Raw genomic sequence first — 72,089 nt, forward strand, 5'->3', positions numbered from 1 at the left:
CTCTACAATCCGAAATTTGATCCAAAATCATCCCTTTCAAGCTCCAATTTGGTAAGTGATCTATCCTAGCTTATAGTTTAGCATGTTTAGCTTTCAAATTCGTGATTAAATCATCCAATAGTGTCAAAAACTTGTTTTTATGGCCCAAGAACAAGCCCCAGACCGTAAACACCCTTAAATGGGGTTTTGGAGTCCCAAAACCCTTCCAAACCACTTCTAGAGCTTAGATATGACTTAGGGCTTACATGAATGGACTTAGAACACCAAAAACTTAACATATAGGGAGTAAACAGAATTTTACGGCCCAAGAGCATGCTTGGAATGTAAACACCCCTTCAAGGACCATAAACACCATTTAAGGTGTTAAAATGCCCCTTAAACACCTCCTATGCCTTGGAATAATGTCTAGAGTCAACCACCATTGTGATAGGGACCTTAAACATGAGAGAAACCACCTCCTTAGGAAATTACAGTCATAAACGCCCCATGGAAGGGTTCCTAGGCCGTAACCTCTTATAAAGTGGTTAAATGGTGCCCTAACTTCCTTCCATGGCTTGTACTTTGGACTAGAACCACTTATGCTTAACCTAGAATCACCAAAACACAAAAAGAAAGGGTACATGAGAGTTTACGGCCGTAAACTCCTAGTTTACGATCGTAAACTCCTAGTTTACAGCTGTAAACTCCTTAAAATGGTCCATATGTTGATCAATTCACTTCCCTTGCCTTAGAACTGAACCTAGCCTCATCCCACAAGTGTTGTAAGACCATTAAGCATCCAAGAACACACCACCCATGAGTTTACGGCCATAAACTCATGCGGAGATGGTCTATGGGCCGTAATCTCCCTTAGGAGTTTACTCTTGAAGAGCAAACTCCATATCTAGGCCTTACACCTCCTTAGATGCAACCCGGATCACTCCTAACACTTGAAATAAAGTGCTTCCACATCTCGGAATGTATTATCTCAATTAATTAGTAGTTCAAAGTCTAATTAGATACAATTATGTATCTCCTCATATTACATAGGAACCTCGCACGTGTTCAAGCCCTGAACTGACCGTTAGCATCCAACCGACACATTTCTTGTCTGGTGAGTTCATACCCCTAGACCTTTTTCCATGTTTTCAATGTATTCAGGGGGGGGGGGGGGGGAGAATACAAGCAAAAGTACAAGAATATCTTGTACTCAAACTTATTATTTCATTTGAAATGTTTCATATTTCGTATGCTTTTAACAATCGAAACCGTATTAACCAACCGTTTGACTTGCAGAGTTAGTTTTCAAACTGATTGCAAATCTTATTATATAGTGTTATATTGTATATTTCACAAATGATTTTCCACTTCATTACTGTTAAAATCAATAATCTTAGAACTTTAAGACGTCCTCCGTAATACTCGTCATAGATACGCGAGTGGAGGACCACCTTTGTAACTAGAACTTAAAACAAGATTTTCCACATTATTACTTGTAAATTCATTATTCTTAGGGTTGGAGACATGTCCTCTGTAACACTCCATAGAGATACACGAGTGGAGGACCGCCCATGTAACCAGAATCTCTTAGTAAGAGAGCGTGACTTGAATGTATAGATCTATACGGGGCTGACTACCCTGCACCTTGCTGCTAGCTATAGTGGGACCGGCAGGTCTATGGGTGACAAAAGTCATAAATGATATTGGCATTCCTTTGCCATATCTAGTTTATCTTATAGTTATAGAACTCGCAAACTTAGATAACGGAGATTTACTCTTAAGTAATAAAGAACTTATTAAATTAATAACCTTAGAAATTAGTTTACTATTTAATTAATAGTTTTATATACATGTTAAAACTAACGTACTTTTCAAGGATAACCAGACTTTCAGGAAACTTCACACAAACGCTACAAGTATGGTAGATACATGTACACTGCATTCCGAATCGATAACCAACCACCAACTTTTAAGGAAAATAAGGGTTTTTCCTAGGATAACATAACTGTTCTTAACCAAATTGTGTAACAAATGGATAACTAAACTTTACTTATAAGAAAATATGGGATTTTCTTGGATAGCAACTTTTTCAGAAAACCAAAGAAAACTTGTTATTTTACAGAAAACAAACCGCTTATGAACTCATCAGTTTATGCTGATATTTTTAAAACTGCTTGTATTCTTAGGTTCTCGTTAGACAGGAATCCCGCATTCTTTTGCAGAAGGCGCAACATATGCAAGTCACGTCTTTACTTTTGTTAAAGTAATGTATCTATAAGACATCTATTACTTTACTTTCAAAGAAATGTAATGATTCCTATGTAATGTAATGTTTTGTGTTTACTATGCTTACTATGTACATTGGTTATGATACTTTACATGACGTCCTCTGCCCCGGAACGTTTCCGCCATCAGTTTCGGGGTGTGACATAAATGCTTTATGGGGGGGGGGGGGGAATACAAGTTGAATTATGCTAGTTATTATACCAACCACATGTGATTAATAACTAGCATACAAATGGATTTACTATACGTTTAGCTATTTTACCAAACATATTACTTCAAATGACTTTCTCAACCATTTTTACATGTTGAAACTCTTTATCAAACTGTCTTACATACTGTATGTTTCCTTTCAAAATCTGTTACAAATGTGTTTCAAACAAAGGTTTTCCTTATACTTCAAACTGTCTTATCAAACAAACTACTTTCAAATCATTTTATAAATCGACATCAAGTCATCATTTCTTAGTTATTAAACTTTTCAAATGTTTTACAAAACTTCTTTTATACTTTTATATTGTCAAATGCATGCCTAGATATATATAGTTATATATGTAATGTTTAAAGAACATAGACTAGCTTTGCTTTATTTCCTTTTCCTCGTTGGGATGTGGCCTTAGGGCATCGGTTACTCATCCAAATGTCGTCTAAATATTAGTTATATATCATGTATACATATATAGACATAAAAGTTCGATCAGTCAGTTCAGTACCTTTGGGTAGGAAAGGCATATTTTCGGTTATACACGTACATTACTAGTAACTATAATAGGTATAGTTAGAAGATATTACTTTCTATTCCAAGTACAAGGAATCACACAAGAGTTAGTTCATTCATGAGTCTAAACTAATACAATATATACTATATGAATAGATACAATTATAGAAATACAATTACAATACATGATAACATAAGAGAACACACAATAAAGAGAAACAAGGAGGAAGATACAATACACCATAACAGAACAAACATAATAAGGTGCTATAACATGGAACAATTACAGGATCTAACTATACCAATGAATCACTAATGCATTGTGATAGTTATATTGGGTATACATGATCATAATAATGTGGATGTTCGCGTCTTGCAATCAGGAAGGGGTCGCGTTTGGTTCCCAGAATCTCTTGACAGGGGAGTGATTAGTATGGGATCTAGCCATCACATTATGTCTTAACCCTAAATTAAGGTAAATTAGTACAATAGTAGTCCCTTATTACAAATACTACAGTACTTACACTTTACATACGACAATTACAAAAGGATAAAACTCAAGTTAATATATTATTAATACCTTTACTATGTGTCATATTCACATAATCGATGAGGTATATTAGATTTGAATAATAATAGTTGTACAAGGAAAAACCTTCACTTAAGTAGAGGTTCAAACTTTCAAAACAGTCGGGTCTTGGTAGAAGGCTACTTTCAAAACAGTCGGGTCTTGGTAGAAGACTACTTTCAAAACAGTTAGGTCTTGGTAGAAGAATACTTTTTATACTAGTAGGAAATATGGGATTTTCTAGGGTTTTCAAACGTTTACAATTACTTACAAACATTTTCACATTTATACAAACTTTTCTCCAAATGGTTATGTAACGTCCCGGAATCGCAAGAGTAGAGTTGAAGGGCTAAAAGTGTAAGTTTCGGAGGGTGACTCGGCGAGTCCATGGATAGACTCGGCGAGTCAGGTCGCAACTATGGTCGCGTGTCAAGTGGCCTACTCGGCGAGTCCAAAGATGGACTCGGTGAGTAGGTGCTGTATGGAGAAAACCCTAATTTTCGGGGTTGAGCCCTATATAAAGAGCATTATGCCCCTCCACAGCCTCCCTTATTCCCCCCTTGAGTCCCATAAACCATAAATTCGTGGAGAATTCCTTTGTGGAGCAAATTAGAGCTTGGAGAGGTGTTGGTTGAAGAAATCTTGAAGGAGAAGTGGCTTGGATCAAAGGGCTTTGCTTGGATTCGAGTTTCATTGCTGTTGTGGCATCCTTTGGAGGTAATACTTTCGTTCTTGGGCTGTATTTTCCTAGTTTCTCATTTTAGGGTTGTGTGGAGAGCTTGGTTGTGTGGCATCTTGATGTTTGGAGGATGGATCTGAGGTTGCTACCTCAGATCTGGGGTGGAGAAGATCTTAAGAGCATTAAAGCCCCTGTTCTTGTGTTGTTAATGGAGCTACCATGTCCCAAACCTTGGTTCTAAGGTGAATAAGGCCTAGATCTCTTTAGATTCACGTAAAGTTTGCCACTTTACGTGATGGATGGATTGTAGGAGGTTGGATCTATGTTTTGGATCAATTGCATGGCCTGAGATGCTTCTGTATGGATTCAGACCAGTGGTACTCGACGAGTCACATGGGGCGACTCGTCGAGCTGCTTGAAGATGGCCTGGAACTCGACGAGTTGGAAGAACAACTCGACGAGTAGGTTGAAGATAGCCTTGGACTCGACGAGTCTGTTCTTAGACTCAGCGAGTCTTGTCGAAGAGTCCCAATATTTCTGGTTGAATCGATGAATCGGTGAGTCGAGGGATGACTCGGTGAGTTGGGTGCGAGTGGACTCAGAGTTGTTGGACTCGACGAGTCTTGGGGTGACTCGGCGAGTTGGTTCGCTGATTGAGGGAAGTTCTGAGCTTAAGGACTCGGCGAGTCATCGGGTTGACTCGGCGAGTAGAGTCAGTCAGGGGTTGACTTTGACCTCGTCCAAGGGTTGACCAGTTGTCTTCCAGGGGTATTTATTGAGTTGTATGTTTTGATGTTCAGTGGAGGAGTTCGTGTCAGAGTTCGGAGCAGCAGGATCTTATCCTTTCAGCTGGTAGTTTCGAGGTGAGTGATCCTCACTATATCAACAGGGTCTAAGGCACCAAGGCCGGCCCTTTATTGGATTGAGATTCGGATATGGTTATTATGTTATTGTTTGATGTGTCTGCATCCTGGTAGCTAGCATGGTACATGCTAGGAGACCTTGTTAAGGTCAGTTCCCCGATATATATAAAGTGATGCTATGCTAGTGACCGGTTAGGTCGGTAACCTGTGTAGGGTAATGATATGCTATGTGATCTATTTGTTGGCTATGACTGCTATATGATTGTATGTTTTGTGCACATGGTTGTTTGGACTAGAGATGGGTTGAGGGGGGTCCTGCTTTGTGCTGTAGGCCAAGATACCCAGGGCGGACCGGTTATTCCGAAGGCCCAGCGAGCGGTCGGGATAGGCTGTAGGCCCCACGAGGGCGGACCAGACGTGCGGAGGCTCGGAGAGTGGACCAGGCCGACTGAAGGCCCGATGCGGGCGGACCAGTCACACTGTAGACTCAGAGAGTGGACCAGATGGGTTGAAGGCCCGATACGGGCGGACCAACCCCACTGTAGACTCGAAGGACATGACTAGACCTGGAGGATGGATCCGATGTACTGAAGGCCCAATAAGGCGGACCAGTCACACAGTAGACCCGATATGCATGGCTGTTCTATGTTTTGTTATGTTATGTATGTTTTATAGGTTTTGGACCGGAAGATCGTAGCCTGGAAGGGCGTATACGTGGTTGGTATTTTGGGGGTATCTCACTAAGCTTTCGGGCTTACAGTTGTGGTTTAATGTTTTTCAGGTTCTTCAGGAGACCGTGGCAAGGCGAAGGCGCGATCGTACCGCTCCTCATGATTTTGTAGCAATGTGATTCTGGGGATACTCTAAATGATTTGTATTGAAAACCTTTTGTAAATAATTTAATGAAAATCGGGTGGTTTTTGAAAAATTTAAATTAGTTGTATTTTTCGGATGTTACAAGTTGGTATCAGAGCCTTGGTTTAAGTGAATTGGAGGAATACTTGTGTGACTCCAGTCTCAAATCGAGGAGGGTTTTCAAAAGAGAATTTAAAATGGTTTTCAAAATAAGTAAAGGAGGACGCGGAGGTACGATCAGCCGGAGCCACTAAGTAACCCCAAAATACCATACATGACAATTGTTTTATTGAGCTTTGATAGAACAGCATGCTAGAGTTAGGCTAGGGATCTTCAGGATTTTTTGATGAGTTGCCTGATTTATGATGCCTGCTAGCCTAGGGTTCCTTGTGAGAGATTTCTAGTGTTCCTCTAGTTGTGAGGATAGAGTGTTGCTATGTATGTCACTAGAGTGTTGTGGAAGTACTTCATACAAATATGGGTAGGTGTGGAAGGTAGTATGGGCCCGTACTACTGAAAGCACGGACTCATACGCGTATCAGGGAAACCATGACCTCTAGGGTTGGGATGAGAGCTGGTTCCCGGGATAGTGGAATATGTCTGAGATTTTGGTGTTTTATTTTCAGTATGGATATTTCAGGGCACGCTGGGAGTGGATCCGGGTTAGGATCCGGAGCAAGAGAGGGAGTTCCGGGTGGGTCTGTACAACCCGAGGTTGTCAGTCAGATGAGTACGCATGAGTTGGATGCGAGGATTCGTGAGATCCTGCATGATGAGGTTGATGCATTGTTTCGGGCTGAGATGCCGGAGTTGTTTGGGTCGATCAAGACCGGCATGGTGGAGTATTTTGATGAGCGCTATGCGGCTCTCACGGAGACAGCTGCCGCGGCGGCTACAACAGCTGTAGTAGCGGCAGGGGGAGGAGCTAGTAGAGGTTTTCAGTATCGGGACTTCGATAATACGAAGCCTACCACTTTTGATGGAGTTTAGGATCCGATCGTTGCTATGAGATGGTTGTCAGATGTGGAGGGATGTTTCTTCACGTGTTCATGCCCTGCTGATCAGAGGGTGAGGTGTGCTCTGAACCTGTTAAGGCTCGGGGCAAAGGATTGGTGGAGATTGACCACAGGGTCGTACTCGGATGCACAGAGGGCTGCGATTTCATGGGATCGGTTCAGGGAGATTTTCAGCACTCGTTATGTTCCGCAGGTCGAGAGGGAGAGGTTGGCTTAGGAGTTCTTAGAGAGGTTGGCTTAGGAGTTCTTAGAGTTGAAACAGGATTCGGAGTCGGTGACGGAAATCACTAGGATGTTTACTGAGAGGGCGATGTTTTGCCCTAAGTTCGCTTCGGAGCAGGCTCAGATGTCCCGATATCTGAGTATGCTAAAGAGAGACATCAGGCAGTTTGTGTCTGCGCAGAGGTGCGAGACTTTGCTGGAGTTGCAGGAGGCCGCCAGGCGGCGTGAGTTAGAGATTGAGTTACAGATACGTGAGCTGAGGCAAGCTCCGGTTCAGTCGCAGCCGGCAACGAAACGGTCCAAGACCGTTGATTCCAGGATGGGAGATCAGGGTAGCCACATCTGTGGAAAGTGTGGAAGGGGTCACGTCGGAGTTTGTCGGTCCGGTGGTGCATGCCATAAGTGCGGAAAGGAGGGACACTATGCGAGGGATTGTCGGCAGTCAGTGCCGGTTCGGGATTTGAGGATATGCTATCATTGTCATCAGGTTGGACATTTGAAGGTCAACTGTCCATGACTTGCTGCAGGACCGATGCAGGCTCCAGCACCGGCTACGTTGAGGATCACAGGTGGAGGTCAGGGTGGAGTGGAGCCCCCAAGGGCTTAGGGACGTGTTTTTCAGCTTGCTGCTGCGGGTATGTTTCTTTCTATTGTTTTTGATTATTTATGATTATTGTGGAGTATTGTTATCTGCTAGTTTCGTTGGTTAGTTATGGAATTGCGTTTCAGGTTTTTGTGTGAGGGTTTGGCGAGTTGTGATCGAGATTTCGTTTTGGTATCCTTTGTTCCCTGAAGGATCGATATGGTTATGGATTAGTACTTCGAGCTATCGTTGATTATCTTTGCGAGGATTGGTGGCGGATGCGGCGTTGGTTTGAAGGCCGGGTAGATTCTGCAGTGTGAGGAATGGATATTTGAAGATTGGGTTCTTTTCGAGCGGGTTGTTCAGTGTGGAAACATGATTTTTATGAAAGTTGTTAGGCTGGTGAGAAACATTTTGAGTGTAAGTGTTGATTTTCCGCAAGATTGCTTTGGGAGATCGGTGATCGCGACCGGTGATTAATTGTCAGTGTCTTAAGTGGAGGAGAATTGGAAATTATCCGGATGATCGTTGGGCCTGAGAGGTTGTTTAGCTGCTTGGAGAATTCAGCGGTAGTTCTATCAGCCGAGAGCAAGCTCGTATGGGTGAGTAACAGGCGTGCGGGGTGGAATACAGACCTAGAGCAATTGATTGTGGAAGGCATGGGAGCAGGCCGGGATTGAGTATGTATGATGGAGATAGAGTTCGAAACCCATAGAGGGCTAGAACGGTATGCGCGGGAGGATTTCCCGAAGGGATAGTTTGGAATGATGAATGCTAGTTGAGCGGTCCGGATAGACTGAAGGCCGGTAGGCGTACCAGTCAGGCCGAAGGCTCGGAGGACGATCCAGTCAGATTGGCTGAAGGTCCTGAGAGTGGTCCAGATTGGCTGAAGTCCTGGGGAAGCGGTCCAGTCATGCTGAAGACTCTGCGAGTACTGTTGGATCGGTTCGAGGTTATGGGTTGCGTAGGTTGCAGTGTGATTGCATTGGGAGGTCGGGCCCCAGGTAGCGATCTTGAGCGGTGAAGGTAGTCCATGCGATGAGAGTCAGAGTAGTGGTGATGCATGGATGTCGGGTATGCTTTAAAGAGGTAATGTAGCGTGGGATGAGCACCATAGTGCCTATCATGGTGATAGGGCGGTCGAGTGGTTTCCTTGGTAAGCAAAGAGGGAGGAATGAAATTCCGAAAGGGAGTGCGAATTCACGGAAGTGAAAGCGGCAATGTGGAGTTATGATTGGAATGGTCCGACGATGGTTTTGAGTAGCGTGATGCGGCAATGGAATAAAAGCTCATTCGACTCGATATGTTTGCTCAGGGCACGGAAGGAATACCGCAGGCGTAGAGCCAGGGAGAGGGGTTCGGAAGGGATGTAGAGAGAGAGAGTCTTGGACTCTTAGTGAGATTCTGATCAGGGTTTTGGTTATGTATTAGCGGTTCATCCTGGAAGGATGTTTGAGGATATCATCAGTGTATCAGGTTTTCCAAACCAGAGGGTGCTAGAGCTAGATCAGCATGTGTGTGTGATTGCGAGAGGAGAACTCGAAGGAGTTGCTCCGGAATGGAAGAATGGGTCTTTCTGTCATCATGGAATGGATAGAGTGGGATTCGGATCGGGGATCCGATGGTTCGTGGTTTTCTGGCCGTATGAGTCAAGTGAAAGATGAGAATTGGAGCAGTAAGGCATCGTGGGTAATTCTCGGTTGTTGAGCGCGGCTATCGGAGGGTACAGCTGGTGCCCGGGTTGAGTAGGTGGTTGGGGAACCGTATGGAAGGAGAAAGTGAGCTTCTGGTTTCTATGGTTGTGCCTTGAGGGACTGGGTTCGGTCAAGGCCAGGCGGCGCGTCGTGGGAAGTAATTTGAAGATGAGACGTCGTAGGCTTCGAGGACGAAGCCTAATTTAAGTGGGGGAGAATTGTAACATCCCGGAATTGCAAGAGTAGAGTTGAAGGGCTAAAAGTGTAAGTTTCGGAGGGTGACTCGGCGAGTCCATGGATAGACTCGGCGAGTCAGGTCGCGACTATGGTCGCGTGTCAAGTGGCCTACTCGGCGAGTCCAAAGATGGACTCGGTGAGTAGGTGCTGTATGGAGAAAACCCTAATTTTTGGGGGTTGAGCCCTATATAAAGAGCATTATGCCCCTCCACAGCCTCCCTTATTCCCCCCTTGAGTCCCATAAACCCTAAATTCGTGGAGAGTTCCTTTGTGGAGTAAATTAGAGCTTGGAGAGGTGTTGGTTGAAGAAATCTTGAAGGAGAAGTGGCTTGGATCAAAGGGCTTTGCTTGGATTCGAGTTTCATTGCTATTGAGGCATCCTTTGGAGGTAATACTTTCGTTCTTGGGCTGTATTTTCCTAGTTTCTCATTTTGGGGTTGTGTGGAGAGCTTAGTTGTGTGGCATCTTGATGTTTGGAGGATGGATCTGAGGTTGCTACCTCAGATCTGGAGTGGAGAAGATCTTAAGAGCATTAAAGCCCCTGTTCGTGTGTTGTTAATGGAGCTACCATGGTCCAAACCTTGGTTCTAAGGTGAATAAGGCCTAGATCTCTTTAGATTCACGTAAAGTTTGCCACTTTACGTGATGGATGGATTGTAGGAGGTTGGATCTATGTTTTGGATCAATTGCACGGCCTGAGATGCTTCTGTATGGATTCAAACCAGTGGTACTCGACGAGTCACATGGGGCGACTCGACGAGCTGCTTGAAGATGGCCTGGAACTCGACGAGTTGGAAGAACAACTCGACGAGTAGGTTGAAGATAGCCTTGGACTCGGCGAGTCTGTTCTTAGACTCGGCGAGTCTTGTCGAAGAGTCCCAATATTTCTGGTTGAGTCGATGAATCGGTGAGTCGGGGGATGACTCGGTGAGTTGGGTGCGAGTGGACTCGGAGTTGTTGGACTCGACGAGTCTTGGGGTGACTCGGCGAGTTGGTTCGCTGATTGAGGGAAGTTCTGAGCTTAAGGACTCGGCGAGTCATCGGGTTGACTCGGCGAGTAGGGTCAGTCAGGGGTTGACTTTGACTTGTCCAAGGTTGACAAGTTGTCTTCCGGGGGTATTTATTGAGTTGTATGTTTTGATGTTCAGTGGAGGAGTTCGTGTCAGAGTTCGGAGAAGCGGGATCTTATCCTTTCAGCCGGTAGTTTCGAGGTGAGTTATCCTCACTATATCAACAGGGTCTAAGGCACCAAGGTCGGCCCTTTATTGGATTGAGATTCGGATATGATTATTATGTTATTGTTTGATGTGTCTGCATCCTGGTAGCTAGGATGGTACATGCTAGGACCCCTTGTTAAGGTCAGTTCCCTGATATATATAAATTGATGCTATGCTAGTGACTAGTTAGGTCGGTAACCTGGGTAGGGTAATGATATGCTATGTGATCTGTTTGTTCGGTTTGTTGGCTATGACTGCTATATGATTGTATGTTTTGTGCACATGGTTGTTTGGACTAGAGATGGGTTGAGGCGGGTCCTGCTTTGTGCTGTACGCCAAGATACCTAGGGCGGACTGGTTATTCCGAATGCCCAGCGAGCGGTCCGGATAGGCTGTAGGCCTCACGAGGGCGGACCAGACGTGCTGAGGCTCGGAGAGTGGACCAGACCGACTGAAGGCCCGATGCGGGCGAACCAGTCACACTGTAAACTCAGAGAGTGGACCAGGTGGGTTGAAGGCCCGATGCGGGCGGACCAACACCACTGTAGACTCGAAGGACATGACTAGACCTGGAGGATGGATCCAATGGACTGAAGGCTCGATATGGCGGACCAGTCACACAGTAGACCCGATATGCATGGCTGTTCTATGTTCTGTTATGTTATGTATGTTTTATAGGTTTTGGACCGGAAGATCGCAGCCTCGAAGGGCGTATACGTGGTTGGTATTTTGGGGGTATCTCACTAAGCTTTCGGGCTTATAGTTGTGGTTTAATGTTTTTCAGGTTCTTCAGGAGACCGTGGCAAGGCGAAGGCGCGATCGTACCGCTCCTCATGATTTTGTAGCAATGTGATTCTGGGGATACTCTAAATGATTTGTATTGAAAACCTTTTGTAAATAATTTAATGAAAATCGGGTGGTTTTTGAAAAATTTAAATTAGTTGTATTTTTCAGATGTTATAGGTTACAAGTCTTTACTTTACAGTTTTACAAATCAAAGACACGTTAGTACTTATGAATTCACCAACTTTATTGTTGATACTCGCTTTCAAAATAACTTGTATTCTCAGGTTACAAATAGACAGGTACAACGACTTGGTTTTGTGAAGATGGAGCAGACAAGACTCGTCTTTGATTTTGATTATTCATCATGTCGTTTTATACTATGAATGAACACACATGTCTTTAAAATTATACTATTAATGCAATGGATGATGTTGTTGCTTGTTTACTACTTCACATTTTTGTGATACTTTACATGACGTACACCGCCCCAAAACGTTTCCGGTGTTCCTGGTTTTGGGGCGTGACATTAAGCTCTTTTAAGCTGTAGATCCCCATTAAGCCATTAATGCACATAACATTGGCAACCTTATATGATTAACTACCTTAAAGAAGTCAAATTTGAGCTTGGGTCGTGGTCTTAAACGATTAAGAGTTAACTGGAAAGTTGACCAAAGTTGGTGAGTACGCGGGGCATACAAGGCCGTTTTAGCAGTATGCTGAGCGTACAAGCTGAGTACGCCCCACGTACTCAGCAGGTTGGGTTTTGTTCTTTTGGGCTTCGATTTTGGGCTAAGGTGGGCGTGGTTGTCTTGGGCCATCAGAATTCCATGGTTAGGCTATTGAGATTTTTTTGGACTCTCTTAGGAGGAGGCCCGTGAAAGAGATTAGGCCTAATTTGGAATATTGGGCCATATTTGGCCTTACGGTGTTTATTTGGAATTTGAGCCTATGGATTGTTTGATTGGGCCTTGCCCTTGGGCCAAGTTATGGATAGGATAAAAAGGTCTTTTATCCTATTTTGGACTCTTAGCGTGGGTCAGGATTTGATTATGGACTAGATGATTAGTTTGTGATTGTTAGCGTGATGATTTTAGCGGACCAACAGCCATAGATTCTTCCTTTGAGTTTCGGTGGGGGTCCATTATACTCAGTGGGTAGGGGCTCATCATAGATTTTTGCGGACCAACAGCCATAGATTGTTAGCGCGATGATTTTAGCGGCCATTATACTCAGTGGGCGGGGCCCGTTATGTGAGTTTGGGTGGGGGATCATTATACTCAATGGGTGGGGCCTATTATATTCAGTGGGCGGGGCCGTTTTGCGAGTATGGGTGAGGCCCAATACAGTCATTGGGTAGGGACCGTTATATGATTATTTATGTATGGTATGTGGTGTTTTGAGAAACTCACTAAGCTTTGTGCTTACGGTTTTAATTAATGCTTCAAGTACTTCTATTTTCAAAGGGAATAGCTTCGGATGATTGTAGGATACAAACCACTCGATTCTGCATTCTGTGATTTACTATGATAACGATTATGTATTGATAAAACTTTGATTACCTTGATTTTATGAAAATGATATGATTTAATGGTTTATTAATTTAAAAATGAATTTTTTTGGGGTCTAGTTTTTGGGACATTACTTTTCCTTTCAGTTAACGCTCTCTATAGAGCTTTAAACTTCTAATCCAATATCTAACTTCATTCTAGTTTCAATTGTAGAGGCATTTCATGCCTTTACCCAAAACAAATTTCCTTAAAGCCTTTCACACATATATACAAATAGGATTTTCCCCCTGAACAACTCTCTATAGAGCTTCAAACTGTCTATTTACAATTTATTCTTTTTCCATTCCTTACTATATAAAGGCATTCTACACCATTTAACTCATTTAGATTTTCATTAATCTTCGAAAAACTATTTACATATAATATTTATCATACAACTTTTCCTGCAAAGCTCATAATAATGCTCACACATACATGTTTCTTCGTAACAATTTACATAATCAAATACATGGTTGTTGAATATAATCAAATACATGGTTGCTGAATATAATCATAGCTCTCGTCACCCAAATGTCTAGTCTTGTCAAACATTTCAAAACACTTTTCCCCTTAAGTAAGGAATATAGAGGTTTGTATTCTTACATCTATAATCATAAAACATATTTCTTATACTTAATCTTTGTCACACTTAGTGACGTATTCACAATCTTTCTAAGATAATCAACTATTTTCACATAATCCTTTTAATGTAAATAAGCTTAGTGACACCTACGGACTATTCACACTTTTTATATAAAATCATTTACTTTACTATGTACTCACGAAATCCATATGTACCTACCCAACTAGTTAGTGAAGACCAACTACTAGCTTCGCTTCACACCCGACGTTGCTTTCCAACTTATCGCTCGAATAAACCTACTAAAGTAATATATCAAATTCCTTAGAACTTGCACAAACCTACTATCACACTTTTTATAACAGTCCATTATTTGACCATTAACTGAAATTAGTAATAATTTGTTACCCGACTCGTTGTGTCTTGTAATACGACTACTCAACTGATTAATGCCATAAACTAATTATTCGATTACTTACTTACAGTCATCCCATGTCTACGTTTTATAATCTTTCTCATTCGAGTTAATAATAACCACATTTTAATTCAACTATCATACATTTTGTTGAGTCTATAATAGCTTCATATTATAAACCTGACAATCTGACTCGGGTCCCGAACCATGTTTTGAAATCATAATATCGTAAATGTCACACCCCCAAACAAGAACGGCGGAATCGTTCGAGGGTGGATGACTTCATGTAGTATCATAACAATTGAATACATAGTAAAGAAAGTAAAACAACCATCATATATATAATTTAAAAGTTACATTGTTGAATGATACTTGTTCAAAACATATTACAATATGATGACAAAATGAGTTTTAAACTGACGACATAGCGTCACTTCTCCAAAAGTTGTAGTCTACCTGTATTACTGAATCCTTGAGTAATACAAGTAGTTTTGAAAGAGAGTCAACAATAAAGTTGGTGAGTTCATCAGAGTTTACTTATAAAAATTTGTATGTTTGGTATAAATCACTGAGTTTACTTCTGAAAAATCCAATATTTTTCTATGAGTGTGTGGTAGTTTAAAAGTTCCAAAATCGTAATGCATTAGTAGTTGTCATGCCTAGAATAATAGATTTATGTATGTATAAACTCACTAAGACATCTGATAACCCTGTAAATCATTATGTTTTTTTAATACTTCATGTGAGTTTTATAACCATGCTATTGACTTAGGCTACCTGTAACAACGTTCTTCAGGCGTTGGAATGTTATGATGTTTGTCACCCCAGACCTGTCACACCCCAAAACCGATAACCGCGGAATACGTTTCGGGGTGGATGACGTAGTGTACAGTATCATCACAATTGTATAATAGTAAAAACAAGAATCATACAACCATTTCATTTACATAGTAAGTGTATTTACAAGTGTGTTTTGTAATGTTTGACAAACACCAAAAGTAAACAAAAATAAGAGATGGGTCTTGTATCCTCCATCTTCTCCAAAAATTGCTGATGTACCTGTCTATCTTTGACCTGAAGATACAAGTTATTTTGAAAAGAATATCAGCATAAAGCTGGTGAGTTCATAAGAGTTTTAGTGTGAGTACTTGTATAAAAAGCATGAGAGTCATTATTATGAAAACTAAAGTTTGAAATCATAAACAGTGGTGAAACCTAGAAAATCCCATATTCTCCAGAACATTAAGTAATGCAATATAGTGAGTTATTCTTAGAGTATGTAATAGTGGTGCAGCATCCTTTAGTATTAGATACTTATTTACTTTGGGATATTACTTCATCTTTCTTTTAGTATTTTAGTGCGGTTATAGTGTCTTTCTAGTATGTTCCCAATAGTGTGAGTAATAGCGAACTCCCATGACCTTCCCAGTCATGCATAGTGTAGTAGAGTAAAAGCATCCCTGGGCCTGAGCGGCTCGGACTAAAGTTATCAGTCGGGATGTAATAGCGTCTGCCCCGTATAGATCTATACATATAGTGTCGTCTTCCTGTCGGAAAACTTCGGGCATAGTGAATAGCATATAGAGTATCCCGTAGTGGATTAGTGAGTTATCTCATGATTAGTGCATTCTCTTGTATTATAGTGTAGAAATCTTTCGTATAACTTGTATTGTATTCTCTTATTAGTGTATTGCTTCATAATATAGAGAATTATAGTAGTGTAGAGTAATAGTGGAAACTAGGGATAGAGTCCTTAACTATACCCATTATAGTTAATTTAGTGTATGTGGTTCTAGTCAAGTAGTGATTCAGGTAATTAATGAATTAAGAAGTACTCATAGTCTGTACTAATATATGAGATATATAATTAAGAAATCAATGACAGTCGGATGGATAACTACTACCTTAAGTCCACAATCAAACAAGAAACAGGAAATAAGGCGAGTTATCGGTCCTAAGTCCTTCAAGTCTTACTTATATAAATATATTAGTATGATTACATTCTCATAAAGAGTTTTATTAATCAAAAGCATTGTACGAAAGGAACATTTAAAACTTGTTTGTTAATCCAAGATAGTTTTGAAAGCAATTGACTTATTTATAAAGCATAGTGATAAATCACATGTGATTTGAACTACAGATTGTGAGTCACATGTGATTAACTCTGAAATTTGAAAAATAGTCTTGTATAACTTTTCATAAACATGTATATTCAACTTGTATCTCCCCCCTAAAACATATAAAACATTTGAAAGGTTCATTAAGGGGTATGAACTCACCTGAAATCGCGGAAATCGGGTAAATCGGGTAAAAGTGTCGATTGAGCGTTTGGTACCCAATAACCTCTTGAGCACCTCCTAGGATCCTAATGTCATATGAAATATGTATTTTACAAGAAGTTAATCATCTTATGCTTTTCATTATAGTATTTGGACATTCTAGCATCGTTTTCGGGGTTTTAAGGCCTAGAAGGGGTTCCCGAGAGTGGTACGAAGTCATGAATGATTTACGGGAGGGTTCACGAGCTCACTCTTTTGGAGTTTATGGCCCAAAAGCCATCCTTTGGGAGTTTACGGCCGTAAACCCCCTAGGTTTGGCCGTAAACTCTAGTGGCACTCCAAAGTGTATGTTTAAGGTCTTATTTCACTTCCTTGATTTAGTGGTATGTGTCTTGGACTATTTTAAGGGATTAAACATCATAATTTGTGACATTTTTGGGGAGTTTACGGCCAAGACTTGTTCTTGGGCCGTAAACTCTTGTAAACCCTTCAAGATGTATGTTTTATTGGTACAACAAAGTCTCATACACCTTAGATAAATCCTAGAAGGCCATATAGTGAGTTTGGGACAATTTGGCATATATTTTTGGGGAGTTTACGGCCCAAGAACATCCTTGGCCGTAAACTCTTCATTTTGTATCCAAATATGAAGTTAAATGGTACAACACACTTCCAAAGGCCTTAGATAAAATCCTTACATGCATTTGAGGGGTTTTGGGACTTGTTTGACACAAAAACATGGGTGTTTACGGCCCAAGCTTAGCCTTGGCCGTAAAATCCTCTTTTTGCCATGAAATAATGTTGTTTGATGCATTTAAGCCTTCCTTGTTGTCAAATTTAAATTGCCAAACACCCTAGATGAGTTTTTGGGGCTTTAAACAAGTGTTTTTGGGGTGTTTGAGGTGTTTACGGCCTAAGCACATGCTTGGGCCGTAAACTCCTTTTTACATGTCTAATCCATGTGTTTTAGTGTCCAAACCCTTCTAGATACATGCCTTAATTAGTATACTAGCTTAACATGAGGAAAAACTTGATCTATAGCATGATTTTGGGGGTTTACGGCCTAAGGAGCTTCTTAGGCTGTAAACTCCTTTATGGTCCTTGATTCTCATGATTTTGGACTCTAAAAGCAGTAAAGTATGATTAGATTAAGTTAGGGGATGAGTCCTTATGTTTGGAAGTCGGAAATTCGCGGATTTGGAGTCGATTTCGGGTCTAGAGAGAGAAAGTAGTGAGAGAGAGGTGTAATTGTGGTAAAAGAGTCCAATTGAAGTGTTCAAGTGTTTTTATATGTCTCAGGTATTGTACCCGATACACGGCTACTCGATGCTAAAGTTTAACGGGGTTAAAACTTTTTACCCGGGTGAAGTGGTTGAAAAGTAATATAACTTTATTTAGTTAAACGGGGTTAACATTTGCAAGTTATAATTACTCATGATAATACCGGAACATATAATTAACTAAATATTTATTTATTGACGACCCGAACAATACCGAGAAATAACATATAATGACGCATTCCGTTAGTGAAAATAGGGTTTGTAACGGGAATAGATTTGGGGTTGTCACATCATCCCCCCGTTAGGGGAATTTCGTCCCGAAATTTTAGAATTCATATATATAAGAGTTACAGTACAACTACGTGAAGAGATGGGGGTATGTGAGTTTCATTTGGTCTTCGCGTTCCCAAGTGAATTCCGGTCCTCGTTTGGCGTTCCATCGAACTTTCACAATTGGGATACGGCTTTGCTTCGTTCGTTTTACTTCTCGATCCATAATCTCAACAGGTTCTTCCACGAAGTTGAGGCTCTCATTGACCTCAATCTCATCAAGGGGAATTACGAGTGTCTCATCTGACAGGCACTTCTTCAAGTTAGAGACGTGAAAGGTAGGGTGTATGTTGCTTAGTTCGTGAGGTAGGTTGAGTTTATAAGCTACGGGGCCGATTCTAGCGAGAATCTCAAAAGGCCCTATGTACCTTGGGTTCAACTTTCCACGCTTTCCAAAGCGTATCGTGCCCTTCCAGGGTGAGACCTTCAGCATGACTCGATCTCCCACTTGGAATTCCAAGGGTTTTCTTCGTTTATCGGCGTAGCTTTTCTGTCGATCCCTAGCGGCTTTAAGTCGTTCGCGTATCTGTACAATCTTCTCGGTCGTTTCTCGAATGATCTCTGGACCAGTGAGAGAGCTGTCAGGAACTCTTCCTTTAGCTAGTTGAGTGTCACCCACCTTAGCCCAGCACAGAGGGGATCTACACTTGCGGCCGTAGAGGGCTTCGAATGGGGCTGCCTTGATGCTCGTATGATAACTATTATTATAAGAAAATTCCACAAGAGGTAAGTGTGTGTCCCATGAATTACCGAAGTCAATTACACAAGCTCGCAGCATATCCTCTAGGGTTTGAATCATCCTCTCACTCTGTCCGTCGGTCTGCGGATGGTAGGCTGTACTCATGTCTAGCCTCGTCCCTAGTGCCTCTTGCAACGATTGCCAGAACCTAGAGGTGAATCTACTATCTCTGTCTGAGATAATAGAGATAGGGATGCCATGTAGTCGTACTATCACTTTAATGTATGTTCTAGTGAGTTTCTCCATCTTGTCCGTTTCCTTGATGGGTAGGAAGTGTGCGGACTTAGTCAACCTATCGACAATGACCCAAATAGTATCTAATCCACCCGTTGCCTTGGGAAGTTTGGTTATAAAGTCCATTGTGATCCGCTCCCACTTCCATTCTGGTATCTCAGGTTGTTGGAGAAGTCCTGATGGCTTTTGATATTCAACCTTGACTTTCGCGCAAGTGAGGCACTTACTCACAAATGTGGCGATCTCCGCTTTCATGTTTGGCCACCAGTATAGCTTTTTGAGATCCAGATACATCTTATCTGAACCCGGGTGGATGGAGTAGCGAGTGTTATGCGCTTCCCTCATAACCAAATCTCTAAAACCTCCATGGCGTGGAGTCCAGATTCGGTCCATGAAGTAGTAGGCTCCGTCACCCTTTACCTCCAAATTTTTATCCATTCCACGTAGAGATTCTCCCAACACGTTCTCGGGCTTTAAGGCTTCCAGCTGAGCCTCTTTGATCTGTGTGGAGAGATGCGAATGAATAGTCATCGTCAACGACTTGGTCTTTCGACTAGTATACTCCTTCCTGCTCAGTGCATCTGCTACTACATTGGCTTTTCCTGGGTGATATCTAATTTCATAGTCGTAATCGTTAAGTAGCTCGACCCATCGACGCTGCCTCATGTTGAGTTCTTTTTGGTTCATGATGTGTTGGAGGCTTTTATGATCAGTGTATACCACACTCTTCGTCCCATATAAGTAGTGTCTCCAGATTTTTAGTGCAAAAACAACCGCTCCTAACTCGAGGTCGTGCGTAGTGTAGTTCGCCTCATGGGTCTTTATCTGTCTCGAGGCATATGCGATAACCTTACCCCGTTGCATCAAGACACAACCGAGCCCCTGGTTGGATGCATCACAGTATACGACAAAATCTTCTGTCCCTTCGGGAAGGGATAATACTGGTGCGGTGCATAGGGCTCGCTTCAGGGTTTGGAATGCCTTCTCTTGTCTTTCCTCCCAGTCGAACGGTACTCCTTTCTGTGTCAGCATAGTGAGAGGTTTCGCAATCCGAGAAAAGTTTTGAATGAATCTACGGTAGTAGCCAGCGAGGCCTAGAAATTGACGAATTTCCGTAGGCGTCTTCGGTGCTGACCAGTTCTCAATAGCTTTAATCTTGGAGGGATCCACATGAATTCCTTCTTCACTAACCACGTGACCTAAGAATTCAACTCTTCGGATCCAGAACTCGCACTTAGAGAACTTCGCATATAACTTTTCGGATCGCAATGTTTCCAAGACTTGTCGTAGGTGATCCTTGTGTTCTTCCTCGTTCCGAGAGTAAACGAGGATATCGTCAATGAAGACGATGACGAATTGATCCAGGTATGGACGACACACTCTATTCATCAAGTCCATGAATACTGCAGGGGCGTTGGTCAGTCCAAAGGGCATCACTACGAACTCAAAGTGTCCGTAGCGGGTTCGGAAAGCTGTCTTCGGAACGTCTTCCTCGAGTACCCGTAACTGATGATACCCAGATCTAAGGTCAATCTTGGAGAAGTAACTTGCTCCTTGTAGTTGATCAAACAGATCGTCGATACGAGGGAGAGGGTAGCGATTTTTAACCGTGAGTTTATTGAGTTCTCTATAATCGATGCACATCCGAAACGATCCGTCTTTCTTTTTCACGAACAAGACCGGAGCTCCCCAAGGTGAGAAACTCGGTCTTATAAAGCCCTTGCTGAGCAGTTCGTTGAGTTGACCGGATAGTTCTTGCATTTCGGCAGGCGCTAGACGGTAGGGCGACTTAGCTACGGGGGTAGCTCCTGGAATTAGGTCGATTCTGAACTCAATCTGACGTTTGGGAGGTAGGCCGGGAAGATCCTCCGGAAAGACATCAGGGAAGTCGCATACTACGGGAATGTCTTTTGGATCTTTCGATTTCTGGTTAGTGTCAACGACATGGGCAAGAAAGGCGCGATACTCCTTGCGTAAGTATTTCTGAGCCTGAACACTGGAGATGATACGAAGGCTCGTACTCGGCTTATCTCCATATATCAAGAGGGTTTCGTGATTCGGAAGGTTCAGACGAATGGCTTTGTCAGAACATAGGATATCAGCGTAATGGAGACTCAACCAATCCATACCAACAATGACATCGAAATTTTTGATTGAGACTGGCATAAGATCGATTGGGAATGAGTGATCGTCTAACCTAAGAGTGCACCCTATGTAGATTTCGCTAGAGCTTTCTGTTTTCCCATTAGCGATTTCTACGACGAATGTTTCTTTTAGTGGTTGAGGGATTTGTTTGAGTAAGTGTTTAAAGTTATGATTTACGAAGCTTCTTTCTGCACCACTATCAAATAAGACACAGGCATAGGAGTTGTTGAGAAGAAACGTACCCGTGACTACTGTGGGATCTGCTACCGCTTCATTGTGACCGATAGCGAGTAGCCTTCCAGTTCCTCCAGCATTTGGGGTCTTTGGACAGTTTCTCTTAAAATGACCCGCCTCTCCACAGCCAAAACAAGTTGGGGTCACTCCCGTACCAGGAACCTGCGTGATAGGTTTGGGAGGGGCCTTACAAAATCGGACAGTATGCCCTTTTCGACCGCAGTTGGAACACTGCAGTTCACGGCAGGGGCCGTTGTGGTGGAAAGGGCACTTGGGACACTTGGGCAAGTTTCCACTGTAAGCTCTTGGCGGGGCTGGAGCAGCTGGAGTAGTCGGGGTGGTGGCAGCATGGACCGCCACAATTTGTTGGCCCTTTGAGGAGGTTTGAGTTTTCTTGCCCTTCATCTTATCCCATCGCTTCCACTTTCTGTCAGATGAAGCGGGCGGTGCAGTGGTTGTTGTGGTTGCTGTCGCTGGAGTGGAGGAGATTTCGTGATTGATCAGACTTTGGGCCAATTCCTTGGCGCTATCAAAAGTTGTAGGGCGTGAAGCTAGAACATTTCCTTGATACGGGGGCACTAAACCCCAGATGTACCGTTCAATCTTCTTGTTCTCTGTAGGGATCATATTGGGGCACATGGCTGCCAAGTCGCAAAACCTGGCCGTATAAGCTGTTATATCGGTCCCCTTCATCTTGAGGTTCCAGAGTTCTTCCTCAAGTTTCTGAATTTCGCCCCTAGGGCAGTACTCTCCTCTCATGAGGTCCTTCAGAGTGTCCCAGCCCATAGCATTGGCTGTGACCAAGGAAAGTGATCTAACATGGCCGTTCCACCATGTCAAGGCCCTGTTGGTAAGGGTAGCGGTAGCGAACTTGATTTTGCTCTCCTCGGGGCAAGAGCACATTTCGAACACAGCTTCGGTTCTTTCGAACCATCGAGATAATGTCAGAATTCCTCCAGTACCATCGAAGAAGGTGGGTTTACAGTTCATGAAATCCTTATAAGTGCATCCCTCCACTCGATGATGAACTTCACCGAACCTGGAGTTACCACCGCTCGCATCCCCAGAATTCATTTGGGCCATGGCTGCTGTCACGGACGCAGTTACCGCTGTTTGAAATAACACCGGATCGATATGTGGAGGAGGGGGTGGTGGAGTAGGGGTTTGAGTTGCAGGTCTTCCTCTGGCGGGACGCTTTCGTGGAGGCATCCTTTACTGGAAGAAGTATAGAAATGATAGCAATAGTAAGGGCCTATTGCGAATATAAATAGAGTGTTTCGTGGACTAAATCAACATAATCCGAGATCAAGATGAGAGTTATAGCAATAGAGAAATCAACTGCCAATGTACTGGTATCCATGATGCAACACAAGTTCATGAAAATTTGACCTAGCAATAGGTCTTACATCATACCATAGAGAAAAGGTTTGGTAGTTTAGAGGTTTGACTAGAGTACTTTCAAGCTAGGAATGTTTACAGATAATAGATCTACGGAACATAGAGTGGATAGGTTAATCCATTAAACAAAAGATAGAGGTAACTAGACGTCTTCTACTGGCGACGGTTACTTGTCGGGTGAATCCTCAGTTCTACTAGCTGACGCATAACTTCTTGAAGGTGTCGATCATCAGTCCTTTGGCGTGCACGGAGTTCTCTAACTTCAGCTCGGGATGCAGCCAGCTGGTGCTGCAGAGCCTCGTTAGTCCTCCTTGTCATGTCCATGGTTTCTTTGAGTTGGCGGATGCGAACTGTGTTGAGATTTGAGTTGGCATCCACTTCCACAACTCGACCTATTGCAGCTTGACCTTGCTCAACATTCCTGGCAATCCTTCGGATCATGATGGGCAGAACCTGATCTGCTGATCCACCTTCGTTTATGTTGTAGAAACTTCAGTCTCCATTGTATGGCGTGGGCTGACCCTGCTCTTCGCTCCATCTGTGCAAAGATATGGCCCACATAGGAGTGGGGCCCTGAAATGTCGGATGGGGGTTGGGGTTTGGGACTCCAGGGGGTAGGTTATTAACTTCTGGCTCGGAGTCGGAGTTATCCGGAAAGCCTTCTGCTCGGTGGTAATCCAAGGGGATTGGGTGATCATCGTCCGACTCTTCACTGAGCCATCCCCCATTACCCTGGTTTGGGTAGTACGGGTCGCCTGGAGGGTGGAAGCCAGCCATGGTATCTATGCGAGAAAAGGGGAAAAGAAGGTTAATAGGCGTACTAACCTAAATTACTTATAAGACGGTTGTCACGAGTTGGACCAATATTTTCATAATGCATACTAATTACATGTGATTGGAGCAGGATAGTCCGTCGAATAAGTGACCCTAACTCTAAATCCACAACCAAACAAGGAACAGGAAGTAAAGCAAAGATCACAGATTCTAAGTCTATAACGCCCTAGTCACATGTAACCGGAAAGTATCCATTTAGCAACTATTGCTCCATCAGTAACGACCCTTTTTAGTTCTCACAGATGTATGTTTTTAGAGGTACAGAATACTCCTATAGTATTCTAATGTTAACGTTATCGTGGTAGTGTTGGTAAGTTTTAGACTTGTTGAAATACCACAACCAAACTTAGGCACATGCTAGTCACTCCCAGGAAGACGTAGTTGATCAGGCTACATCCCCCTAAATGTGACTATATGTCTCTAAGCTCAATTGTGCTATCCAACAATCTTAATACTTTTGTTTTGTTCTAGGACGATACTGACTTCTGTGTTTTATAGTGATGTGTGTATATATATACTTAGTTAAATATTTTAGATACTTAACATTATATATTCTTGGTCAGAGTGTTTTAGTCCCGAAGTGTTTATAGTTCGTATATCTTTTATAGGTTGATATACTTGATTCACTATAAACAATGCTCTGATACCAATCTGTCACACCCCAAAACCGATAACGGCGGAATACGTTTCGGGGTGGATGACGTAGTGTACAGTATCATCACAATTGTATAATAGTAAAAACAAGAATCATACAACCATTTCATTTACATAGTAAGTGTATTTACAAGTGTGTTTTGTAATGTTTGATAAACACCAAAAGTAAACAAAAATAAGAGATGGGTCTTGTATCCTCCATCTTCTCCAAAAATTGCTGCTGTACCTGTCTATATTTGACCTGAAGATACAAGTTATTTTGAAAAGAATATCAGCATAAAGCTGGTGAGTTCATAAGAGTTTTAGTGTGAGTACTTGTATAAAAAGCATGAGAGTCATTATTATGAAAACTGAAGTTTGAAATCATAAACAGTGGTGAAACCTAGAAAATCCCATATTCTCCAGAACATTAAGTAATGCAATATAGTGAGTTATTCTTAGAGTATGTAATAGTGGCGCATCATCCTTTAGTATTAGATACTTATTTACTTCGGGATATTACTTCATCTTTCTTTTAGTATTTTAGTGCGGTTATAGTGTCTTTCTAGTATGTTCCCAATAGTGTGAGTAATAGCGAACTCCCATGACCTTCCCAGTCATGCATAGTGTAGTAGAGTAAAAGCATCCCTGGGCCTGAGCGGCTCGGACTAAAGTTATCAGTCGGGATGTAATAGCGTCTGCCCCGTATAGATCTATACATATAGTGTCGTCTTCCTGTCGGAAAACTTCGGGCATAGTGAATAGCATATAGAGTATCCCGTAGTGGATTAGTGAGTTATCTCATGATTAGTGCATTCTCTTGTATTATAGTGTAGAAATCTTTCGTATAACTTGTATTGTATTCTCTTATTAGTGTATTGCTTCATAATATAGAGAATTATAGTAGTGTAGAGTAATAGTGGAAACTAGGGATAGAGTCCTTAACTATACCCATTATAGTTAATTTAGTGTATGTGGTTCTAGTCAAGTAGTGATTCAGGTAATTAATGAATTAAGAAGTACTCATAGTCTGTACTAATATATGAGATATATAATTAAGAAATCAATGACAGTCGGATGGATAACTACTACCTTAAGTCCACAATCAAACAAGAAACAGGAAATAAGGCGAGTTATCGGTCCTAAGTCCTTCAAGTTTTACTTATATAAATATATTAGTATGATTACATTCTCATAAAGAGTTTTATTAATCAAAAGCATTGTACGAAAGGAACATTTAAAACTTGTTTGTTAATCCAAGATAGTTTTGAAAGCAATTGACTTATTTATAAAGCATAGTGATAAATCACATGTGATTTGAACTACAGATTGTGAGTCACATGTGATTAACTCTGAAATTTGAAAAATAGTCTTGTATAACTTTTCATAAACATGTATATTCAACTTGTATCTCCCCCCTAAAACATATAAAACATTTGAAAGGTTCATTAAGGGGTATGAACTCACCTGAAATCGCGGAAATCGGGTAAAAGTGTCGATTGAGCGTTTGGTACCCAATAACCTCTTGAGCACCTCCTAGGATCCTAATGTCATATGAAATATGTATTTTACAAGAAGTTAATCATCTTATGCTTTTCATTATAGTATTTGGACATTCTAGCATCGTTTTCGGGGTTTTAAGGCCTAGAAGGGGTTCCCGAGAGTGGTACGAAGTCATGAATGATTTACGGGAGGGTTCACGAGCTCACTCTTTTGGAGTTTATGGCCCAAAAGCCATCCTTTGGGAGTTTACGGCCGTAAACCCCCTAGGTTTGGCCGTAAACTCTAGTGGCACTCCAAAGTGTATGTTTAAGGTCTTATTTCACTTCCTTGATTTAGTGGTATGTGTCTTGGACTATTTTAAGGGATTAAACATCATAATTTGTGACATTTTTGGGGAGTTTACGGCCAAGACATGTTCTTGGGCCGTAAACTCTTGTAAACCCTTCAAGATGTATGTTTTATTGGTACAACAAAGTCTCATACACCTTAGATAAATCCTAGAAGGCCATATAGTGAGTTTGGGACAATTTGGCATATATTTTTGTGGAGTTTACGGCCCAAGAACATCCTTGGCCGTAAACTCTTCATTTTGTATCCAAATATGAAGTTAAATGGTACAACACACTTCCAAAGGCCTTAGATAAAATCCTTACATGCATTTGAGGGGTTTTGGGACTTGTTTGACACAAAAACATGGGTGTTTACGGCCCAAGCTTAGCCTTGGCCGTAAACTCCTCTTTTTGCCATGAAATAATGTTGTTTGATGCATTTAAGCCTTCCTTGTTGTCAAATTTAAATTGCCAAACACCCTAGATGAGTTTTTGGGGCTTTAAACAAGTGTTTTTGGGGTGTTTGAGGTGTTTACGGCCTAAGCACATGCTTGGGCCGTAAACTCCTTTTTACATGTCTAATCCATGTGTTTTAGTGTCCAAACCCTTCTAGATAAATGCCTTAATTAGTATACTAGCTTAACATGAGGAAAAACTTGATCTATAGCATGATTTTGGGGGTTTACGGCCTAAGGAGCTTCTTAGGCTGTAAACTCCTTTATGGTCCTTGATTCTCATGATTTTGGACTCTAAAAGCAGTAAAGTATGATTAGATTAAGTTAGGGGATGAGTCCTTACGTTTTGAAGTCGGAAATTCGCGGATTTGGAGTCGATTTCGGGTCTAGAGAGAGAAAGTAGTGAGAGAGAGGTGTAATTGTGGTAAAAGAGTCCAATTGAAGTGTTCAAGTGTTTTTATATGTCTCGGGTATTGTACCCGATACACGGCTACTCGATGCTAAAGTTTAACGGGGTTAAAACTTTTTACCCGGGTGAAGTGGTTGAAAAGTAATATAACTTTATTTAGTTAAACGGGGTTAACATTTGCAAGTTATAATTACTCATGATAATACCGGAACATATAATTAACTAAATATTTATTTATTGACGACCCGAACAATACCGAGAAATAACATATAATGACGCATTCCGTTAGTGAAAATAGGGTTTGTAACGGGAATAGATTTGGGGTTGTCACAAGACCTGCCGGTCTAACTGTAGCTAACAGTTTACGTGCATGATTGTCAATCCCGTATAGATCTATACACAAGTATCACGCTCTCCCTACAAGAGATTATGGTATATAATACAGGACTTTAACGACATACTTGAAAGTACATGAAGTTGAATGTCTCACAAAACTTAGTATCAAATGGATTTACGTATAAAAAGTCCATTTGTTCCTGTATATGAAAGTATTTACTTGATATAGTACTTATAGTATGTAAAATCTCATGATTTCCTTGTAAACTAGACCTATTATAGTTTTTCCAAAAGTGTATTTCGTTTGTATGGTAAACCCTATTGTAGTGTCAACTTTGTATGTAAAGTATAACATTTGTAATGACATCATTGAACATTTATACTCAAAATATAAATAAAGTGTTTGATATTTATATAACAACATGTTTCATTTCAAAATGGACAAAGTGTTATCGTGATATGTTGCGTGAGAATGTTTCCATATGATAGTTATAATTCACATATGATTGATTATAGCAACAAGTATAGGGAAAGATTTATGTTTTTCTCACAAGGATAATCGTGTGTTTACTTGTATCCCCCCTTTTAAAAGTGTATAAAATCATTTACAAAGCATTTGAAAATGTAGTTATAGGGGTATGAACTCACTTGTTATTTCGAAGAAGGTGAGAGGAAAACCGAGAAGAACATCGACAGGAGAAAACGGATTTCTCGGGATTCTTGGGAATCTCGGGAGTGTAAAACCTTCCTTCGGGACATAGATGTGAAGACCAGGGCTTCGGGATGGCTTCTAGGGTTAAAACACAGAGCTTTGGCACTAGAGAGAAGAGAATTGAGCACTGAAACCCTAAACCATCGGCCTCTATTTATAGGGGTGAAATCTGAGGTTCACGTCGTGAGTTTGGGTGGCTCACATCGTTAACTCGACCTACCTCCTCTCGTAGACTTGACAACTCATTGATAGGCTCTGGAACCCATAAGTCACAGGTTCACGTTGTGAGTATGGGTGACTCACGTCGTGAACTGCCTGACAGCCTCGAGTTTTATGTCCCGAACATGTAAAATGCGTAACTTCCGCATACGAGCTCCATTTTCAACGTTCTTTATATCCACACGTAGGCAAGATTATGATCTACAACTCTCGTTTAGATTCCGTCATACTTTTTACCGTTGCACTACTATTGTGGAGATCTTCGATTCTCATTTAGGATGTTTCATCCAAAAATCCCTTGATCTCTATTTTGAGTTTTTAGTTGTCTACTGTTATCCCGAGACTTAGAAAAATCATAACATCCTCATACGAAGTTGGATTTTGACGTTATTTTTATGCACGCTCACGGTTTAGTATAATCTACGACTTTCATTTAGAAACCCAAGACTAAAAAGAATTTTTATTGAAATTTCACTTTTTACGTTTGCCAGTGTTTTATCGGTTTTGACACAAATTTTTGATTGGTCATATCTTCTTCGTTATAACTCAGATTTTAGTGTTCTTTATACTTCTGAAAACCTTGACATGATTACTATCATTTTAGGCAACTCAATAGAGACTTTTGAACATTTTATTTTTGACACTAATTTCATTATATCGAAAGAGATTACAATTCTTGACTTTTTAGATCGTTGCATTGATTCGAAATACCGGGTTGTCACATCATCCCCCCGTTAGAGGGAATTTCGTCCCGAAATTTAATGTAAGGAAAATATTTATGGATTAGGGAAAGAGATGCAGATACTTTTGCGTCATCTGATCTTCGTGCTCCCAAGTGTATTCAGGTCTCTGTTTTGCATTCCAGCGGACCTTCACAATGGTTATGCGACTTTGTTTTGTTCTTTTAATATCCCTATCCATGACCTCAATTGGTTCCTCTATAAAGTGGAGACTCTCGTTGATTCCGATTTCGTCTAGAGGGACGACGAGGGTCTCATCGGACAAACATTTCTTCAAGTTTGATACATGAAACGTAGGATGTACGTTATTGAGTTCCTGCGGTAGTCGGAGTTTGTAAGTTACCGGGTCGATCCTAGCAAGGATCTAGAATGGTAAGATATACCTTGGGTTTAGTTTCCCACGTGTTCCGAAACGTATTAACCCTTTCCAGGGCGAGACATTTAATAGCACTCGGTCCCCGACCTGAAATTCTAAGGGCTTCCGTCTTTTGTCCGCATAACTCTTTTGTTTGTCTCTTGAAGCTTTTAGTCATTCCCGAATTTGTACTATCTTCTCATTTGTTTCTCTTATAACTTTCGGGCCTATGAATGCGCTGTCGGGTACTCGTCCCTTGGCTAGTTGCGTGTCACCCATCTCAGCCCAGCACAGTGGTGATCTGCACTTGCGGCCATAGAGGGCTTCCAATGGAGCAACTTTAATGCTAGAGTGATAGCTATTATTGTATGAGAATTCAACTAGTGGTAAATGGGTGTCCCATGCTTTACAAAAATCGATTACACAACCTCTTAGCATATCTTCAAAGGTTTGTATGGTCCTCTCACATTGACCGACGGTTTGTGGACGGTAGGCGGTACTCCTGTCCAATCTCGTTCCTAGAGATTTTTGCAGCGACGGCCGGAATCGCGAGGTGAATCTACTATCTCTGTCGGAGATAATGGATATTGGTACACCATGTAGTCGTACAATCTCTTGAATGTATGTTCGAGTTAGCTTCTCCATCTTATCTGTTTCCTTTATGGGTAGGAAGTGTGCGGATTTTGTTAACCTATCGACGATCACCCAGATGGTGTCTAGCCCACTTGCTGTCTTGGGTAATTTGGTTATGAAATCCATGGTTATCCACTCCCACTTCCACTCGGGTATTTTAGGTTGTTGTAGTAATCCTGAAGGTTTTTGGTACTTTATATTGACTTTGGTGCAAGTCAGACACTTGCCCACATAGGTAGCGATCTCTGCTTTCATGTTCGGCCACCAATACAATCTCTTGAGGTCCAGATACATCTTGTCTGAATCTGGATGCACGAAATGCAGAAAATTCATCTTGAAAGAGATAGTGATGAACTTGCCAAATTTCCTACACCACAATTCATCAAAGGTACCCCATTCTAAATATCTCAAATCAGCAAAACGTTGCGACATCTCACTTGACACATGACATAAAAAATTCTTTATTCTTCTTAATATATATTTAATGAATGTTTGTGACGACCGAAAAGTCCAACTAATTTAAATTTTTCAAAAACAATCAGATTTCATTAAATTATTACAAAAAGGTTTTCAATACATTATTTATCAGAATATTCCCAAGTCCATTTCATAAAACATAAATGCGAGGGACGGTACGATCACGCCTTTTCCTTGCCACAGTCTCCCGAAGAACCTGAAAAACATTAAACCACAACTGTAAGCCCGAAAGCTTAGTGAGATACCCCCAAAATACCAACCACATATACGCCCTTCCACGCTACGACCTTCCAGTCCAAAACATATTGCCTTCCGGCCCATAGCATAAAAAGCATACATAACATAACAGAACACAGAACAGCCATGCATATCGGGTCTACTATGTGATTGGTCCGCCGTATCGGGCCTTCAGTCCACCGGATCCACCCTCCGAGTCTAGTCATGTCCTTTGAGTCTACAGTGTGGTTGGGCCGCCCGCACCGGGCCTTCAACCCACCTGCTCCACTCTCTGAGTCTACAGTGTCACTGGTCCGCCCGCATCGGGCCTTCAGTCGGCCTGGTCCACTCTCCGAGCCTCGACACGTCTGGTCCTCCCTCGTGGGGTCTACAGCCTATCCGGACCGCTCGATGGGCCTTCGGAATAACCGATCTGCCCTGGGTATCTTGGCCTACAGCACAAAGCAGGACCCGCCTCAACCCATCTCCAGTCCAAACAACCATGTGCACATAACATACAATCATATAACCGTCATAGTCAACAAACCGAGCAAGCAGATCACATAGCATATCATTACCCTAACCAAGTTACCGACCTAACCGTTCACTAGCATAGCATCACTCTACATATCGGGAAACTGACCTTAACTAGGTCTCCAGCATATACCATCCTAGCTAGCAGGATGCAGACATATCAAACAATAACATAATAACCATATCCGAATCTCAATCCAATAAAGGGTCGGCCTTGGTGCCTTAGACCCTGTTGATATAGTGAGGATAACTCACCTCGAAACTGCCGGCTGAAAGGATAAGATCCCGCTACTCCGAACTCCGACACGAACTCCTCCACTGAACACCAAAACACTCAACTCAATATATACCCTTATTTACCAAAATACCCCTGGAAGACAACTGGTCAACCCTTGGACGAGGTCAAAGTCAACCCCTGACTGACTCTATTCGCCGAGTCAACCCGATGACTTGCCGAGTCCCCAAGTTCAGAACTTCCCTCAATCCACGACCTGATTCGCCGAGTCACCCCGAGACTCGCCGAGTCCAACCACTCTGAGTCTACTCGCACCCAACTCACCGAGTCATCCCTTGACTCACCGATTCTTGACTCAACCAGAAAATATTGGGACTCTTTGACAAGACTCGCCGAGTCTAAGGCTATCTTCAACTTACTCGCCGAGTTGTTCATCCAACTCGCCGAGTTCCAGCTCATCTTCAAGCAACTCGTCGAGTCCACCCTTGTGACTCGCCGAGTACCACCGGTTTGAATCCATACAGAAGCATTCCAGGCCATGCAATTGATCCAAAACATAGATCTAGCCTCCTACAACGCATCCATCACGTAAAGTGGCAAATTTTACGTGAATCCATGAAGATCTAGGCATTATACACATTAAGGCTAAGGTTTGGGACAAGATAGCTTCACTCAACAATCAACACAGGGACTTTATGCACATTTGGACCATCACCACTCCAGATCTGAGGTAGCATCCTCAGATCCATCTTCCAATCCCGAATAACTCATGAAATACACCCAAAAACCCCAAAACAACCCCCAAAGAAGTCAACAAGGGGGAAAAGAGCTCAAGACAGAGGATCCTTACCCCAAAGATGAGCCTAAACTAATGTAGACTCCAGATCTCCAAGCCCTCTTGAAGCTATCCTCGAATTCCACCCACTTCTCTCCACAAACCCCTTTCTTCCAAGCTTCAATCCTTACAATAATGGAGTTGTTACGTTTGGGGGGTGTTCTCTGGAACTCTCAGGGGGTATAGAGGCTAAAAAGGATGCATAACATCCTTTAAATAGGGGCAAACCCCGAAGGTTAGGGTTTTCTGCACCCAACACCAACTCGCCGAGTCCAGCCGCCGACTCGCCGAGTTGGCCAATTAACACACGACCAATTCGCGACCCTACTCACCGAGTCCACCCATGGACTCGCCGAGTTCCTCTTTTCCAATTTACCCTTTTTGTCCACCAACCCTACTCTTGGTATTTCGGGATGTTACAATGTTACTAAGACAATAAATAAATATGAATGATTTGTTTCTAGAGGACAAGTCTACTTGGACAACCAATGAAGAGTTCGGAAGAGAAATGCTTGTTTGAGTCAACCCTGTTAAAATCTGTCTTTTAAAAGTAATATTTATCTTCTAATTAAAAGCGTTTGGTCCTTTGGACTTTGGTTTTTTTTGATATCCTACAAACTGCATTAGGACTTATGTTGATAAAATCATTCTCAATTTCAGGAATTTCCTCCAAAAAGAAAGTTCGACATCGAAAAAAATATAAATGGTTTACAAATAAACGAGGTATGATATCATTCCTAAATAAAATGCATTATTCTGTTTTTAGGAATGGTAGCACTTCTTTTGTTGGTTAGAATACTTTTGTTGTTTTCAAAGGAAAAGTAGAATGTTATAATAAACATTTTTTGGAAGTATGTTGTTGTTTCTTACATATAACCCTCTAAAATACAATTCTAATGCATACTTAAAATGCAATACTAAAGAATTTAACATCTTGTAACTTTTTTCAGACAACAGGGACATGCTTATGAAGTGTTGCAGTGGTGCATCTGAAGCAAAACTCAAGACGAGCAACCATACTAAGTTCGAGGCCAATCAAGTTTCATTGTTTCTTGCTCAAAAATATTGGTTCGATGATATTATGTTTCGAGTACTAGAACAACATTTAGAATTATTAGACCTTTTTGAAGATATTTGTGTTTTAAATATTGACGATATTGTTGTTAAACAAGTTTAAATAGTAATGATATTGTGTTTTCCTTTTATTATCTTAATTCTCTAATTTGTATTATATATTCCATTTGAATTGATGTAATGATATTTTGTTTTTGTTTTATCTTAATTGTCTTGTTAATAATAATTTATTAGTATAATTTATTAACGAAAATAATAATTATTTTTGCAGTTAAATAGTGGCATAAAAATAGTACCACTAAAATCTAAAAGTGTTTTAGTGGCATAATCGTAAAGTGCCACTAAAACCCAATTAGGCTGCAACAACACAACCAAAAAGTGTTACTAAAGGTCTTTAGTGGGACTATTTTTTTGTGCACCTGATTGCCAAGAGGGTCTTTAGTGACACTTTTTTGGTTTTTAGTGGCACTTTTTCTATGCCACTAAATGTCATTTTAATTGTAGTGTAATACATATAACAAACAAAACTAAAAGCACATAAAAATATAATATTTACGTGGTTCCGTGAAGATGGCCTATGTCCATGGACAGAACATGCATGCATCTTCCTAGATGGCGTATTTGTCACACCCCAGCCTGACAGTGGAAAGGTCGAGCTGTGTGGCTAAGTCATGGATCACAGTTATTATGCATACATTGAACAATACAAAAGTAACAACATTAAAAAATACATACTTCTATTATACAAAATAAGAATGAAACGTTTCGTTCTTCGAGTACATCAATACATAATTATCAAAATATGATATGCACCTTAACAGATAAACATTAAATATAGAAATATAGAATTGCAATTGATAACAAAGCATCCAAAAAATAACCATATTTGTGTGTGATTCCAGCTTCTTAGTGTAACATCCCAAAAATCATGATAAAATTTTCATTTTTCAATCAAATTAAGATCATTTTTTCATTCAAAACCCAAGTCATCGAACCAAGTATCAGATACAATTATCCCAAATCCCAGAGTATCATTAAATCTCAAAAACATGTCATTGAAGGATAATGCTTAAACTGTAAGGCAAAGCTTAGTGAGTTTTCCCCAATCTCCCACACATAAAACATAAACAAACATGTACATTGGGCACACAACCTATGTCAGGAATACCCCTAAAGGGCTCTCAATATAAGTCTGGATTACCCCCGAGCCCACAACATAATTCTAGAATGCTCTTCCCGACCCTCAACCTATGTTTGGAATGCTCATAAGCCCTTATCATGAGTTTAGAATACCCCTACAGGGTCTTCAGCTATCACACCCCCAGTCGGCGGCGGAAACACCGAGTGGTGTAACGTCATTCCTTGTATCACGGTTATATAACATATATTGAAAAGTACAAAAGAGTTATTATAAACTACATACCTTTATTGATAATAGAAAGTTATATTATTATTCCAGCTTATCAAGTTCCTAAAAACACATTCATTTTAAAAATACATCAACATAGAGTTTGTGAGTCCACTGGTTTTGACTTAGAGTAAATTAGTACTTTTTCCCAGTTTGAAAAAGTATAAAACATAGTTTGAAAATATCATTCTGATGCATACTTATTTCTAACAAATAGTATACATATATCCTAGGTATAATGGTTTACTTAGTAGTATACCTCTAAGTTTCATATACTACGCATATAAGTGTTTGTAATCCCATACAAATGAAGGTTACTACATATAAATCTTATTTCAATTGTATACAAGTATAACCACTACGTATAACTCTTATTTCAATTCTATATGAGTAAAACTGCTACATATAAATCATATTTCAATTCTATACGAGTATAACCACTATGTATAAATTTTATTTCAATTCTATATAAGTAAAACCGCTACATTTAAATCTTATTTCAACTATATACAAGTAAAACCGCTACGTATAAATCTTATTTCAATTCTATACGAGTAAAACGCTATGTATAAATCTTATTTCAATTCTGTACGAAGAAAAATATTGCGTATAAATCTTATTTCAATTCTATACGAGTATGTGTGCTAGGTATACTTGTTTACTTAATGAATAAGTAATATACCTACAATTTCCTTGTTCTTAGAGTACAAGTGTTTGGGAAACTTATACTTAACATTCATACTTGTATATCGACAAAGGATAATGCTTCTAAAATTGTGCTACCATGAGTCCATAACCGTTGCTAATACGACGCCACTACCTATGAATAGTGCTACAAGTGTCACACCTTCATAACAGATTTCCGCATGCTTCATCGACGTTAGAATAGAATAAATTGGGCAAGTTTGTGACCCAAAAACGTTGGGTTGTAGCTAGGAACCACGGGTGGGGGTGTCAACCCGTATAGATCTACATACAACTTCCTCGTTGGAACAGTGGGCAAGTATGTCACCCATAAAACATTGGGTTGTTGCTAGCAACCACAGGTAGGGTGTTAACCTGCACAAATCTATACACATAACTTCCTCGCTCACACAGGATTAGCGGTTACAGTTAGAGGAATTCCACTAAGATTTCCTATCTTAGTTGATGAATAAGGTAGCTCATGTAGAAAATTGTCGGATTACTATGGTTCTAGTAGTAATAGCATATCCGTGTCTAAAACCCTACCTTATTAGACAATGCTTTAAACGTTACTCCTAGTTTCTATAGTACTTAGGCAAAATAAAAACTATAACTTGAAGTAAAACTAGTTTTTATCTAACATAAAACCAATAATAGCAACATACTTAACAAGTATATATACAGGTCTTGAATATAACATCAGGGCTATATTAGTAACATACCAAGTTTTATCTTAACATAAAACCAATAATAACAACATATTTAAAAATTAGTATATATAGAACTCCCGAGTATAACTGTGGGACTATATATATATATATATATATATATATATATATATATATATATATATATATATATATATATATATATATATAACTCCAGAGTATAACTCTGGGGCTACACTAGTATAATCTATAATAACAATATACTAACAAATTTAAGGTAGTTGTATGTTTTAAATATATCAGATATATTCTAGGTATACGTGATATAAAAGAACTATATCCCACTTATTATAACTATTTATATTGATACAAATATAGTATCATATAAACATTATATGTAATATTTAGCATGCATTTTCCCCTAAAAACATTAAAAAGTGGGGCCGTGAAACTCACCCTAGTAGTGTGAATTTATGTAATCTAACTAGAAACGTTCAGTGGTTCATGATCGTTGGGCTCGGGAAGCAAAACGCCTTCAGCAAACGAGAGAGAGAGAGAGAGAGAGAGAGAGAGAGAGAGAAATAGAGAGAGAGAGAGAGAGAAGAGAATTAGGTGTAAGGAATCTTAGAGTCGAACTTGCTATTTGTAGGCTGATTTTTGGTCTTTCACGTCGTGAGCTATGTCTCATCACCTCGTAGACTTGCCATTTGCATCCTTAGCTTTAGAAGGTGTCCACTTAACTCCTCAAGGCATGAGAATCCATGATCACGTTGTGATCTTTTGACTTATTGTTTCGTATAATTTCCATATGTAATATAGCATTGAGAGGTGTCTGTTACACTCCTCACATCGTGAGAATCTATGGTCACATCGTGATTCCAGTCAGATTAGGGTTTATGACACATGTTAGAGTTGTAACAGCCCAGAATTTCCAGGTATTTATTATTGGTGCATTTTTGAGAATTGTGAGTGGAATCGGCGAGTTGGAGCTCGAAGTCGCCGAGTAGGATCGCGATTTAGGATGCGGGTTCGCGTCTGGACTCGGCGAGTCCAATTGTGGACTCAGCGAGTCCAAGTGTGGACTCGGCGAGTCCAACCTGTGTAATGAAACCCTAATTCCCAGGGTTTGAGACCTATTTAAAGGGCCTTATGGCCGTCATTTGTGCTCACCAATCCATAGAGAGAAACCCAAGAGTGCTTGAACGTTTTGAGAGAGAAAGGAAGCCATTCTTGACCTTTGTGGTATTGTTTAGCAAAAAGAAGGATGTCCTAGCCAAGAGGAAGCAAAGGAGGTTGCTATACTGTGGATTTGAAGCTTAGATCATCGAACTTGAGGTATTATTTCAGCTCATCTTCTGTTTTATGAAGTATATTTGGATTTAGGGTTTCTTGTGGCCTTTGTTGGGTTGTTTTGATGCCAAATAGTCCCTTTCTAGTGATGAGGCTTTGGATCTGGATCCATAGAGGTCCAAAGAGCCTCACTCATCAAGCTTTATGAAGTTCTGTGGAGGTTATGACCTTGAGTTGTGGTATTTGTGGCTAAATCATCATATATGGTCATATAGATGTTGTATGTGCATCAAGATAACAACTTTACGTGATAAATAATCTTGGAAGGACTGGATGTATGAGTTAGTGGAATAGATCTAACCTTAGGAGTGAGTTCGAGTCGTTGCATGGCATGGACTCGCCGAGTCCGAAGAACAGACTCGGCGAGTAGCATGAAGATTGCCCAGCACCACTCAGCGAGTGGTCTTGCCGAGTTGAGGGATTGACTCAGTGAGTCAGGGAGAGTCAGAGTGGGTTGGCAGGTGGACTGAGTCATGTTGGGACTTGCCGAGTCGTTCTTGAGACTCGGCGAGTTGAGTCGTGGAGGCCCCACAACTCATGCCAGGTGGAACTCGTCGATTTAGAAGAATACTCGACGTGTCAAGTGAGGATCCCAGGGAAATCAGTGTATGCGCTTAGACTCACCGAGTCACTATAGTGCACTCGCCGAGTCCGGTCAAAGTTGACCGTTTACCGTTGACCAGTGTTGACCTATGTTGACTTGTTAAGGGATAGCCAACCTTAGTTGGGAAAGTGTTAATTAGAGATGTATTGTGTTATAGGAGGACTATAGCTTGGGAGATCGAGGTCTAGTGATTCCACGGATTTACGAATTACCGAGACACGCGAGGTGAGTCTTCTCACCATACTTTACCTTGAGTAGGTAAATAGAGTTATGTGATACAGTGCTTGTATGCTCTATTTATATGTTATGTGTTGCACTGCAATGTTCTTTGTGATTTATGTTGTGCATGTTTACAGAGTTAGAACCTGAGGGTTCACAGAGTTTGGGTGCACGGACCCACAGAGTTATAGCCTCAAGTGGCTAATATGTGTTATATGTGGTATTTTGGGGAAATCACTAAGCTTTGTGCTTACAGTGTTTGGTGTTATTTGTTTCAGGTACTAGTGCCGACCGATGGAAGGCGACGACTTGATCAGTACACACACATAGTATTTATGACTTTGAGATCTTGGGATTTTGTATTACTTTGATTGAATGTTCAAATATGGTTGTTTTATGAATATTAAGTGAATTATGTTTTATAAAAATTGAAAATTTTGTTTTGAAATTTACGATGTTACAAGTTCATATCAGAGCCTTGGTTTGAGGGATTCGGGTACATCTTCGGGAGTATTTGAACTCAAACTGAGGATTTGGAAAATATTTTCAAAAGAGAACCAAATTTTTCTAAAAGTAAAAGATTTTTTTTTGAGAAACTCAGAGAAGAAACGTGTGTACGATCAGTCAGCGCCCGAATAGTGATTTCCCAAAATACCCTTATATTATATGTTTATGAAAATTGATATGATGTATTCTCTTGCTAGAGTAGGCTAGGTATTCCTATTAGGACTAGAGTGCCCTGATTTGTGATGCCTTAGCCTAGGGAGAGGTGAGCTGCTATGAGATACTTGAGAGTGAATAGGTAGCAGCAAGGAGCTTATGAGAGATCTGTTAGAGAGTCATAGAGTACTTGGAAATTGGGATCCGAAGAGGAGGATTTGGGGTGTATACTGAAACGGTGTGGACAGTAGTATTTGGCCCGTACTACTGAAAGCACCAGGACGATATACGGTCCAAGTAAGAATCTTCGGAATGCCAAGGATCAAGGAGGGATGAGTTGTCAAGTTTGAGTATGCTCGAGCGGATTCTAATTTATCATATGTTGTATTTCAGAGGTTGATCATGGTGAGGATACGTCATATGCCGGAGGGCGTCGGGGCTAGTGATGAGGAGATCCGTCAGATCATTCACGAGGAGATGGCCGCGGTCATCAGGGCAGAGATACCAGAGATGTTTAGGTATATTAAGACCGCACTGATTGAGACTTTCGATGAGCGTTATGCTGCTCTTTCTGAGGCTGCTGTTGTGGCAGCTACCGCAACTGTTGCTGCGGCGAGGCTGCAGGGTGGTGATGCGTTGCTGTTCCGGGAGTTCAGCAACACAAAACCACCAGAGTTTGATGGGACCCAGGACCCGGTGGCGGCTATGAGATGGATTTATGAAATAGAGGGGTGTTTCTTCACTTGCTCATCTCCTAAGCATTTGAGAGTACGGTTCACGCTGAACCAGCTTCGCTTGGGAGCGAAGGACTGGTGGAAGTTTGTCACAACACACTTTTCGCTTGCTGAGCTTGCGGCAGTGACCTGGGAGAGGTTCACTGCCATGTTCTGAGATGAGTACGTTCCCCAGGTAGAAAGGGAGCGTTTGGCCGGGAGTTTCTGACCCTCAAGCAGGGCACTGAGTCTGTTACGGTGATTGCCAGGATGTTTCATGAGAGGGCGATGTTCTGCCCCGAGCACGTGTCCACTGAGCAGGCACGTATGATCCGGTATTTGAGTATCTTGAGGCGAGACATTCGGGAGTTCGTGGCAAACTCCTCGTACTGCACATTTGCTGAGCTTCAGGAAAATGCCCGGAAGAGGGAGATCGAGGTGGAGACTCAGGCTAGAGAGGAGGCTGAGTCTCAGGGGAGGGATCGGCGACCGGCATAATTCCAGCCGGCAGCCAAGCGGGCCAAGCCCGCTGATCCCAAATCAGGGAGCCAGAAGGGCCGCACTTGTGGAAAGTGCGGCAAGGGTCATGACGGAGTATGTAGAGATGGATCTTGCTACAAATGTGGTAAGGAGGGGCATATAGCCAAGGACTGCCCCAAGGGGTTTGCAGTATGTTTTCACTGCAACCAGACCGGACACCGGAAAGTGGAATGACCGCAGTTGCGGGGATCAGCGCAGGGAGCACCTCAGGGATCTGCCCCTGCCGCCATCAAAGCTACCGAGAGTCGGCCAGTGAAAGCTGAGGCACCGAGGGCACGCGAGAGAGCCTTTCAGTTGACCGCAGAAGAGGTTCGCGCAGCGCCCGATGTCGTGGCTGGTATGTATTCTTTCGTGTATTTATTGTAATGTTGAGATATTATGCTCATATTATGTTATGCGTAGGTATTTTTCTTGTGAATTATGTACCTGCCTTGGTATTATTTGACTCGGGTGCGAGTCGGTCCTTTGTATCTTAGGCTTTTAGTCAGCACATCAGTGTTAGTCGCGAGGCGCTGAGTCGGCCTCTGAGAGTTTCCATAGCTGACGAGAACGTGATATATGCGACGGAGGTGATCTGTAGGTGCGTACTTGAGATTTTCGGTGTTGAGTTCCCGATTGATTTGGTTCCTATTGCCATGGGGGATGTTTGTGTCATTGTGGGCATGGACTGGTTGAGCAGGTTTGGTGCGGTTATCGACTGCGAGCGACAGTTAGTGACCATACGAGACCCTAGTGGGGGAGTTCTTACAGTGTATGGCGAGGGTACCCGTTCTGGATCAGCGTTTTGTTCGGCCGCTAGGGTGAGGCAGTGTCTACAGCAGGGCTATAAGGGTTTTGTGGCATACGTGTCAAATACGCGGTTGATTCTAGGAGGCCGAGGTCGGTAGAGGAGGTTCCTATACTGCGTGAGTTTTTGGATGTCTTTCCAGAGGAGTTGCCGGGTGTGCCTCCCGTGAGGCAAGTAGAGTTCAGTATTGATTTGGTCCCGGGGGCCGCGCTTATCGCTAAGGTGCCGAGGTCACCCTCCGAGATCAAGGGTTTTCTAGGGTTGGTTGGTTATTATCGGAGATTTATCAGGGATTTCTCTAAGATCGCAGTGCCACTCACTAGGTTGACCCGGAAGGGTGTCGCTTTTTCATGGGGCCCCGAGGAGGAGGCCTCCTTTGAGACGCTTCGCCAAAGGTTATGTGAGGCCCCGGTGTTAGCCCTCCCGGAGGGAATGGAGGACTTTGTTGTATACTGTGATGCATCGATCTTGGGGTTGGGAGCGGTGCTGATGCAGAGAGGGCATGTGATCGCATATGCATCGAGGCAGTTGAAGCCTCATGAGACGAGGTATCCCACCCATGACCTAGAGTTGAGGGAAGTGGTGTTCGCCCTTAAGATTTGCTGCCACTATTTGTATGGGGTTCGGTGTACAATATACACGGACCATAAGAGTCTGAAGTATTTAATGGATCAACCCAACCTAAATATACGACAAAGGAGGTGGTTGGATGTTGTTAAGGATTACGATTGTGAGATCCTGTACCATCCGGGCAAGGCTAATGTGGTAGCCGACGCCTTGAGTCGAAGGGCGAAGAGCGCCCCGTTGCGAGATGTATGTTTGCGATTGACCGTGATGACTCGGTTGTTGGACACCATTCGAGGAGCATAGGTTGAGGTAGTGAGGTCAAAAAACCAGAAGAGCGAGCGAGTTGTTGGGTTGGTATCGGAGTTCGTTACCAATGGTCGGGGACTTATGACTTTTTAGGGGTGTATTTGGGTACCGTTTGTGGGAGGAACACGTACCATTTTGATGGAAGAGGCTCATCGGTTAAAATTCTCGATCCATCCTGGGGCTACTAAGATGTATTTGGATTTGAGGAGGGAGTATTGGTGGGCCTGTATGAAGAGGGATGTTGCGTGGTTTGTTGAGAGGTGCTTAACCTGCCATAGGGTTAAGGCCGAACATCAGAGACCGCATGGTAAGTTACAGCCGTTGGAGGTTCCTGAATGGAAGTGGGAACAAATCACCATGGATTTCATCAACAAATTGCCAAGGACTATTCGGGGAGTTGATGCAATTTGGGTGATTGTGGACAGGTTGACAAAGAGTGCTCACTTCCTTGCTATCAACGAGAGCTCTTCCGTAGAGAAGTTAGCAGAGATATATGTGAGGGAAGTGGTATCGCAGCATGGGGTGCCAATCTCGATTGTCTCAGACCGGGATGTACGTTTCAATTCCAGATTCTAGAAGTTTCATGAGGAGTTGGGTACTAGGCTGCATTTCAGTACCGTATATCACCCCCAGACAGACGGACAGAGTGAGCGGACGATTCAGACGCTCGAGGACATGCTCCAAGCATGTGTATTGGATTTTGGGGGAAGTTGGGATTCATATTTGCCCTTGGCCGAGTTTTCTTACAACAACAGCCATCATTCGAGCATCGGTATGCCACCCTTTGAGTTGTTGTACGGGAGGAGGTTTCGGACCCCCATTTGCTGGGGAGAAGTCGGACAACGCATTTTGGGAAACATTGAGATCGTACTTCAGACGACAGAGCAGATCCAACAGGTTAGACAGAGGTTACAGACTGCTCAGATTCAACAGAAGAGTTATGCGGACAGACGCCGGTCCGAGCTTGAGTTCCAGGTCGGTGACTTTGTGCTCCTGAAGGTCTCTCCTTGGAAAGGAGTTATTCGATTCAGGAAGAGGGGCAAGTTGGGGCCCCGATATATCAGACCATTTCGGGTAGTCGCGAGGGGTAGGCAGGGTAGCCTATCGTTTGGATTTGCCAGCAGAGTTGGGGCAGATTCACGACACTTTCCATGTGTCGCAATTGCGAAAGTGTATAGCCGATGAGTCGGCAGTGGTTCCATTAGAAGATATTCAGGTGGATGCGAGCTTGAATTATGCTGAGAGACCAGTGGCAATCAGAGATCAGAAAATCAAAGTTCTGAGGAACTAGGAGGTACCTTTGGTTTTGGTTCAGTGGCAGCATCGGAAGGGGTCCGAGATGACTTGGGAACCGGAGCGTGAGATGCGCGAGCAACATCCGGAGTTATTTGCAGAGCGAGACTTCGAGGGAGAAGTCGAGTTCTAGTGGGGGAGAATTGTAACAACCCGGAATTTCCAGCTATTTATTATTGGTGCATTTTTGAGAATTATGAGTGGACTCGGCGATTTGGAGCTCGAACTCGCCGAGTAGGATCGTGATTTTGGATGCGGGTTCGCATCTGGACTCAGCAAGTCCAAGTGTGGACTCGGCGAGTCCACGTTGTGTAATGAAACCCTAATCCTAGGGTTTGAGACCTATTTAAAGGGCCTTATGGCCGTCATTTGTGCTCACCAATCCATAGAGAGAAACCCTAGAGTGCTTGAACGTTTTGAGAGAGAAAGGAAGCCATGAAGATTGCCCAGCACCACTCAGCGAGTGGTCTTGCCGAGTTGAGGGATTGACTCAGTGAGTCAGGGAGAGTCAAAGTGGGTTGGCAGGTGGATTGAGTCAAGCTGGGATTCGCCGAGTCGTTCTTGAGACTCAGCGAGTTGAGTCATGGAGGCCCCACAACACATGCCGGTTGGAACTCGTCGAGTTAGGAGAATACTCGACGTGTCAAGTGAGGATCCCAGGGAAATCAGTGTATGCGCTTAGACTCGCCGAGTCACTATAGTGCACTTGCCGAGTCCGGTCAAAGTTGACCGTTAACCATTGACCAGTGTTGACCTATGTTGACTTGTTAAGGGATAGCCAATCGTAGTTGGGAAAGTGTTAATTAGAGATGTATTGTGTTATAGGAGGACTATAGCTTGGGAGATCGAGCACTAGTGATTCCAGGGATTTACGAATTACCGAGACACGCGAGGTGAGTCTTCTCACTATACTTTACCTTGAGTAGGTCAATAGAGTTATGTGATACAGTGCTTGTATGCTATATTTATATGATATGTGTTGTGCTGCATTATTCTTTGTGATTTATGATGTGCATGTTTACAGAGTTAGAACCTGAGGGTTCACAGAGTTTGGGTGCACGGACCCACAAAGTTATAGCCTCGAGTGGCTAATATGTGTTATATGTGGTATTTTGGGGAACTCACTAAGCTTTGTGCTTACAGTGTTTGGTGTTATTTGTTTCAGGTACTAGTGACGACCGAGGGAAGGGGCCAACTTTATCAGTACACACGCATGGGATTTATGACTTTGAGATCTTGAGATTTTGTATTGCTTGGATTGAATGTTCAAATATGGCTGTTTTATGAATATTAAGTGAATTATGTTTTATAAAATTTGAAAATTTTGTTTTGAAATTTACGGTGTTACAAGAGTTTATATATTTTTGGAATCGTATGGACGTATACTTTGATTTGTACTATAAGGTAGGTATAAAAGTTCATACTTGTATTAGAATTTTCCATGAACTCAAAAGTAGGTTTGTTATATGGTATTGTTGTTGACCTATTCCGACTGATGTTACATCAGCCTATGTCTAGAATGCTCCCGATATGTTGGCCTTCAACACAAAGTAGAACCTCCTCAACACAACCGATTATAATATGTCGACGTATGCGCATACACAAATAACGAGGGCATAACAGATAATCATGTAGATTTAGCAGATCAATACAACATAGCAACATCCTAATCATGATATTAAACCTAGTGGGCTAGCATTGGAGCCTTTGACCCATGAGTACAGTAAATAAATGTCACCTCGCAGACTAAGAAATAATTGAATAGATCACTACTCCAAATGATGCCTCTACATATCACCTATACAATCAACAGGGACCCAAGCTCAATCTACCATAAAGATTACCCAAAATGCTCTTAACTTAAACTTGGTCAAAGTCAACCTCTAGCCGGTAGCCACCATGGCCACTAATCTCCAAAACAGACGAACCTTAGCCTTGTCGCCATGACGTGGGTACTAGGATCCTAAAAACTTAATGGGTTAAGCTATTTTCTTCAGTTCTAAGGGTCCCAAAGCTCATATTTGGTCCATTCTATTGTCCAAGAGGATAAAGTTTCCAACTTTATCCCTTTGGACCCTCCAAGGGATAGAGATATCACTCTTAGGTCTAAAAAGGGGCAAAAAGCAATTTGGCTTAAACCAATAAGCAGGTAATCTTTAAAACCTTTAGTCCAACTCTTCTAGGAAGATTTTTGGCATCATAAATAACATAAAAAACCATGATTTCCATACATGCATGTACAATACATGTATTGACCTGCCATTAGATCAAAAAGAGGATTTGTGGAAAAAGAATCCATGCATGACACCAAAACTCAATACTAATCCAGATCCAAAGCACTAAATACACTCAATGGCCTAGAGATTCATAAAGTTGCAAACTTTATGAAGATTTAGGGATAAAACACAAGATCGCAACCTATCATGATAAAAATAGAGTCTTGGGCACTTGTTGTTGAATCATATCTTACTTCATCTTCTTTCTTCCTTTAATGCCTTCAAAGATCACCAAAAACGGCATACATAATGGAGGAAGGGGATTAGGGTTTCTCAGGTCTCAAGGCATCTGATGGAGGCTGAGCGGGAGCAAACTTTAGCCTCTTGATTTCTTTAAATAGGGATCGAAACCTAGAAAAATAGGGTGTGATAATTGACAGTTGACACGCTGTGGCCACTTAAATGATCACGCAAACTTAGCTTGATTTGCCATGTTGTGCTAAATCTTAAAATGCCAAAATGGTTGAAAATACGAGGTACCTCAGGACCCGTGTGTTACAACTCTCCCCCACATGAATCAGAATTCATCCTTGAAGTCTGTCACAATAAATAACTTGGTGTAATGCTCTCTAATATCGTCCTTCGGCTCCCACGTTCATTCAGAACCCTTCTGGTGTTGTCACTGCACCTTCACAAGGTTCACCACTTTGCTATGCAGAGTCTTCATTTTTATGTCGAGGATCATAGTCGATCTCTCAACATAGTTTAGGCGCTCATTGATCTGAATGCCAGCCAAAGAAATCACCGCATAATCGTCGGCTACACACTTTCGTAACTGAGAGACATGGAGAGTGTTGTGGATCGATCTGAGCTCCCCAGGAAAATGCAGTGGGTACGTAACATTGCCCACCTGGGTGATAATCCTGAAGAAAGAGATGGATCGGGGGCCTAGCTTTCCTAGTGTCCAAAATAGGATGGCGCGCTTCCACGGTGACACCTTCCACTGTCTGATCTGCTAGATAACCTATGTGTTATGAAGAACTACCTCGATCCTACCCATAACTTTGTAGACGACCTCCCCGCAACATATTGGTGTGCGACATCTCCTCCCATAGAGAAGCTCAAAGTGTGGTGAACCGATACTAGAATGGTAGTTTTTGTTGTTGTAGGAAAACTCAGCTAGGGGTAGGTAGGAATCCCAAATCTCACCAAAATCAATAACACAAGCCCTCAGCATATCCTCGAGCGTAAAAATGGTCCACTCACTCTATGCATCAGTGCGAGGGTGGTAAGAAGTACTGGAAAGCAGTCTCGTACCCAACTCGTCATTAAACTTTTACTAAAACAAAGAAGTGAATCAAACATCCCGATCATATACGATGGAGATTGGAACACCATGTCGAGCGACTACGTCGTGCACTTACACATCGACTAATTTATCGGCCGAGTAAGTCTCCCGAATAGCCAAAAAGTGGGTAATCTTGGCCAAACGATCCACAATAACCCATATTGCATCAAATCCCTTAGCTGTCTTGGGTAATTTGGTGATAAAATCCATGGTGATATATTCTCATTTTTACATGGGAATCTTCAAAGGTTGTAGCTCGTCGTGTGTCCTCTAGTGCTCTGCCTTGACCATCTGACATGTCAAGCACCTTTCAACATAACAAGATATCATCCTCCTTATGCATGACCACCAATAACTAAGGTTGAAATCTCGGTACATTTTTGTGGCTCCAGGGTGTATCGGAAATCCAAACTTATATACCTCCTCTATCACAGTCTGCCTGAGCCCACCAAAATTTGGTACCTAAACCCGACCACACCTTGTAAAAAATATGTGTCTATTGGTGGAAAACCAGTTGATTTCAAACTTGATTATCTCCTTCTTCCAATTTTCCTTCTTAACTCCCTTGGCATGAGTCTCACCCTAATCAAATCGATAAGTGGCGAATCTATAGTTGCAGTTTACTAGTCGGTTGTACATTGATGATGTATAAATGTACCAGTAATTTGGTGTTATAAACACACTATTGTGTGTGATTTGATGAGTAAATAGAGCAAGAATATGAGTTGGATTTTATCCTTTCCTTTTACCCTAAGAGGCATAAAAGCGATATCTATGGGCCCCTCGATGATTTAGTGATGACACCCTAAGCGCTTGGCCAAGCCTGGACTAATTTCATTTGTTAAATTAGTCAGTCGTCATATATCGGAAATCGGGAAACAACACATGAACATAGAGAATGATTATAGTCCATGTATCAGTTCATACAATATCTTGTAGAACGGAGGAATATTTGATCCCTTATCTAATGGACGCGTCATGGTTCGACAACGGCTTTTTGAGAGCTACGATTGCTACTCGGTTTTTAAGTCGTACTTGCAGTTATAGTTATTAGACTTATCCAAGTGGGAGACTGTTGGATTAGGTGTTTAAGCCTATAACTATAATTGGTATGTACTTTACTCGAGAGTAGCATGGTCCATTTCGGGTTGCCTTCACCAGAACAATTTGATAGGATAGATATTTTAGAAAGAGGTTATTTGTGATTTATTAATATATTATAAGTATAATATATTAATTGAGAAATCATATTATTTAATTAGTATTGATCAAGAATTAATTTAGCGATCAAAAGAGACTAATTAAATTAACGGGGATTGATTATGTAAATCAGTGATACATATGGTTTGGGCTATTGATCCATGATGGACTAAGTTTATGTAAGATTCCATGAAGAGTTATTCCATATCAGCTATTGGATCATAATACTAAATGTAAGAATTAGGGTTTGCATATGACTCTTGGAATTATACACTATATATGTATTCCTTAACCCTAAAATCGACTTAGGTATTCCAAGAAGAATATAGCCGATTTTTTGTGTGCCTAACCTCTCTCTCATTATCCTCCACTTTTTCATGGTGTTTGTGACTTGTTTGAGGCATCACACTTGGGGTGCTAAGCTCTTGAAAGGCCAAAACTTTACAAGCTACAACAAAGAGGTAATAATTCAACTTGTTTTTATGTTGCAATATTAAATTTGTATGCTAGTTATTCGTTTCATGCTTTGGATGATTTTGTTGCATGTATAACTAGATAAAACTTAGATCCAAATCATTTGGATTGTATGTGCACCATAGGAGTGTTATAGTACATAAAACATAACAGATTAAACTACAGTTGAAAACTTGCAAGTTGCAAACTATGATGCATTTAGCTTATGGATCTTTAGCTCTTAAAGTTCCAAATTGCTCCCACTTAGAAAAATAACTTTCTATGTACTTGTCTTATGGAATGAAAATTATTGTGGTTAATAGAGACTTCATCCTAAACAATCATTTAGGATATTCTACATAAATGCAATTAGTAGATGCTAGAGTGGTTAAACTTAGTATTTAACATAAGCTCCATAACTCCATACCTTTTACATAAGGACAAACCATTACATCCTTAGTCCAATGAAAGTATTTAATCTAGTTATTTAGATGGAAAATAAATATTTAATACATATTTCTTGTAGGGAGCATAATTCCAAAAATTCCATAAAGTAAATAGTTCTTTCAAAACATCATATAATATAGTCAAAGGTCTATATTTTATCCACTTCAAAAGCATGTACCATCGACATTCAATCAGTAGCCATGTGACCCTATCTCACTAGCGAATTCAAAGGATACCTCGAACATCAAAAGATAGATCCAATTGACCATGTAATCCTGTCCCACAAGAACCATACTAATGACGAGTCAGTGTTTTTGTCGGAATGAGTTGTGAATCGATTCCACAACTCCTAAGATGTTCCAAGAAGACATGGTTCAAAAAATTCATTTTCTTTATCACAATGAAAGGTTAATGATGATCTTCTTAAGTTGTATTTCAATCTTCACTATGAAACAATTTGAGCAAATTAAAAGTTTCAACAATAACGAATAAAAGTTGTCAATGAATTTGATTAAGTATTTATCACCATATGTATTCATGGATTGAAAATATTACATACATCGCTTATGTATAATTCTTTGTCAAACTTTTGTTCTTTAACTACTAATAGGTAAAGACACTTGTGAATCATTTTCCCATATAAACAGGATCCACATATATCAAATGAATCAAGCTTATGTTCCTTCAAAAAGTCCATCCTTTTGAAATTGGTATATGTATTTCTTATTTATAGTGTCAGATGATTATGACATAGATAAGTTTTAATCAAATACCATTTGATCATTTAGGTGTTATGATCAAAAATATCAATTTAATGAAAACTTATAGATTTACTTCATAATTAACATTATGAGAAAATATTCTTTAACATAGAATACATCGTTTCAGATCACAAATGTGAACATCCATTAAACGATAAGTAACTGTACATTTATTCATAAATTACAACTGTTACATGACCATATAAGAATAGGTACAAAACATCTATTATTTAAATAAAGACTATAGCAACACTTGTTATCTCTTCAGTAAGAAATACCATTCATTTGTAATCAGTTGCTTATTTCTTCCAATCATCAGCACATTATATCAATTATTAGTGTAACTTGAAGTAGAACATACTCAAATAAATAGTTTTATCATATAGATATTTGAAGTCTTGTTGTAGTCAGACTTCTTCAGCTCAATGAGATTAGAGAAGCAATTTCTCTTTTAGTGTCTAGTTTCTTCCACAAGAGAAACAACACTAATCATTTAAATCGTTTCTTAATTTCTAGGTTCATGTTGTATATCCCTTAACTAAACTATAAGTCTATTTGATTACACAACCTCTTACACTTCCTTTTAATCAGTGCTTGTAAAAACTTGAATCACTTTCCAGTTTTCTGATTGAATATCTGTTTTACTTGATTAGACATCTTATATGTTTCATAATTATCCAAATCTTTCATCAAGTCAAGGTTAATTACTCCAGTATGATGTGAGACACATTAACAACATCACAATAATGCTTCCATCAAAGCACCATGATCAGACTAACTGGTTAGTAGAGGTTGTTCAGGTTTAGGATCTTTTAGTATATTTTTTCCCTCTCTCTCTCTTTCTCTCTCTCTCTCTCTCTCTCTCTCTATATATATATATATATATATATATATATATATATATATTACTCACTATCTTCATGAAGGTAGCCTTTTTATCTCAACTTCAATCCTAGTTCATAATTAATTAAGATGATCTTAATGTACAAATGAATATCCTTATTCAAAACTTATATCTCGTTAATAGCAATGTGTAAAGTCTTATTTATTGATCGAGTGCTTAATGGATGGGATGAAAGGTAACTTAAACCTAACACAATGTTATGATTTCATGTAATTATCTCCAACTTCTTAAAATCAGAATTAATTCTACAAAAATCGTTCAGTGTTGAGGTTTGCATCCTTGGAAAGGTATGAAAGTCTACTACTAATCATTTATAGATTTCTAGACCTAATTCTAATTCTAAGTGGGACTAAAACCCCATTTTATTGATAGATGTCAAGGGATTGCTAAAATTTTCGCTACAATTTACCCTATTATTCCAAAAATCTTAGTTTTTTGAAAGTTGCATTCTTCACAGTCTGTTCAAAAGAAGATAGTTGATTGTAATTGATAACTTGTAAAATGCATAAATAATTCCATCAAATTCCAAATAGCATGAGGCTAGGGGTTGTGCTTAGATATAGGAGTCTATTTTACCATATATTTTAATAATGAGATGACTCTCACTCCTTCTATGGTCAAAGTAGTTATCTTTACGGTTTGGTCCAAAATGTTAATTAATTTTTTTAATAAACTTGTAAAATCCATTAATAAATATAGAAAAAATCCTTAGAGCGTGTGTATACTTGTATCTATGGAAAGTTAAGATAAAATTCTATAATAATAATTAAGAACCTTAGAAAATAATAATGAAAAGAGGGGTAACTTAATCCATAAACATACTATTGTATTGGAAGAATAACTAAAGTAAATACTCAATAAGTATTACTTAGTAAGAAATTAAAAAGTGAATCAAGTAGTAACTATTGGTGACATATATAGGTTGATAAGAAAGGGTTTCATCCTAATTGAGATACCGGTAGTACTTTTCATACATCTTCTGATCAGGTGAGTCACATGACTCTATATATGTTATCATATGTTGCATGTTATGTGCTCATATGTCATGTTTCTATATATTCAGTTGTATCAGCCTTGCTCTTGAAAGAGACAAATAGAATTAGCTAAAGCCTTGATAGCAAAAGAGATAATAGGAATCAAAATTATAGTCTTGTTCTCGAAAGAGACAAAAAGAATGAGTTATAGTCCTTTTCTCGAAAGAGACAAATGGAAGCAGTTACAAATATGCTCTCCAAATAGACAATGGGAATCAATTACATAATTGTTCGTGAAAAAAGACAGAGGGAATTAGTTATAGACTAGCTTTCGAAAGAGACAAAGGGAATCAGTTATAGTCTCGTTCTTGAAAGAGACAAAGGAAATCAGTTTACATCCTTGATCTCGAAAGGGACAATGAGAATCAATTACATGCTTACGTGTTATGTGCTTATGTGTACACATGTTAAAATGTATAGCTTTGTGTGTTCACTAAGCTTTAAGGATACCCGTTCTTTATTTATATTTTTAGGACACTCCATGGTAGTTAAAACGTAGGACACAACTAATTGTTGTTGTGAGTGCATTTATAGTTTTGACTATTATGACAAGATATTTTACATTTAGTACTTTTGTTTATTAACATTTTCATTTACTTTAGTTTTTGGGTGTGTTTGGCAAAAGTAGTTGTTAGCTGGAAGCGGGTAGCGGTTAGATGGTAGCGTATAGTTGGTAGCTGGTAGCGGGAAGCTGTAGCTTTTATTTGTTATATGAATGTTTGAAAAAAGTAGCTGGAAGCTTTTAAAATATATAAAATTACATAAAAGGACAATCGATTAAAAATAAATAAATATATAAATATATTTTTAAGGGTAATTATGGAAATTGATTTTAAAAGCTCATGAGCGTTTTGTTAAACGCTACATGAAGTAGCTTTTAGAATCGGAGCGTTTTGTTAAAACTAAAAGCTAAAAGCTAGAAGCTTTTTAATTAAACTAGAGAGTTTTATCAAAAGCTAAAAGCTAGAAGATCTCAAACACTTCCAAAAGCTAGAAGATCTCACACGCTTCCAAAAGCACCGTGCTAAACACGCCCTTTGTTTAAGATTTTCATAGGTTTTTATTTGAGAAGTTGATTTGAGAAATTAATAAATTAATTATCATTTATTACATTGTTTAAAACAAAATAAAATTTAAGACACCTCTAGACATTTTGTAGTTCAAGATTCTCATTTTAAATACACTAGCTTGAAGCATTCAAGATTATAGAGTTTTAAGATCATTATTATAAGAGATTAAGAGTCCCAACATTCAATATACAAGGGATTCCAAATTTCTAGGAATTCAAGCATTCAAAATTCTGAAAACATGTCTCCTTGTTGCTTGGGTTGCCAAAATTTAATCATATATGGAGAAGATATTGGTAAGTATCATATTAAACCAAGAATGGAGAAGTTTAAGATCGAGCACATACATAACTTTCATCAAATTCATATGGAAAATTATATCAACAGAATGAACCAAGATGGAAAGAGGGAAAATAGGAAGACAGAACTTACAATTACATGGTGCTTAAAGTCGATTGCAAGAAGGAAAACAGCGAAAGGGCAAGAAGGGGGGTGACATATAGTTAAGGGTGACGATTGAAGAAGAAAAGGAATAAAATCTTTTGATCGTGAATATATCTTGCCATTTAACATGTGGCTAGAAGCTAAGGTGCAATATTGTCTATTTAATTTCTTTTTTAAATTTTAATGATTTAAAAATGTAAAAAATAAAAACAATATTTAAATATTAAGCAAGACAAACACAATATTTTAAGGTCTACTAAAAATATTAAGAATATTCTATTATCATGTTTAAAATTGAATAATTAAATTTAAATTTACTAGTATTTGGTAAATAAAGTTAATAATCACCAAATATTTTGTTAGGAATTATAAGATTTCATGGAAAGCAAATTTATGGTTTTCCTTTTCTACCCTTTATAACCAAACCACCGTTCCTCTAACATAATTTTGTTTTCCTTATTTTGATTTTGTATCCTATTTTAATAATGATTTTTATACATAGAAACCAAAGTCCATCATTTACCAATTCCAACCGTAATTGGTTTTATTTTTATTTTCTTTTTATTATATATATATATATATATATATATATATATATATATATATATATATATATATATATATATATATATATATATATATATATATATAGACACCCACACACTACAAGAAAAATGGGTATTACCGGCGACGTCTTTGGTGGTGACAACCCTCATTAGCGGCGACATGTAATTGACGCGTTAGATGTCGCCTCAAATACCCACACAATGTTGATTCGCATTAAATGAACCATGTCCGTTCGATCTGCATTTAATCTAACGGTTGGAAATGAGTAAAAAAGGTGTTGAGTTTTCCCTCTAAGAGTGTCGCCGATAATACTCATATGTCACCGCCAAAAATCCTATCGTGGCGGCTTATACGCGTCACCGCTAAAGGCTTTTGCATATAACCCCCAAGTATAACTCTTTCCCGTGTCTGCCTCCTCTGCTCTCTTCCGAAGCGATTCCCAAACCCCTCTTCCTTCTGACGACGTTTGATTCCTGCTACAGTCCCTCCTCCCCTATTTTCTATTCCTCTTCAGTTTTGGTGTTTTGTACTGATTTTAAGCTTTTATGTTGAGGATTGTTATTGGAAAAATCTATTTCTGCCAGAATTATTGTTGCCGAAATTGTGGAACTCTTGCTGGAAAATTTCGAAATCACACCACCATAGGTTCCTTTTCATATTTTCATCTTTCATTTTATATGTGGAATGTATTTGTACGTGTCACACCCCCAAACCAAAACATCGGAAACGTCTGGGGGCGGATGGAGTGATTTCATGTACAGTATCATAACAATTGAATAATAATGAAACATAGCAACACAAACATTCATACATTCAGATTTCAAGTGTTACATTGTTTACAAACATAATTGTTCCAAAGTCGAATACAACTAACTGAAAAGTAGGAAAAACATGAAATGACGACCCTGACCCTCAAGAAGGGTTGAGTACCTTCCTGCTAGATCCCTCAGAATACAAGTCATTTTGAAAAGCGTCAACTAAAAAGTTGGTGAGTTCATAAATATTTTTGTATAAAATAGTTTTGCATTTGTTTGGAATAATTCTCGTAGTACTTTCAGAAAATCCAATATTTTCTAAAAAACGAGTTTGTAAGCCTTTCTAAAACTGTAAATATATGAATGTGTGTCCTTTGTTTTGTTTTTTTATACTTGTAAAGAGTGTGTTCCCAAAAAATCCAATATTTTCATTAATATGATCTGAAATTGAAAGTAATTGCTTGGTATCTTTTCCTTGTAAAGTAATAATATATAGTTCCAGAAAATGTAGTATTTTCCTTAAAGATGAACTACGGTCTTAAACCCTAAGACTACGATGGAAGTGAGTATCATACAGAAAATGGTTTATAGTTTCATTTCTTTCAATAAAACCAATGAAGTATAAGCTTCCCGTAAACTAAAATCATTTTCGTTAATCCCTACGTGAGTCGCTATAACCATGTTTGATACAAATAAATTGTCTGTCATGACGTTCTTCAGGTGTCAGTGTCGATAATATATTTGTCACCCTAGACTGGCCCGTCTACATGTAGCGAACAGCTCAGGTGTGGAGGTGCCAACCTCGTACAAATCTACACACAATTACCCCGCTCTCCCTCCAGGAGAGTCTAGTTATAACTATAGGACTTCCGATGTATGCTAGGTAGGTACGACGAAGGAGAGTCTCACAAGAGCATTAACAGATTTACGTGATCTATGACTTCTCTTACTTGTAAAATAAAATAATTCTACCTTTAAATAGTTATATGTATCTACGAAAAGTGTGGTCTATGACTTCCAAAATATACTAGTTATAGTTTATCTTGTTGGTTTAAAACGATTTATATAATCTTTTATATAAATATAAAGGTGTATTCTGGCATGACAATATGAACTCAAAACACAATATTTTGGTGTTAAACCCATTAGTTTAGCAAGTGACTATAATGTACCATTTCTACTAGTAAAGTTATCTTTTGGAATAAGTTCTCAAAAGCCATGTAGTTTTACAAATCATAACTTTCCTTATGGTTTTATGACATAGATTATGTTTTTTTAACAATATGTAAATCACAAATATTTGTACCAAAAACTAGTATAAACCATAACCTATATAAATAAGATTTTATCTTCAACATAAAGGTGAAAAACATGAAATTATTTGTAGGATAAACATAGTTTGGCTTGTATTCCCCTCCTCCCCCCCCCCCCCCCCCCCCCTCCTAAAACATAGAAAAAGATTGAAAATATGGAGGTTTTAACTCATCTTGGTTTACTTTGGTGGATGATTTGAAGTGATGAAATGAGGATTTTGAGCCTAAAACACTTGGAGTGTTTGATGAGCCCTTTGAAGATTATGATGCCCTAAGGTTGCCAACACATAATATTATGTGTAAATAGGATGGAATTGACATACTAATGTATAGATTTACTAGATTAATGGGATAACTTACCACAAATCTAAGGTCCACTTAGATGATGAAGATCTTTGGAAAGAACCAAGTTTTTTCTTGGGAGGTTTCCTTGAAGATGCAAGTGTAAAGAAGGTGATGAATAGAGAAAAAAGGTTTTTTTTTTGTCGTGAATAAGAAGATGGAAAAGTGCTAGTATGCCATTGGATATTATGAAGGATGTTACTTGGTTATCTATGGGTTTACTCATGGATATTTGGTAGTTAATTACGTGGGAGACTGGAACTTTCATGGGAAATAGGAAGAGTAACACATCTTAAAGTCAATTGATATTTTCTTATTCACATCCTAAACCGCAAACCCCATTAAATTAGCCTAATATGAAGTTTTTTGCGGCCATAGGGTGGTCCACTAAGGGGTTTACGGCCAAACCATGCCCCCATTAAAGGTGTTCACGGACAAACATTGATCAATAGGAGGTGTTTTCGGTTCTCGGTCCTTTCCCTTAGTGTTTTCGGCCTTAATGGGTTAATTCCTTTGGGTTTTCGGTTTTAGTGGATCATTAGGAGGTGTTTATGGCCAAGCGATGTCCCATTTGAAGTGATTTCGGTCATGAGATGTTCTAAGGAGGGTACTAGGCTAGATGTTAAAACAATGTTCATATATCTTGATTTCTATCCCCATACTTTGACTATTCTTCTATTATTAAACTTGTTAGCTTTCAAGGAGGGTATCTTATATACAATCTTCAAACTTTAAGTGTATATATATATATATATATATATATATATATATAATAACTTATTTAAAACATGTTCTTCATGGATTTCAGTGCTCTAGGGCATCTTGTTATGTTGTGAATTCACTCGTATAGGGTTAAGGTTTATGCCTAGCCAGATTCAAAATTTTTCGGGTTGGCACAGCATGTGTATGATGCATGTATTATGATGCTATAATGAATATGTAATATGTGTACAATGTATGTTTAAGTGTATTTATCTATATTGTAATGTGTATGATGCACGAAGTAATAATGAATATGCAATATGTGTAGGAAGCATGTTTAAATGTATTTATGTAGAAAGTACAATGCTATAATAAAAAAAATAATAAAAAAAAAAATTTGTGTATTTGTATGTAACTTGGAAAGTACAATACTATAATTGAAAAAAAAAATTGTTTATGTATTTGTATGCAACTTAGGAAAACTCTAATTTGCAAAAAAAAATTATGTATTTGTTTGAAAAAACTTTATACATGAAAAAAGTTTGTAAATGTATTTGTATGCTATAACTGAAAGTACAATGCTATATAGCGGTGACGATGCAATACCGGAAACTAGTATTACCGACACCCAATAGAGCATTTGCGACGAGACATTAATGGCAAACTTTTTGCAGCGACAAGTCGCCACTAATACCTTTAGCGGCAACTCTCGTCACTGGTAATACCATCATTTCTTATAGTGATATAAAGATGTAAGTTCAATTAAAAAAATACAAAAAAATGTTGAAAATGAGAATATCAATATCAACCACTCATTTATATCTTGTCGCAAAACCTTCTGTCGTACCGATGCGACGCGGGAGAGATACTATTCATAAGTGATTACAAATTTACTCATATATGCATATGTGAATTCACCACCTTCCCTCTCTTATGTTCGCCACCACCTCTACCACCGTTGTCACTACCACCTCGTCATTAAGATTAAAGTGGGTCCTTACCTGGCTCGGATGGACTCGAACCCGAAAAACCCGAAAACTGGTTAACGGAATTTAGTAGAATCAGAAACCGGACCGGTATATAGAACCGTTCTGGTTCGATTCTAGGTGTGAGACCGGGTTTAGTGGGTCTAAAACCGAAATATGAAAGTAGGTAGGGTGGATCCGGATAGAGTGCGTCTAGAACCTGAAATACTAAATATTTTTGATACTTAATGTTTTGTTATCATATGTTTAGAGGCATGTAAGTCATTCAATACAGATACAAATAAGATATTTTTGGAGTCTAAAACTAAAGCCAAACAATGAACTACATTTTTAAAAAATAACAACACCAGTTGGTTTTAAAAATGGAAGCACGTCACAAAATAACCGCACGACGTTCATTCCTAATGATTGCTATTGTTTGTGACTGCGATACCAACTTACATTAGATATCTATATAAGTTTTAACTGAATATGATATATGTGGTGTGGTGTTAGTATCATATGATTTTTTTTTATTTAACATTTACTTCAAAGCCAAACATTGAACTACATTTTTAAAAAATAAGAGCACCAATTGGTTTGAAAAATGGAAGCACATCACAAAATAACCGCATTACGTTCATTCCTAATGATTGCTATTGTTTGTGACGGCGATACCAACTTACATTATATATCTATATAAGTTTTAACTGAATATGATATATGTCGTGTGGTGTTAGTATCATATGATTTTTTTTAATTTAATTTTTACTTCAAAATTTTAAATAAGTGTATTATATACTAGAAAGGTTATCCCGACTACGCGGGGGGCAGAAACTTTAAATGTTGTTTCCGAATCGATAAATATGACAGACGTAGAAAGTGCAAGGATGAAAAGCCTGGACTTTGCCCTCGATCGTTTTTTTCATGTTTTTATGAAAAAAAATGTAAAAGTTTTGTCTGCAAGGACCAGAAGTGACAAAATGGCTAAAGAATTAAAGGGGTAGGAATTAGCAAGTTTTTAGAAAAGGGATCAAAGTTGTCAAACCATTAAAGTTGTTAAGTATTTTAGTGTTGCGTCTTGGGCCTTTTTGTTTTGTAATCGGATTGGGCTTGTCCATCCGTAGTTATCTAGAAATAGTTTCCTTTTATCTAGATAAGTTGTTAGGGTTTTAGTATAAATATATGCATGCATGTATGCGTATAATATAGAATAGTCGATTACGTTGATTCTTGTAACCCTAATATACCTCTACAGATTGATGTTCTTTATCGAGCTCTTCTGGGGTATCTTTGCATTAATCATTCGACATATTCAATGCAATACTTGTGTTCTTCATTACGTTCTTATTTATATTTTTCTTAGAATCATACGATCCTGATAGAACATTGTTCTAACAATTGGTATCAGAGTAGGAGATTGTGTGATCAATACACTTTTCTTCTGTATTCACAAATATTTAGGGTTTTCGCTTTTATCGAAGTCGTCATCTTCTTAACGACGATTACTCAGCTTTTGATAAAACCCTAATCTCAAGTTTACAGGTAAGATTCTAGCAGCTCACCATGTCTCACGACGATAAGCATACAAACCCAATTAACATCTCAAACATCATCGGATCTACAACTAGAGTTCCCATACTCTACACTCAAGACTACGAAGTATGGGCTCATCACTTTGAAGATTACGTGGTTGGATCTGAAGATAATGGCTATCTCATCTGGGAAGCTATCATTCTTGGACCGTTTGCGCATTCAGAAACAAACACGATCATCAAGACACAGAAGTATTACAACAAGTTGGTGACAGATGTTCAGAAGATGCCACAAGATGAGAAGGACAAGATCCTGTGTAATGTTAAAGCCATGCGAATGATAAGATTCGCCTTACAATCTGACACCTTTCGGCTTGTAGGCTCATGCACAACTGCTAAGGAGATCTGGGATAGGTTGAAGGAACTCTACTCAACTGATGAAGTTCTGGAACACTCCATTCAAACTCTGTTGCTGTCAGAATTTGGAGTTTTTGAACAAAAACCTGAAGAGAAGCTCATTCAGACCTTTGATCATCTTTTAAGTAAGATGATCAAGCATGGAATTGAGAGGAAGCTGATTGAACAGAAAGTTACATTCATGAACGGGCTCAGACCAGAATGGATGGCTGTGGTTTCCACTGTGAAGGCGCATGAATAGTTCAAATCCTACTCACTGGTGAAACTAGTTGGGATACTAAAGTCACATGAAAGTGTTGTAACTAAGGAGACGAAAGTGGTCTCTGGCATGGGATCGCTAGCTCTTGTCTTTAAAGGAAAAAGTGTTGTTGAGGAAGAATAAGAGTCAGACATGTCAGAATGTGATCTTATAAGTGAGGAGTATGCTTTAATGATAACAAATCCAAAGAAATTCGCAAGAAGAAAATTTCCCACCAATAAGAACCGAAATTGGCAGGGAAGTTATAGTTCTGAGAAAGAAAAAGAGGAACCGAAAGTCTCTTCTCAAAAGGTGGAAGACAAAAAGGAAAACAAGCTTACAGGAGATTCTGGATACGACTGCAACTATTGTCACGGCAAGAACCACTTTGCCAAAGATTGCATGTTAAGAAAGACGACTGAGAAGAGAGAGGCTGAAGATGATGAAGCGTATTACATGCGTAAACTTGAAGAAGTCAAGCAGAAAAAGGCTTCCAATAGCTCGATGAATGCTCTAATTGTACAAGAAAATGCAGGGGAAGATGAGTTTGGTGGTGTAGAAGTCTGGTCAACAGACTTTGAAGACGAAGAAGTTAGAAGACCCACTCATGGAAAGGCATTTGTGGCAAAGAATGAAGGTTCTAGTAGAAAATGCTTTATCGTCACTACTATTCCATCAACCGAAAGTGCAGACACAGAACCGAACATGACTGAAAACAAGTGTTTTGCAGCCAAGCCGGTGAGTGAGAAGATCAACGACTGCGACCGATTGATCAAAAAGGTACATTCTATTCTTGAATCTCTTAAAATTCCCAAAACTGAATAACTAGAAGAATTAAATGAACTAAATTTTAAATTTTTCAACCTAAGTAGTAGCCTCATGCAAACCCGCTTAGCAAACTCTAATCTAACTGACCAACTCGGCAGGGTGTCTTCAAAAAGTGAGGAGAGAAGGATCTGGATTGAGCAGAAGGAAGCAGAGTTAGTTAGGGCTAAGGATGAGAGTATTTATTTGCAAAGAGGCAATTTGAAATTGTTAAAACAAAGAAATGTTTTCTGTTTAATTGCTAAGCGTCTTTATACTAATATTGCTCAATTACATCTTAATTGTGAAATTGGAAAGAAAATACATAAAATGATTTTGCACTTTCTTGAATTTAAGCAAGATGATGTTATTGCTGAGTGTGACTCAGAAGTATCCTCTGAAGAAACATCCATGTCATATAGGCTAGGTTTAGATAAGATAGAAACTTTCATCGATTCTAAGGAACATAAAAGTATGTTAAAAGATATCTTAGATGAAAATGATAGGCTTAAAATTAAAACCGAAACTATACAAACATTCAATGAATCAAATGGCAAAATTGTCAAGGATAATAAAATAAACATAGATAATTCTTCTGAATTTGAAACATAGAGTGAAATGAGTGAAATCTCAGTAGAGGATGTTGTTGATTGTTCTAAGTTTGTGAAAAATAAAACCAAGAGCGAAAAACCTCTTATTTCAGAAAATTCAGTTGAGTTTGCTCGTCTGTCAAAGGAACAGAAACTGAAACTCAAAGAAAAGGCCTTGGTCTATCAGAAGGTACAGACCGTACCAAACCAAGTTTATGCTATGACTGGAGTCACTCAAAGACAAACAACAGAATTAAAGGTAATAGTTGACGAGGATAACGCTGAAGGATGTGAAGAATATTTCTGGTCTGCTCCCATTGACAATGCAGATGAAACTGTGGGTCTGTCTGAGAAAACCACATGGAGAGTAAAAAGAAGATACATACCAGAACCCATCAATAAACCTTCCAGTTTCGATATTCCCAGCACAAGCGGAACTAAAGATGTTCCTGAAAAACCATTAATGCAACCTGATGTTCCAATCGAGAGGAAAGAACCGAAAGGTCCACTCAAGAGACAGGAAGCACCGGAAGTTCAAACTAAGGAAAGCACCGAAACCAGAATGGAAGGTAAGACAACTGCAACTCAGAAGGAGAAACCAAAGGCCAACTTCAATGTTAGCAAATCTCAGAAGGAGCTAGCTGAACAGAAAAGACTCAGAAATCAAAGATATGCCTTGAATCTAAATGAATGGAAAATGCATTGGAATTCTCAAAATCCTAACTTTGAGCCTCCTAGGAAAGAATCCATCGATAAAGGAAAGGAAAAATCAAAGGAAGATTTCATTCCTAATTCCTATTATTCCAAATCCCAAAACCGAAAGTCAAGTCTCGGTTCTAAACCCAATTTCAGTCATCAACCCAGTTTCGGTCCTCGACCCAAGTTCGGTCCTAAACCCAGTTTCAGTCCTCGACCCAGATTCAGTCCTAAACCCAGATTCGGCTCTCGATCCAGATTCGGTCCTAAAACCAGTTTCGGTCCCAATTCTAGACATGGATCCTCCAAGTTCCAAGATGAAACAAATTCCTCTAAGGACATCAAAGGAAAAGGAAAACTGGTATCAGAATCTGAGAATGAACATAAGAGATCCTCCCCTAAACCTAAGAATCAAACGAAAAACACTAAACCATCTAATGTAGATACATTAAGATTTAAAGAAGATAAAACAAAAATCAAGGTGTTTACCATCAAAAGAAAAGATCAAACAACTCTTGTTAAACGAACTTACTTAGTTGATGATTCTATTGTTATTCCTTTCTCTGTGAAAGACTCACCAGGACCCAAGAAACTTTGGGTTCCTAAATCTGCTTGAATTTTCAGGTAATCAGTGACGAGTAGTTTGACGACGCTTGGTATATAGACAGTGGCTGCTCGCGTCACATGACAGGAAGAAAGGAGGAATTAAGGGAGTTTAGGTCTCAAAAGGATGGTGGTTTTGTGAAGTTTGGAAACAACTCCTATGGAACAATCAAAGGATATGGGATTATAACTAATGGAGACTTCTCTATCATAAAGGTGGCTTATGTAGAGGGATTACAGCACAACCTCATCAGTGTCTCGCAATTAGTTGTGGGCACATGCTTGAAGGTATCATTTGATGATGCAGGATCTGAGATAATAGAAAAACAAACCAAGAAAGTTCTACTGCAATCTACACGAAAAGGAGAAATGTATCCTCTGAATCTTAATCCTATTCGAGGGACACCAGCTATCTGTCTGCTATCAAAGGCAAACACTGATGAAAGTTGGCTTTGGCATCGACGTCTATCACACCTGAACTTCAAAGATATCAACAAATTAGTGATTGGTGATCACGTTCGAGGTCTTCCTCTTCTCAAGTTCGATAAAGAGCATTTATGTGCAGCATGTGAAATGGGTAAGCAGAGCAAAAAAAGCCACCCTACACGCATTAATACCAAGATAGTGGAAGCACTTGAACTGTTACATATCGATTTGTGTGGACCTTCTGCTATAGAGAGTATCAGTGGAAGTGAGTACATTCTGGTTATTGTAGATGATTTTTCACGCTTCACGTGGGTTTTCTTTCTTAAACAGAAATCAGATGCAACTCCCAAGCTGAAGACGTTCATCAAGCAAGTGGAAGTTCAATTGAAGAAGACAGTGAGAAACATCAGAAGTGACAATGGGCTGGAATTCAAAAACAAGGATTTCGAAGACTTTCTGGCTGATAAGGGGATAACACACAATTTTTTAGCCCCTTATGCACCACAGCAAAACGGGATTGTTGAAAGACGAAACTGATCGTTGTGTCAAGCAGCTAGAACCATGCTCAGTTATGCCTCTCTACCTTTATACTTTTGGGCTAATGCCATTGTTGCTGCCTGTTATACTCAGAATCGGTCCTTGCTCAACAAGAGATTCTCGATAACTCCTTATGAGATCTTAAACAATCGGAAACCAAACGTCAAGTTTTTCCACATTTTTTGTTCCAAGTGCTTTATCTTTAATTCTAAAGAAAATCGAAATAAGTTTGATGTTAAAGCCGATGAGGGGATCTTTCTGGGTTACTCTCTGTCATCAAAAGCATACCGGGTGTTGAACAAGCGTTCCAAAAGAATAGAAGAGACTTATTATGTCACCTTTGACGACAATTACATGAAGAAGGTTCAAAGAACAGAATATGCTTCAGGAGACATATTTCCAGAATCTGGACAGGTCTCGGTTCCAATATCCAATCTGTTTGATGAATACATTCGGTTATTTGATGAACCAGAAAAGGCAATACATTCGGAGGCAACAGCAGCAGACAACAAGGTAGATAATCTGAAGAAAGTAATAGATGAAGTTACCAAATCAATGGAAACCGAAACACCTACTCCTAAACCATCACCTAGTACTTCAAACAACGATTCAATGTTCCAGGGGGAGAACTCTACCACTTTCAAACCATCTGGAGTTCCTGTTAAGGGGGAGAATCACAATTTCACTCCCACATCTAATAGTTCAACTGATACTCAAACAACTGAGCCAAAATCAACAGGTGATAGTCCAATCGAGGGGGAGATACCCACTGCCGATTCTGCTGAAGACAAAGGCTTCACTTCGCCAGTCAAGGGGGAGAAGGAGAAAACAAGTGATAGTTCTACTGACGAAGGTGAATGGGATCAGTCAGATGTTCAAGTTGAAGTTGAAGCAGAACTAAATCCAGAATATGATCCAAGCTATCCTCCGCTAGTAAAATGGACAAAAGACCATCCCAAAGAGCAAATTATTGGTGAATCCTCCGAAAGTGTACTTACTAGATCTCAACTGAAGGCGAAACAAACAACATTATTCTCTAAAGTGGAATTTTGTATGTTTAACTCTTTTATCTCCAAAATAGAGCCGGAAATCGTAAATGCTGCACTTGATCATTCTGATTGGGTTCAAGCAATGCAGGATGAGCTCAATGAATTCGAACGAAACAGAGTTTGGAGATTGATTCCTACACCGAAAGATGCCTCTGTTGTCGGCTTGAAATGGGTGTTTAGGAATAAGCTGGACAAAGAAGGTAATGTCATTCGTAACAAGGCTCGGTTGGTTGTAACAGGCTATTGTCAAGAAGAAAGGATTGATTATGAAGAAACTTTTGCTCCGGTGGCAAGGTTAGAGTCTGTTCGAATTTTTCTAGCATATGTCGCTCACAAGAACTTTGAAGTTTTCCAAATGGATGTCAAATGTGCATTCTTGAATGGAGAATTAGAAGAAACTGTCTATGTTGAGCAACCACCTGGTATTGTGAATGAAAAGTACCCGGATCATTGCTATGTACTGGATAAAGTTGTCTATGGGCTAAAGCAAGCACCAAGAGCCTGGTATGAAACTCTTACTCGCTTTCTAAAAATGTCAAAGTTTAAACAAGGTTCGGTTGACCCAACCTTCTTTCGAAAGAAGGAAGGTGAACATTTGATGATTTTTCAGATTTATGTTGATGACATCATCTTCGGCTCCACGAATCCTAGCTTAACCGCTGAATTTAGAAAGTTGATGGAGACTAAATTTGAAATGAGCACAATGGGTCCAATTAACTTTTTCCTTGGTTTGAATATTAGACAGGGACCAGAAGGTATCTTTATAAACCAGGAAGCATACACCAAAAATCTGCTGACTAAATTTGGAATGAAGGGTGATTCAAAAGTAAAGGTTCCTATGGCATTCGGCACCAAGCTAACTCCATCCCTGGAGAAACCGGCTGTGGACATAACTCTTTGTCGACAAATGATAGGATCCCTTATGTATCTAACACCTAGTAGACCAGATATCATGTTCTCTATTTGTTATTGTGTCAGGTTTCAAGCTAATCCAAGAGAACCCTACATGCTTGTTGTGAAGAATATTTTTCGATATCTGAAGAAGACTTCATCTCTTGGTCTCTGGTATCCTGCAAGATCTGGATTCTTCATTCAAGCCTTTTCAGATGCTGATATTGGAGGATGTGGACTGGACAGGAAAAGCACTACCGGAGGATGTCAATTCCTTGACGGAAAACTTGTCAGTTGGCAATCAAAGAAACAAACCTATGTTTCCTTATCCACAGGAGAAGCAGAATACATTGCTTCCGCATCATGTACCTCTCAGGTTGTTTGGATTCAAAGTTAGTTAAGAGATTATGGGTTGAGTATGAAAAAGATCCCTCTCTATTGTGACTCTGAAAGTGCAATCAGGATTTTTCATAATCCAGTGCAACATTCGAAAACCAAGAACATTGCACTTAGGTATCATTTCATCAAGGATCATGTAGCCAGGAACGTAGAAGTACATTTTGTTCGTTCTACTGATCAACTGGCTGGCATCTTTACTAAAGCCTTACCAGAAACAACCTTCAATAAAATCTTACAAGGTTTGGGTATGATGGAAGGAGAGTCGGTACCGAATCCTCAAATCTCTCTTTAAAATTAAGACAACTGAGATAGACAGACCGCTCGGTCTATCTCTGCTCTAGATTTTTGGGGAACCGACATGGACAGACCGCTCTGTCTATCTCGGCTCCGTAATTCTCCGGAAAAGAGGAAAATTGAATGATCGATTTATTTTGCTACTCTCATTAATAAGATAAGGTTTCGGTTGTATATTTTAAGTTTTTCTATTCTTATTCTTTTTCAGAAAATTTCCAAAATTCAAAAATATATTTTTTTTTCTTTTTGTTTTTATTCTTTTTTCAGAAAATTTCAAAAATCCAAAAATATTTTATCTTTCTGTTTTTATTTCTTTTTCAGAAAATTACTTAAAAATATTTTATCTGTTTCAATTGCTTGTTTGTTTTGTTTGGTGTCTATCATTAATAGGTAAACACAAGTATAACCGTCGATAGATCTAAAGCAGGTATGTTTCAACTTTCACACAACCCAGTTAAGGGTCCCTAGAAGCATGCTGCTGTATGTTGTCATAAAGCCTCTATGATCTTGAGTAAGCCTTAATGATTCGATCGATATCCAACATTTCTTCCAAATCAGGCTATTTTACCTCACTCGGTCTAGAGCTACCTTACTCTTCTCATTTGAGTTAAGAGTTTCTCTACTCTGTCACGCTTATGTAGAAGAAGGTACATTCGGTTCCTTAACCACCTCCTTATATTCTCCATCTACCTTCGGTTCACTAACGTAACCCTTGAGACTTTCGGTCTTTACCACTGAGGTTTATGGTTACACAACATCTGTGTTTATGATCTTGGATATGATTACCACATTCTAAGTGAAACCCAAAATCCGACACCAAAAATGAATTGACGGTAAGTAATATACTCAAGCATTTACTGGTTACCTAAGGAAATCTCTTTTTATTTTGCGTGATCTTTTATGAAATTGTCTACAGCTAAGACATTTCTTCCCAAAGAGGTCCAGTTTATTTTTTTTGAGATTTCTGCTTCCTGTAAGTCATTAAAATAATAAATCCCACCTACCTGTTCAATAGATCACATCGGTCTCACATGTACCTCTTCCAACAATCTGTTTTATGTTAAAACTCGATGTTCTGTTGGAGGACAGCCACCCAATGCCTATGATCAAAAGAAGCCTTTCAATGTTTATTAACAAACAGTTGATCGTATTTTTCGGGAAACCACACAAGCACTTCAAGTCTCTCTTGACTTTGAAGGAAGTGATTCTTGCCCGGAATCCTCTGCTTTCTGTCTTCTAAAAAGACATCACTCACGTCCAATACACACTTGCTTTATTTCTTTATCTTTCACACTCTTATGCACGAAAATTAATATTTTCCAACATTCTTATTGCTGTTTGGTATAAGTTTTCGTTATTGGTTGTGACTAAACAAGGGGATATAGGGAATTTCAAACAGTACGAAGATAAGATTTAGGCGCGTGAATTAGATCCGTTTCAAACCCACGCGTGCTGACATTTTCCTGGGATTAACCACACTATCAAATCGTGCTTTTTCAGGCGACGTTTTAGCAACCTCATCATCACGTTTTTCTCTCTCCAGGCAACGGTATAAATAGGGGTGATCGTTTTCTTTGTCATTTACCAATCTCGAATTATCTCTCACATACAAGTTCACACTGTTCATCTTCTTCTTCGTTCATCAATGGCGACTTCATCTTCTGCACATGATCAAACTGCAACATCCTCCCTGCTTACAATCAAACCCAACCAAAACATGATAATCGACATGAGTCCATTCATATATGACTCATATATGTTGCATGTCGTCGAATGTCTAAAGTATTTCTCCCTATTATTGGCCCTAACCCAAGTCGAAACGGTTCCAATGTCGCTGCTATCACAAGTCTACTCATCGGTGACATATGACAAGAATAAAGATCGTATCTACTTCACCATTCACGACAAGAAGTCCTCAATTTCTAAGGCGAAGTTTTGTTCACTTCTAGGGCTTGCGGTTGATTCTTCAATCATCTTGCCTGATTTCATCACTACAACACAACTCTTCACGATGATGTATGAGATGGGATACACAGATATGCTTACATCGATTGCAAAGGTCAAGAAATCGTGTTTGTCATCGCAGTGGAATGGGTTGCTGACATTGCTAATCAAGGGTTTGGCGGAAAGAAGTGGTGGTTCAGAAATAACAAGTAAAGGTTTTCTTACCATTCTTTATGGTTTATACAACGGGATCAACCTCGATTATGACACTATAATCTGGTCCCAAGTAGTGCAGAGTTAAAACACAACGACCCGTCATTCAGAGATCTCTTGTGGTCGTTTCTGGACCCTGATTACAAAGAAGGCCATGGATTCCTTAGAGATACATGTCATGAAGGATGCTCTTCTTGCCTCTATTGCCTCATTCTACACAAAGAAGATCATCTTATCCGATCCACGTAAGTTTCTCCACTATGGATCGATTCCGGAATCTATGTACAGGTGTGTTTCGACACAAAGCAAAGTGATGGCCGATTACAGTAAACTTTCTCCTGTTGGTCCAAGGGTTCTGTCTGAAGAACAACAAGCCGCATTGGATGCCTTGGATCAGCCTGCTAACAGAGGCAAACGGGTCGTAAAGAAAGAAAAAGAAGAAACTAAGAAGAGTAATCCAAAATCTTCAAAACGAAAGTCTGCTGAAGGAGATGCTTCTCAATCAAAACCGAAGAAGATAAAGAAGATGGCTAACAGACCGAAGGGGGACCTTTCTCCTGGATCTGATATAATTGAAGATCAAGAAGCAGAAGCATAGAATCCTCAGGTTTCCACCAAAGAGCCCACACCTCGAAGATCTCCAACCCCACCTCCATCTCCTAAAAGTACTCACATTCCAACTCCATCAGCCTCTCCCCAAACTACTAAAATTCCAACTCCTCGACCATCTACTCAACTCACAAAAATTTCCACTCCACCTCCATCACCAAAACAGAAAGCTCCACTTTCTGTTCCTACCGATATACCACCCATCCTTACTGAACCAACTTCTCTACCCACTTCAACCATCATTACCTCTGTTCCTGTCTCAACTACACCTATCTCAACTCCTCTTACAACCGAATCCATCACTACCACCATTCCCAAAATCCCAGTAGAAGTCAATGTATCTGATACAGGGGCTACTACTGTGATTGATACTCCTGTTATCAACATACCACCATCCCCAACCCCATCCTCTACCTCTGGTGCTACTATTGGTGGAGATGATGAGGATTATGATTCATTATATTACAGTCCTTACCGGCTTCCAACAGATAATGATGCTGATGCTCCTATCACCAGTCAACATATCCAGGACATCAATGAAAAGTTAGATCGACTGCTTGCAGATAGCAAAGCTTATGGCAGTGTTGTTTTAAAAGCCTTCGTGGAAACTGCCATTCAGCAATACACAGAAGCCCTTCGGTGGACTCCTTCTCTAAAACTCTTTAGGATGAAACTGCAAAATTTGAAGCCCTTCATACTGATCTCAAAACAGAATCCACATCTTTTCTTCAATCTTGGGATTCTCGTTTTGCTTATCTTTCTGCAGAAAGTACGTTGAAGGAGGACCTGATCAAACACCAAGCGACAATTGATCTCCAAAAAGTATAACTAGCCCAGGCAGAAAAAGAGATCTCTCTGTTGAAGACTCAAAGGGCAGTTTATCAAAGTTGTGCTGGTGATGTGAAAAATCTGTTGACTTCTCTTCTTGAAGCTCATGATCCCATCTTGACCTTAACCATCCGGAACCATCTCCAGACCAAACTCCTTCCTGCAATTACAATTCTAAGTGAAATGAAGGGTGTCTCGGAGAAGGTCTTTCTTCCGAAACAAGGGGGAGAAGAGAGTACAAAACCGAAGGTTAATTTAGATTCGGTCTCTGTACTCTCTTCTCCCCCTTGTTTCGGAAGAAAGACCTTCTCCGAGACACCCTTCATTTCACTTAAAAAAATAGATCTCTCTGTTGAAGACTCAAAGGGCAGTTTATCAAAGTTGTGCTGGTGATGTGAAAAATCTGTTGACTTCTCTTCTTGAAGCTCATGATCCCATCTTGACCTTAACCATCCGAAAGCATCTCCAGACCAAACTCCTTCCTGCAATTACAATTCTAAGTGAAATGAAGGGTGTCTCGGAGAAGGTCTTTCTTCCGAAACAAGGGGTAGAAGAGAGTACAGAACCGAAGGTTAATTTAGCTTCGGTTTCTGGAAAGAAAGTTCAAGCTGATAGTGATACTGATACTGAAGAGACTATCGCTGAAGCCCTCAAAAGAAAGAAGAGGGATAAAGAGCTTGACGAAACAATGAAGGTGGCTGAAGAGGCAGAAGCAAGAGAGAGAAAGAATAAGGAAGAGGAGGATGTCTTGCAATGCAAGAAGACTCTGTTTCCAGAATGGGATAGAGACACACTCATCAATCAGGCGATTGAGTTTCCTTCTATGTACTGGTTGGAACCGATTGCTTTTTTTGATTGTGATAATTCAAAGGACTCGCAGTTTGACATGCCAATCACAAGAAAAGCATTTACCTTTCATTTTTTCGATGTAACTGCTGAGGTTCCTTATCCTAATCTGAAGGTTGACAGAGAGTCAGTCGATTTTTATTTGAAGAATGGTCAACCACAGTACTTGACTTGGAGTGCACAGAAAATTACAAGAGTCAAGGTACTAAAATCATCACCTGCTAGGAGATTTGTGAATGTAAACTTCAAGATCAACCGTGGTACAGCAAACACAGAATATTTTATTTCTCTGGCAGATCTTCCTAATCTTAATCCACATGATTGGATTCTTCTATACAACATTCTGCTCTCAAATCAAAGAGAGTATGAGCCGATTCTGAAACATCTAAAGAGAATGTTGGCCTCCTATGTCCATGAGCTTGCCACTATGGATCAGGAGATAGCAAAGGTGATGAACAAGAAACCGACAGTCAAGCCAACGTCTAAGCCCGGTGATGTGAATAAAATGAAGTTGGGGAAGATTGATTCAACAAACTTGATTGTCATGTTCACGAAGGGTGAAAGGCACAAGTTTCTGTTTGCATTGGTTGACAAGCATCTGTTTTCAACAGATTGTCTGGATCATATAATCAATATCATTCATCGATGCAATCATAACTCAACAGCAGATAAAAAGAACTTCACAGATATGCTTCGGTGGTACATAACGTTTATACATCACCTTCTGGCCATTATACCGAGGATATTTGAAACGGTGAAAAAGCCCTCTGTTGTGAAAAGGGAATGAAGTTTCTGCTCCAAGGACGCAAATGGGGAGATTGTTAAGTATTTTAGTGTTGCATCTTGGGCCTTTTTGTTTTGTAATCGGATTGGGCTTGTCCATCCGTAGTTACCTAGAATAGTTTCCTTTTATCTAGATAAGTTGTTAGGGTTTTAGTATAAATATATGCATGCATGTATGCGTATAATATAGAATAGTCGATTACGTTGATTCTTGTAACCCTAATATACCTCTACAGATTGAAGTTCTTTATCGAGCTCTTCTGGGGTATCTTTGCATTAATCATTCGACATATTCAGTGCAATACTTGTGTTCTTCATTACGTTCTTATTTATATTTTGCTTAGAATCATACGATCCTGATAGAACATTGTTCTAACAAAAGTTTTGTGACCAAACTTTAAATATTAAAAGGTTCCTAAAAAGTGTAAAAATATTGATTGTAATGACCAAAATTGTCAAAATTGCTAAAGAATGAGGAGCAAACTTGCCAAAAAAACATCCAAATTTACTATTCCTAACTTTGAAACCCAACAATAATACAGGGACCAGTTCTGCCAAAAAATGGCAAGTTTACTATTCCTAAGATTCATTTCTTTAATATATCTTTACTATCTTATAAAAGAAATCTCACTATTTCTATAAATATATTGAATATAATAA

At 39.7% G+C, this 72,089-nt stretch overlaps 1 long non-coding RNA gene and 1 pseudogene across 1 annotated transcript; one reads left to right on the top strand and one right to left on the bottom strand.

Moving 5' to 3' along the window:
• Nucleotides 1–15,179: 15,179 nt before the first annotated feature.
• LOC145030873 (uncharacterized) lies at nucleotides 15,180–53,185 on the bottom strand. The gene is made up of 3 exons (XR_013676727.1): nucleotides 53,072–53,185; nucleotides 33,967–34,074; nucleotides 15,180–15,316 (listed from the first exon to the last, which is right to left on the bottom strand). It is a non-coding gene; the product is annotated as an uncharacterized LOC145030873 (long non-coding RNA).
• Nucleotides 53,186–60,319: 7,134 nt separating this feature from the next.
• LOC145029653 (uncharacterized) lies at nucleotides 60,320–66,600 on the top strand (annotated as a pseudogene).
• The last annotated feature ends 5,489 nt before the right edge of the window (nucleotides 66,601–72,089 follow it).

Source organism: Lactuca saligna, chromosome 2, assembly GCF_052625555.1.
Source record: "Lactuca saligna cultivar CGN05327 chromosome 2, ASM5262555v1, whole genome shotgun sequence".
Lineage (NCBI taxonomy): Eukaryota > Viridiplantae > Streptophyta > Magnoliopsida > Asterales > Asteraceae > Lactuca > Lactuca saligna.